Source organism: Ahaetulla prasina, chromosome 1, assembly GCF_028640845.1.
Source record: "Ahaetulla prasina isolate Xishuangbanna chromosome 1, ASM2864084v1, whole genome shotgun sequence".
NCBI lineage: Eukaryota > Metazoa > Chordata > Lepidosauria > Squamata > Colubridae > Ahaetulla > Ahaetulla prasina.
In genome coordinates, this window is record NC_080539.1 from 370158113 (window position 1) to 370219060 (window position 60948).

General features: G+C 45.3%; 1 protein-coding gene across 4 annotated transcripts; it reads left to right on the plus strand.

The window, feature by feature from the left end:
• Positions 1-3277: 3277 nt before the first annotated feature.
• NCLN (nicalin) lies at positions 3278-60604 on the plus strand. 4 transcript variants are annotated; one of them, XM_058163567.1, is made up of 15 exons: positions 3278-3617; positions 13226-13416; positions 16115-16259; positions 23342-23436; positions 24533-24613; positions 34578-34681; positions 34792-34880; positions 41053-41192; positions 43817-43995; positions 48978-49065; positions 53509-53547; positions 53706-53869; positions 54629-54682; positions 56743-56821; positions 60157-60604. In XM_058163567.1, the coding sequence occupies exons 1-15, from the start codon at positions 3431-3433 to the stop codon at positions 60214-60216; spliced, it is 1695 nt and encodes a 564-aa protein (XP_058019550.1). In that variant the 5' UTR covers positions 3278-3430; the 3' UTR covers positions 60217-60604. The 4 variants fall into 4 exon arrangements, with proteins under 4 accessions (XP_058019550.1, XP_058019552.1, XP_058019548.1 ...); XM_058163569.1 differs by having other exon boundaries at positions 53709-53869; XM_058163565.1 differs by having other exon boundaries at positions 3279-3617; positions 43817-44007.
• Positions 60605-60948: the final 344 nt, after the last annotated feature.

Genomic DNA, 60948 nt, shown 5'->3' on the forward strand with positions numbered 1-60948 from the left:
GTGGGGACAAAGACACTGGAAACATGGAGGCTGCTTGGAAAGATGGTTTAATGGTGGCCAGGATCACATGGCTTGAGATCCTGAACAGAAAAAGGGCCCGAGATCCTGTGTGCTCCTTGGCTTTATGCTTTTTCTGAGCTTTGACCTTTCTGGGGCACAGGAAGTGTATCCTGGTTGGTTGTCAGACTCCCAGGGGGTGGGAGTCTTAGCTAATGGTGTAGGTTGTCTCTCAAGCTTGCTTGAGCCTTGCCATGTGGTGAGTTTCAGTTGTATTGTGTTGCAAATCATGGGGGGATTGAGTGAGCTTGGTTGAAGCCTTAATTGCCCATTGACAAAGGTGGGGAGAATGAGTGAGCTTAGCTGAGGCTTTTAATGGCCCATTGACAAAGGTGGGGGGGAGTCAGGAAGTTGCAGGGAGCTCCTTTGTCTTTAAAATATGTTTCTCCATTTCTCATCCAGGAAGGTATAATATTCTGCTTTTTAAAATATTTCCTAGAATATTTCATTCTTCTAGGAGGGGGGTGGGTGCTAAATTCCTACAGTATGGAATAAACTGTATAATTGGACAGAAATTAGAAAGGGTAAATGACGAAAAAGGGGAAAAGGTCACACATCCAAAAAATGGGTAGTGCATGAAAGAAAATGAATTGTTATTGTTAAGTTCGGGAAGTAACGAGGCTGGAGACCAGGGTAGTGACAACAGCTCTTTAATATATGGTGAACCCAGCAACCAGGCTGGGGAAAAACCTCTCCTTATATACAGTTCAACCGGCGGCTTTAACCAATCAGCAACGTGCTTGTTTCCCGCCAAAACCATTTAAAGATACATTACAGTTATAATGAAAGGTATGATGGAATATATACAGAAATAAGGGATAATGGGACAAAAAGATAAGTATAATTAAAGAAAACGAGGGGAAAAATGAAAATAATAGAGGAATACGGATACAATGCTGATGTAAAGAAGGAGTATATGTTTTATGTTTGTTTGTTTTGTCTTCTTGTTTTTTTTAAAAAATAAGTATTTAAAAAAACAATTAAATTTAAAAAACAATTATATGTTGATGTCTTCTTGTTTTTTAAAAAAAAATAAAAAGTATTTAAAAAAACAATTAAATTTAAAAAACAATTATATGTTTATGTCTTCTTGTTTTTTTTAAAAAAATAAAAAGTATTTAAAAAAACAATTAAAAAAAGAAAGAAAGAAAATCATTGGAATTTTTATTCATAAAAATTGAATAAAATAAATAAATTGAATAAAATAAATAAATAAATAAATTGGGATAAAAGCATAGTACTTTACAATTGAGAAATCATGGGGGGGGACTGAAAAGGAACCCGGAATTTTAGGATCTGCATACCTCTTATTTTACATACATCTACGGTCTTCTAACTATCACTATAGATCAGGGGTCTCCAACCTTGGTCCCTTTAAAACTTGTGGACTTCAACTCCCAGAATCCTCAGCCAGCAAAGCTGGCTGAGGAACTCTGGGAGTTGAAGTCCACAAGTCTTAAAGGGACCAAGGTTGGAAACCCCTGCTATAGATGCAAAGATGACGAATTCTCATCACTTAATTTTTCTAGCTTGCATGGCAGACGCCATTACGGGCCAGGTGCCCTCAGAAGTTTGCAACATAAACGACTGCAGTGGACGCATAGTTCAAAGATATTAAGGAGTTACCTAACATCACCAAAGGTGGTAATAATTTCTATCTCTACGGTCTCTTTTTCCCATCAACCCACGCGAGAGAAGCTTCCCAGCAATCTTTGCGCGACTCAATGGCGAGATCGGAACGCCGCTTTAGGGGCAAGGAGAGAATTCTATTTACCGGCGTGCCTTGCGCACTCGGGCCAAGGGGAAAAAAAAAAAAGGCTTCGTCTATTTTTTTTTTGCCCCGGCCAACTCTGCGCATGCCCTATGCCGCGAGACTTAACGCGCGTGCCTCAAAGACGATCCCCAACGGCGAAACGGCTGGTATTTAGGGCGGAGAAAGACTCCATTTCCCGGCATGCCCTATAAAGCAAGCGCTCGTTCGCTTTTTCTCTGAGGGAGACAAATTCCATTTGACACACACGCCCTCTCCGAGCGTTAACGCACGATTTTAGATTTCCCTTCGAAAGGTGAGGAAGGTCTGAGAAACGCCTCAGAAGAAGAAGAAGCAGCAGGAATTTAAAAATAAAAAGTATTTAAAAAAACAATTAAAAAAAGAAAGAAAGAAAATCATTGGAATTTTTATTCATAAAAATTGAATAAAATAAATAAATTGAATAAAATAAATAAATAAATAAATAAATTGGGATAAAAGCATAGTACTTTACAATTGAGAAATCATGGGGGGGGACTGAAAAGGAACCCGGAATTTTAGGATCTGCATACCTCTTATTTTACATACATCTACGGTCTTCTAACTATCACTATAGATCGGGGTCTCCAACCTTGGTCCCTTTAAAACTTGTGGACTTCAACTCCCAGAATCCCTCAGCCAGCAAAGCTGGCTGAGGAACTCTGGGAGTTGAAGTCCACAAGTCTTAAAGGACCAAGGTTGGAAACCTCTATAGATGCAAAGATGACGAATTCTCATCACTTAATTTTTCTAGCTTGCATGGCAGACGCCATTACGGGCCAGGTGCCCTCAGAAGTTTGCAACATAAACGACTGCAGTGGACGCATAGTTCAAAGATATTAAGAGTTACCTAACATCACCAAAGGTGGTAATAATTTCTATCTCTACGGTCTCTTTTCCCATCAACCCACGCGAGAGAAGCTTCCCAGCAATCTTTGCGCGACTCAATGGCGAGATCGGAACGCCGCTTTAGGGGCAAGGAGAATTCTATTTACCGGCGTGCCTTGCGCACTCGGGCCAAGGGAAAAAAAGGCTTCGTCTATTTTTTTTGCCCCGGCCAACTCTGCGCATGCCCTATGCCGCGAGACTTAACGCGCGGGCCTCAAAGACGATCCCCAACGGCGAAACGGCTGGTATTTAGGGCGGAGAAAGACTCCATTTCCCGGCATGCCCTATAAAGCAAGCGCTCGTTCGCTTTTTCTCTGAGGGAGACAAATTCCATTTGACACACACGCCCTCTCCGAGCGTTAACGCACGATTTTAGATTTCCCTTCGAAAGGTGAGGAAGGTCTGAGAAACGCCTCAGAAGAAGAAGAAGCAGCAGGAATTTAAAAATAAAAAAGACGCCTCCGTTTCCCAGCGTGCCTCGCGGCTGAGGGAGAAAGGCGGTTGAGGGCGCGGCACGTGACCTCCGCTTCCCAGAAAGCCCCGCGCGGAGGAGGATTAGGAGTGAGAGGGGGCGGTGCCAGCCAGGCAGGCCGGCGGACTCCACTTCCCGGCGTGCTCCGCGCCCCTTCTCCGCCTGAGGCGTTTTTCCTCGTCCCTTCGCGCCCGGGAACCGCCGCCGCCGCCGCCGCCGTCGTTATGCTGGAAGAGGCCGGCGAGGAGGTGCTGGGCTCGGTGCTGCTGAAGGCCTCGTGCCTGCCGCTCAGCTTCCTGCTGGTGCTGCCCGCCGTCCTGCTCCTCCTGCTGGGCCCGCCGCCGGCTTCGGCCGCCCACGAGTTCACCGTCTACCGCATGCAGCAGTACGAGCTCGGGGGGCAGCCCTACGGTCAGTGAGGGAGGGGCGGCGGCGGCGGCTCTCCTGGCCCTCTTCAGGGCCTTCTTCCCCTCCCCTCCCCCCCGCACCGCAGGGCCGGACTCCAACTCCCATCCCCACTCACCAGGACTGGGGACGATGGGACCTGGAGTCCGGGCCGCGTGTGGGCGGGGGCTCTGGGCCCTGGGAAACCCCGGGGGTGGGGTGGAGGCCCGGCCTTCGAGAAACCTTGCGATAAAGACCCCTCGTTCCCCTTCCCCAGCTTCGTCTTTGCTAACCTGACAAGAGGGGGGGGGAGGAGCTGATTCATGGGCTCCCCTTTTTTTCCCCAGCCTGAAGGCACCCCCTCTTTTTGAGATAGGAACCCTCCCCCCCCTCCCCATAAGCCTTCCAGAAGGTTCCCTCTTTGGGGGCAAATGACCCTGAAATTCAAGCAGCCCCCAAGAGCTTTAACAGGGGCTGCTGGTGGGTGAGGGGGGGTCCTTGGTGCTCTCTGAGCTGGGTTGTTTTTTTTTTTTGCAGATGTTTCATGGACCCAACTAGGTAACATCATCAGTGCTAGAAGGGAGAGGGGTTTGTGGAGAGGAGGAGGAGGACTGGGGGGATCCTTGGTGTCCCCTTAGCTTGGTTATTTTCTTGCAGACGTTTCATGACCCAGCTAGGCGACATCATCAGTTCTAGAAGGAATGAGGTTCACAGAATGGAGGGGGATGGCTGTTGAGTGCTTGACGCTCTCTGAGCTGGGTGGTTTTCTTGCAGACGTTTCATGACCCATCTAGGTGACTTCATCAGTGCTGGAAGGAAGTGGGGTTTACAGAGAGGAGGGTGAGGGCTGTAGATGCTCTCTGAGCTGGGTTGTTTTTTTGCAGACGTTTCATGACCCAACTAGGTGACATCATCAGTGTTAGAAGGGAGAGGGGTTTGTGGAGAGGAGGAGGAGGAGAACTGTGGAGATCCTTGGTGTTCCGTGAGCTTGGTTCTTTTCTTGCAGACGTTTCATGACCCAACTAGGTGACATCATCAGTTCTAGAGGGAGGTGAGAGTCACAGAGTGGAGGGGGATGGCTGTTGAGTGCTTGACACTCTCTGAGCTGGGTGGTTTTCTTGCAGACGTTTCATGACCCACCTAGGTAACATCATCAGTTCTAGAAGGAGGTGAGGTTTACAGAGTGGAGGGGGATGGCTGTAGAGTGCTTGACGCTCTCTGAGCTTGGTTGTTTTCTTGTAGACGTTTCATGACCCACCTAGGTAACATCATCAGTTCTAGAAGGAGGTGAGGTTTACAGAGAGGAGGGGGATGGCTGTAGAGTGCTTGACACTCTCTGAGCTGGGTGGTTTTCTTGCAGATGTTTCATGACCCACCTAGGTAACATCATCAGTTCTAGAAGGAGGTGAGGTTTACAGAGAGGAGGGGGATGGCTGTAGAGTGCTTGACGCTCTCTGAGCTTGGTTGTTTTCTTGTAGACGTTTCATGACCCACCTAGGTAACGTCATCAGTTCTAGAATGAGGTGAGGTTTACAGAGTGGAGGGGGATGGCTGTAGAGTGCTTGACGCTCTCTGAGCTTGGTTGTTTTCTTGTAGACGTTTCATGACCCACCTAGGTAACATCATCAGTTCTAGAAGGAGGTGAGGTTTACAGAGAGGGGATGGCTGTAGAGTGCTTGACGCTCTCTGAGCTTGGTTGTTTTCTTGTAGACGTTTCATGACCCATCTAGGTGACATCATCAGTTTTAGAAGGAGGTGAGGTTTACAGAGAGGAGGGGGATGGCTGTAGAGTGCTTGACGCTCTCTGAGCTTGGTTGTTTTCTTGCTGATGTTTCACGACCCACCTAGGTGACATCATCAGTGCTAGAAGAGTGTGGTGGACGAGGACGATGACAACTGTGGCGTCCTTGGTGCTTTTTGAGCTTAGTTGCTTTCTTGCAAATGTTTCGTGACCCACCTTGGTAACATCATCAGGGCTAGAAAAGGGGCGCACTTGGTGCAGAGGATGAGGAAGTGAACTGGTGGGGGGTCTTTGGTGCTCTCTGAGCTTGGTTGTTTTCTTGCAGACGTTTCATGACCCACGGAGGTAACATCAGTACTAGTCAGGGAGTAGGGTTTGCTGTCATTTTATATAATAATGGCTGATGATGTTAACCTAATTTGGGTCATGAAACGCCTGCAAGAAAACAAAAAAGCTCAGAGAACACCAAAGACCCCACAGTCCCCTTCCTCCTCCTCCTCTCCACCAAATCCACCCCTTTACACCCCAGTATTGATGATGTTATCTAGTTTGAGTCACGAAATGTTGGCAAGAAAAGAACCAAACTCAGAGAGCACCAAGGACCCCCATTCCTCAACTTTTAAAACTAATGAAAGGCAAACATTTCACTACCCAAACTAGTTGCCATCACACAATAATTTTATTTAATTTGGGTAACGAACCGTCGGCAAGAAAACAACCAATCTCAAAGAACACGAAGGACCCCTTATTTCAGTCCTGAGTTACGAATATTCTCCCTTTATGGGTGAGGGTCTGCCAAGGAGCCCTCGAGGAAGGGAAGGGAAGGGCAAGCATGACACAGCTGTTTACCTCATCTAGATCTATCTGGCTGGGTCCACCCTTTGGCTGGAATTTCTGCACAGTCTGGACAAAGGCCCTACTTAATGCAGCCTAGCTGACAGTGCCGGGATTCAGTCTTAGCAATGCAGGAGAGACCTTTTGGTCAACGGACCTCTTCTGCACCTTAAGCAGGATTGTCAAGAGAAGTTGGGGGAAATTTGGTATGTGAGGGGCCTGTGTGTTGAAGCCACCTCTCCACACCGGTTCAAGGAATCCAGGTGCTCCTTGAAGTTACAACCTGGATTTTCTCTTTTATTGAAATTTCTTTCATTATTGGAACTTCTGTGTCTCTGCTCTTCTATTGGAATCTTATCCCCCCCCCTCCCTCAAATAGTTTTGGGAAGCATTTCTCTTATTTACAGAGAGCTTGTTATTTCTGGTTGAATCAGAGGGGCAAAAGGACTAAGTAATCCTGGCCTGTTGTTGTAAAAATTGATTGGTTGGTTGATTGATTGGTTAGTGCAGCAAATCATTTTTGACTCCTGGCCGCCACATAGATTTGTTGGTAAAATAAATTACAGGTAGTCCTCAACTTACGGCCACAATCGAACACAAATTTTCTGTTGCTAAGCAAGACAGTTAAATGAGTTTTGCTCCATTTTATGACCTTTCTTGCCACGGTTTTTAACTGAATCACTACAGTTGTTAGCGGTTATTAAATGAATGTGATTATTAAATGAATCTGGCTTCCCCATTGCTTGTCAGAAGGTCGCAAAAGGGGATCACGTGACCCCGGGGAGATTGCAAACTCTCATGTCTTTTGCCAACTGTCCAAATCTTGATTAGGGGACCCTGGGGATGCTGCAACAGTTGTGTGAAAAACAGTCATATGTCCCTTTTTCCAGTGTCATCGTAACGGTCACTAAACAAAAGGCTGTAAATAGAAGACTATCTCTAAGCAAAAAAAAAAAAAGCTACCTAAGATTAAAGCAGAAGAACAGAGTAATTTCTTACTACACGGAGAGACAGCTAGCCTGACAAGTTTTCTAATTTTAAGAACTAGCCCTACTTCAATAGTGGGATGTTGCAATAGTGCATTATGCGGTAACGTAATTCAACGCTCTTGCAGTATTGCATAGGGACGATAAAGACGGCTGCACGCAAGCTGCAATTATGGTGTGTTGTGTCCTCAAATATCCCCTTCTGCAGTCTTTCTGTCAAGATTTCTGTTCATATAGGTAGTCCTTGATTTACGATGTAATTGAGTCTGAAAATACAGTTGTAAGTCATGCCGGTCGTTAAGCAAATCATGTGACTGTGACTGATTTTACAATCTTTTTGCAGTGGTTATTGAGCGAACCCCATAGCTGTAAGCAAATCCATTGCTCGTCATACATGCTTTTGGTTGGAAACTGGTGGTAAACTCCAGTTTCCAGCCAAAATGAACAGGGGGTTGGACTAGAAGATCTCCAAGGTCCCTTCCAACTCTGTTATTCTATATTCTAAATGGCTGTAAATGCAGGTTGGTTGCTGAATACCAAAATGTCATGTGACCCTAAGGGAGCTGGCACCTATTGGAATTACAGGTCTGGGCTATGAGTGCCTTTGGGGAGGAGTTCTGTCATAATTTTGAATGGTCACTGAGTCTCTGGCCGTAAGTCGAAGACCAAGGAGCTTCAAAACTCAAGTAGAAAACAATTTCTTAAAATAATTGCCCAGGGCTGTTCTTTATCTCTGCCTGTGGTTTACTACCTGTTATTAAAGGCTAGGCCATCATAACGGTGTCTTAATCTCTGATCCAGCCCAGCACAGAGGTGGTTTATGTAACTTTCTTTGTAGTAATTTAAAAGCAGTGTTTCCTCACTTCTTTTATAAATTGTCCTGCAAGACACACATCACAATATTTCATTGACCGTCTTGGTAATGCAGGTAGCCCCCGACTTTCAACAGTTTGTTTAGTGACCATTCAAAATTACAACAGCACTGAAAAAGGTGATTCGGGACCATTTTTCACACTTCCGAGCATTGCAGCTTCCCCCGTGGTCGCATGATCAAATTTCAGATGCGTGTCAACTGACTCGTATTTACGACGGCTGCAGTGTCCCGGGGTCACGTGATCACCTTTTGCAACCCTGACAAGCAAAGTCAATGAGGAAACCAGATTCACTTAACAACCGTGTTACTAACTTAACAACTGCAGTGATTCAGTTAACAGCTATGGCAAGAAAGGTTTGTAAAATGGGGAAAACTGACATAAGTGTCTCGTTTAACAACAGAAATTTTGGACTCGACTGTGGCTGTAAGTCAAGGACTACCTTACATATTCAGGAATTCAATCTGTCCAATTTCTATTGGACACTTCAGATTACTCTGTAAACTGCTTAGAGAGGGCTGTAAAGCACTGTGAGGCGGTATATAAGTCTTAAGTGCTGTTGCTATTGGTGTGGGCATAGGTCACACACCTTCCAATCTCTTGGCAACGCACCCTGTGCCCATTTAGTCCCATATCAGAAGAAAGACCAGACATACTGGTCCTTTCTGAATTGCTTTTCGGATGTTATGTCAGTTTCTTATTAACACAAGATATACTGCTGTTTGAAAAAGTAAATCTGGCAAATATTAAACTTGAACACTGCCCATCTCTACACGGCTTACAGGCATTCAATTATATAAAACACTAAAACAATAAATAAGGATCGTAAATTTAAAATTGAATTAAACAAAAGCTAACCAGAATGCAGAGGGAAGGGAGCAAAGGGCACACAGGAAGGAGGCAGGGTGTTACATACTATTTTAATCACCTCCATAGTGCCACATCCCCATTTTGGGAAGGGTGGGCAACGACTTAGAAAAAAAACCAGCCAGGCACACTTTCAGATCTGAAAATATTCCTGGCTGTTAATAAACTGGACAAATTGAAAGTAAGGAGAGCTGTAATATCTAGCCTAGTGGAAGAAAAAGTGCCATTCTCACTCCCTCTCTCAGTTACTGTAATAAACGTGGGAAATCTCTAAAGATCTCCTCCTCCCCAATTAAAATCCGTTAATGAGCTCCTCCCTCCAGTAGTTTTGACTCCAAAGGGAAAAGGAGATAATATATATGTTGAAACACAGAAGAACACTATAAACACACACACACACACACCACGCCTAATTTATATACCTTGTCAGCGCTGTCTAGTTTTCATTTGTCCCTCTTTTCAAAAGCAGTTTTTTTCACACTGAAATTTACTAGGTATGTCTTCCACCACCTCACTTGATTTTTTCTAGTTCACCTCCCAGCTCTGCTGTTCTGTGTATTTCAGCCAGTTTGCTCTTCAACGCAGTTGCAACTAGGACAATTCTGAAATAGTCCCAAAGGTGCTTTTTCAAGAGGCAACTCGACTTTCTGTTTTTTCTTTGAAGACATTTCGCTTCTCATTCAAGAAGCTGAAATTGCTACTTCATATCCTCTGTTAAGATGGGCTCTTTTTAAATGCCTCCTTCAAAACACTCATGTAAGTTTTGGCAGATAGGACTGGTCTAGCCATACCCTTGTTATGGAATAACAGAGTTAGAAGGGACCTTGGAGGTCTTCTAGTCCAAACCCTTGCTCAAGCAAGAAACCCTGGACCATTTCAGACAAATGGTTGTCCAGTCTCTTCTTCAAAACCTCCAGTGTTGGAGCACCCACAACTTCTGGAGGCAAGTTGTTCCACTGATTAATTGTTTTCACTGTCAGGAAAGTTCTCCTTAGTTCTAGGTTACTCCTCTCCTTGATTAGTTTCCATCCATTGTTTCTTGTCCTGCCTTCAGGTGCTTTGGAGAATAGCTTCACTCCCTCTTCTTTGGGGCAGCCCCTCAAATATTGGAACACTGTCAGCCCTATGATGAGAAGAACGATACAATTTTCCTGCAGGTTGGTGGCATAGGATAGAACAAATGATGGTGCCACTTTCTGGTTTTAAAACCGGGGAAAACTAAAACCACAGCTGTCGTGTCCCACTCCCCACTCCGCCGAACTAGTCAAGGAAGTCCGTAACAAATTTGGCAACGAAGCCTCTGCAGCTCGCCAAATTCCTCCAAGGTTTCTCAGGGCAGGCAAGAGTCGAAGTTGTGACTTCAGCGATAGGGTCCGGTATCAGCAAACTCGATAAGACTTTGCTTGACTCAAGGTTGGAATGCCAAAAGCAGGTCCTTTATATAGGCTGGGGGTTGTGGCTCCATGACTCAGCATTTATCCAGGCCTGCCCCTCCCTCCCTTCTGCTGGCGTCGCTTCTCAGATCTCCGGAAGCGAGGGTCCTCCCACATTGAATTGTCTTCAGCTGGATCTGCTAGCAGCTTCTGGGAAAGGGAGGGGTCAGAAGGAGTAGGGCCGAGTAATTCCAGCACCTTTGATGGCTGAGCCAAAGGAACACACGCTGTATGAGTGAGGTTTATCGGGCTTGTCCTCCCATCTTGGCATCCTCTCAGGGCATGGGGCCCGGATAGGCCTTTCATCTTCATTATCAGACTCGGATAAAAGGCCCGGTTGGAGACAGGAGAGGCCCGGCTGAGGAGAGGAGGGAGGACAAGTCACAACAACAGCAGTGAGGACAGTTTCCATGTTAGCCCTTCAAGGCATTCCAGACAAGAAATGTGACCGTGAATGTGAGCTCTGTCTCTACAGGTCTTGCAACCACAATTCAGCCCAAAATTTCCATTGCTAAGCAAGGCAGTTGAAAAGTGTTGTTGCCTAACCCTAACCTCCTTTTTTGGACACAGTTAAGTAAATTACTGCAATTGTGCTTTGTTTTGTTTTTTTGTATCCAAAATTTATATTAATTTTACTACAACAGCCCAACACAAACATATATAACACAAACACATAATATGCATTTTCTATTTACATGTCAATTTCGTTCCACATACTTTCTGCTTTATGTATTCCCCATTTCCCCCTCTTTTCTTATCTTTATTGTCCCTTTATATCTAGTTTTATTCATTTACAATGTTTTATACATTTATCACTATCTCTTCTTCATCATTTATTCATATTTACTTTTCCTATTCTCTAACCAATTGTACCACTTAGTCCATTCTTGATACTATTCTGTCTCTTCCTTTTCTTTTATTTCTTTCGTTAATTTATCCATCTCCGCACAGTCGCGAATTTTCTTGATTATTTCTTCCACTCTGGGTACCTTTTCATTTTTCCAGAACTGTGCGTAGACAGTCCTTGCAGCAGTAAATTATTGCAATTGTTAAGGGAAACTAATTTCCCCCATTGACTTTGCTTGTTGGAAGCAGGCTGGGAAGGTTACAGATGGTGATTACATAACCCCGAGACAGTGCAACTGTCATGAATACATGCCAGTTGTTGAGTGCCCAAATTTTAATCACATGCTGCAACGGTGGTAAGTGCGAGCAGTGATCCTAAGTCACTTTTCTGTGCCTTTGTAATTTTGAATGATCACTGAATGAATGGTTGTAAGTTGAGTACTACCTATATTGTAGGGGTTACATTAACAGAACAGGTAGTCCTTGCAAGGAGAGTTGCAATGGTCACAAGTCACATTTTTCGGTGCCATTGTAACTTTGAATGGTCACTAAATGAACTGTTATAAGTTGAGGACTACCTGTCCTCTCTGAAAAACTAGGGAGGGTCCCTTCTGAGATGCTTTCTCCACCCTTCCTCCTTTACTCTCAGATTTCGGTTATCAGACCATTGTCTGGTTGTGACTCCTCAGTGTCCCACGTACTATTATACCCTAGTACAGGGGTCTGCAGACTGGGCTCTTTTAAGACTTGTGGACTTCAACTCCCAGAGCCAAGTTTGCAGACCCCTGCCCTAGTATCCCAACATACTTTCCCACTGCTTCTAAGTCTGGAGGAAAGCACTTTAATGTGGTTGTGAGACCTTTCTATTTACACAAACCCCTCGCTAACTGGAATAATTGAAAATCTAGTTCCACACATCTTTGCAAATCCTACAAACTGGGGAACAAGATGTATCAATTACAGTAAGGTCCCGTAAGAGCAAACCTGAGCATTTCATGCCCTTTGTGCAACATCTGGCCGTTTGGCTGCCCTTGTCCGGCCCTCGTGGATTGCTTTGACTGGTTTTTTGGGTGGGGTGTGGGGTTGGGGGGTCGATTTACATATATGTATGCTTGCATACCCACACACCTTCGCAGCTTATCGGTTCAGCCCTCTGCAACAATCCCAGTTTCTCATGTGACCTCTTGGGAAATTGCGCACCCCTGCCCAAGAGCTATGGTCTTCTTGTTTCTGTGAACCTTGGTAGCGCAGTGGTTAGACTGCAGTACTGCAGGCTACTTCTGCTGCCTGCCGGCTACCTGCCATTATGGCAGTTCAAATCTCACCAGGCTCAAAGATTGACTCAGCCTTCCATCCTTCCGAGGTGAGTAAAAGGAGGACCCACATTGTTGGGGGCCATAGACTGACTCTGTAAACCGCTTAGAGAGGGATGTAAAGCACTAAAATGATATATAAGTCTAAGTGCTTGTCGTGTCCCACTCCTCCGCTGACGACCGGGTCAGGGAAATCCGAATCAGGCGTGCCTCTGCAGCTCTGCCAAAGTCCTAGCAAAGTCCTCAAGGCAGGCAGGAGACCAGAAAGTGACTTCAGCAAGATATGTTCGACTTTGCCTGACTCAGAGAATGCCAGAAAGCAGATCCTTTGTATAGGCCATGGGGTGTGGCTCCATGACTCAGCACTTATCCAGGCCTGCCCCTCCCTTCCTTCTGACGCCGCTGCCTATCAATTCTTCTGAAGCAACCGTCACTCCAGTCGGCAGCTGTTGGTAATTGACCTTCCTCAGGCTCACATGCTGTGGGGGAGGGGGAGGGGTCTAGTTGCTCCGTTTGCCTGGGCATGGAGCCAGGGCTGGGGCCGGGAGGTGCTCCCTCCTCCTCAGCCTATCTGGGTATGGAGCCAGGGCTGGGGCCGGGAGGCATACTAGGACATTCCTCAGTGTTCGGAAGCAGATAAGAAGGCCCCGGCTGCGGTGAGAGCGGGCAAGACACAACAGTGCTATTGCTATTGTGTGGATCCAACATCCCAGCTCGCTAAGCCTCTCCTCTCCTTTTGACAGGCACCCGGAACGCAGTGTTAAACACCGAGGCGCGCACCGTAGAGGCAGATGTGCTAAGCCGCCGCTGTGTGATGATCCGGCTGATGGACTTCTCCTACGAACAGTATCAGAAAGCTCTTCGCCAGTCAGCCGGCGCCGTAGTGATCATCCTGCCGCACAACATGGCCTCGGTGCCTCAGGATATAATCCGGGTGAGTGTTCCTGTTCTGAGTGCGAATCATCGGGCTAAATCTAAGTTGGGCGTCGGTACCTTCCTCCTGTGGTGTAGCCATCTGCTGTGTGTAAAGCCATTCAACGCGTCTTTTTCTTCGAACAAGATCCGGTAAACGCTGCCGGATATTTGAGCCATGTCACCAGGCTGGTTTTCTTCATATTACAGGTAGTCCTCGACTTACAACCGTTCACTTAGCGACCGTTCAAAGTTACAACGGCACTGGAAAAAAAAGTGACTTAGGACCAGTTTTCACACTTAAGACCGTTGCAGCATCCCCACGGACACACGGTCAATTTGGACGTTTTGCAGCTGACTCATATTTATGACGGTTGCAGTGTCCCGGGGTCATGTGATCTCCTTTTGTGACCTTCTGACAAGCAAAGTCAATGGGGAAGCCAAATTCCCTTAACAACCGTGTTCTTAACAGCTGCCACGATTCACTTAAGAAATGTGGCAAGAAAGGTCGTAAAGTGGGTCGTAAAATAAATAAGTGGGGCAAAATGCACTTAACAAATGTCTCACTTAGCAACAGAAATTTTGGACTCACTTGTGGTCGTAAACCGAGGACTACCTGTAAATCCTTCCTAAAAGATTTCTGGAGAAAGGAGTGCTGATTCGAGTCAGAATCCTGATTAAATTTTATCAGATTTTATACATGAATATGAGGGGGTCCTTGGTACTCTCTGAGCTCGGTTTTCTTGCAGACGTTTCATTATCCTAACTCAGTAGCGTCCTCATCTTCCTTCCTCTTCCTCCTCCTCTTCTTCCTCTTCCTAGCAACAGAAATGTTGGGCTCAATTGTGGTCGTAAGCCGAGAACTACCTGTAGACCACCATTACTGGTAGCTCTTAATAACTACAATTGGGACCAGAATTTCCTTTGCTAAGGAAATTAATTGTTAAGTGTGTCACGCCTGATTTTACAGCTTAACACAGTTGTTAAGTGAATCACTTCGGTTGTTAAAGTCAGTCACTTCAGTTGTTAAGTGAATCACTGCGGTCATTAAGCAAATCTGGCTTGCCTCACTAACATTGTCAGAAGCAGCCTGGGAAGAGGACCCAGATTGTTGGGGGCAATAAAAAAGTTGACTTTGTATATAATATACAAATGGATGAAGACTATTGCTTGACACATTGTAAGCTGCCCTGAGTCTTCGGAGAAGGGCGGGATATAAATGCAAATTAAAAAGAAAAAAAAGATTGCAGATGGCAATCAAGTGAATGTTGCAGATATTGTAAATACATGCAGGTTGCCAAGCACCCAAATTTTGATCAAATGACCATTGGGATCCTGCAGAGGTCATAAGCGCGAGGACGGGTCGCAAGTCCTTTTTTTCAGAGCCATTGCAACTTTGAACAGTTGCTAAATGAATGGTTGTAAGTTGAAGACTAACTAGTGGCAGGCAAGACTCCTAATGTTAAACTATGGTCATTAGTAAATTTGTGACCTATTCTTCCCCCAGAATTGAGGATAAAAAGGATCATAGCGTATTAAAAAAAATAACTCACAAAGCCCTTCAAATTTGATGGGCTGTTTATACAGGTTCTTATGGCCTCAATGGAGGTTAAAATTTCTTTTGTTAAGTGAGACATTTGTTCAGTGAGTTTTTGCCCCCTTTTATGACTTTTCTTACCTCGGTTATTAAATCAGTCATCGCCGTTGTTAAGTTAGTAACACGGTTGTTAAGTGAATCTGGCTTCCCCATTGACTTTGCAAAAGTCAGAAGGTTGCAAAAGCGGATCACCTGACCCCAGGACACTACAGCCATTATAAATATGAGTCAGTTGCCAAGCATCTGAATTTTGATCGTGTGACCACCGGGATGCTGCAGCGATCGTCAGTGTGAAAAATGCTCCTAAGTCACTTTTTTCAATGCTCTTGTAACTTCAAACGGTCACTAAACAAACTATTGTAAGTCGAGGACTACCTGTACAGGATTGTATGCCTTTATCATACAGAAACAGATAATACAATCCTGTTTTCTTGAGCGTTAATACATCAATCTACGTTATAATTCCTTCATAAATGTGATGGATTCTTTGCAAGGGGCCAGTCTATAAGAGCTGTCAATCAATGGAATAGGTTACTATACGGAGTGCTTTTCTTTCACTGGAAGTTTTCCATCTAAGAGGCTGGATCCCACAATGTGTTGGGAATGACATCAGTGCAGTGTTTGTCAAGCATGACCACTTTAAGATGGATGAACTTCAACTTCAATGAGGCGCAGTGGTGCAGTGGTTAATCTGCAGTATTGCAGGCTAATTTTGCTGTCTGCCGGCTGCCTACAATTTGGCAGTTCAAATCTCACCAGGCTCAAAGGTTGACTCAGCCTTTCATCCTTCCGAGGTGGGTAAAATGAGGACCCAAAATTGTTGGAGGCAAGATGCTCACTTCATAAACTGGCCTTTTAGTAGAGAGGCCTTTAAAAGCAGTGTAAAGTAGTAGATAAGTCTAAGTGCTATTGCTATTCCCAAAATTGAACGGCTGGTTGCAGAATTCTGGGAGTTGAAGTCTACTCATTTTTAAAGTGGCCAAGTTGAAGAACAACTGGTGTTGTGGGCCCTGCAATATTCAGAAGGTTGGCCTTAATGACTCCTTCCAGCTCCATCCTATGACGATAAGCCCTACCCTTCTGGCCAGTGCTGAGGTTGACTCCCTGTTCTTCTCACCCGAAGCAATTCATGGAGATTGAGCCAGAGATGTTGGCCATGGAGACCATCGTTCCAGTCTACTTTGCCAAGGAAGACGATGAGCTCCTCTCCATCTATGAGCAGACCCAGGCCGCTTCGGCATCGCAAGGCTCGGCTTCGGCTGCCGAAGGTCAGTATTTTGTGAAGTTCGGTTGGCCTTCCCAGGATCCCCTTCCCCCACCCCCACCCCCCTGGCGTGGACATCTCCGAAAGTTGTAGACTGGTGACCTTTTAGCTCGGGGCTATCCTGAGACGAAAATTAAAAATAAACATTTTTTAATAATTAAAAAATAATACATGAGTTAAAAAGAAAAACCAAAATCAGATAAACCCAAAAGGCAGACTGACTGGACCACTAGGTCTTTTTCTGCCGTATTTTTTTTCCCCTATGTTTCTGTCCTTTTTAAAAAGATTGAATGGGCTTCTTTTTGATTTGCATGGAATACAGGTAGTCCTTGACTTATGACCGGTTGTGTTGTGTCTGCGCCCCCCCGAGCTGGGCCTCCTGCCAGAAAGTGACTTGGAAAGTGAGGGGGAGGGGCCGTCAGGACTTAGCTCGGGAGCACCGGCTTCCCTGGCTCAGCTCCAGGAGCCAGAAGCAGGCCAGGTGGAGGAGATAACGAGGCCTCCTCCCCTGATTCTTCTCCCCCCCCAGGCCACGCCTCTAGACCCAGTTGATGGCAATCAGGCCTGGCTGGACCCTAGGTTTTGTAGGCAGGAGAGGCGGGAACAACAGAAGCAGGGGTGGGCAGGCCTAGGAAGTGCTGAGTCATGGAGCCACACCCCACAGGATATAAAGGCAGCAAGAGCTGCTGTGCCTCTTCGTAGCAGGCAAATTAACTGCTAACCGAGACCTGAAGTACTGTTCGTTCCTGGGTGACTCATCGGCGTCAAGGGAGATAACAGAGACACTTGGCCGATGCTCGCTAGTTTGCTGCCAGAGCTGATAGTGCCGGCTAATTAAGCCATCGCTCGGACGGAGACGAAGGGGGACAGAGCAGGTTGCTTAATGACTTTTCAAAATTACAACAGACCTCACCAGAGCTACTTAAAACCCAGATTCTAAGTTCCAACAACCAGCCACCACCCTTTGCAATCACACGATTGCATTTGACATAATCGGCAACCAGCCTACATTCGCTGCCGTTTGCAGTGTCCCGGTTTATCCAGGTTTTTTTTTTTGCCACAAATTGGCATTCGTTTCCAATTTCTGGTGGGAAAAAACGCCCACAATGGACAATGGACTTAATGGCTATGATGATTCGCTTAGTGACCACCACAAAAAACTTGTAAACCGGGCAAGGTCATGAGGTGAGCCACTTAAAGGACCGGCATGACTTTTGAACATAATTCTGGGCTCCACAACAGTCATAAGTCAAGGACTATCTGCAGGAGCTCAGAGGTGAAGCATTTGCAATGCATATAGAAGCTCTTGCATGCACATGGCAGTTCTGAAGTTCTGAGTCAGGTGACTCTTTGTGCGTGTGGCCACAATTCTACACTAAGTAGAAGCAAATTCATTAGCTGTCCGTCTGCTTAATTGTTTTAATATTTTCTTGCTTGTTTCCATACAGCGTTAGGAATTGTAACTCATCCTTTTGATACTGGATTCTGTTGCACTGATTATTTGTCACTGATTGTTCCCTGGACACTTTTATTGTACGTCCACGCGATATTGTTTATTATTAAATTTATATGCCCCCAGCTCACTATGGAGGAAATCTGAGCAATGTAACTGTACTTTATGTATATTAGCCACATAATACATTATGTAGTTAATGAACAGGATATGTACTTTGACAGAAAAATAGCACATTAAATCAGCAAAAAAAAATTATTTCATTTTGTCACAACAGTATACACAAACATTGTCATAAATAAAACAACATATCATGAAGAAATTATATATATATGTAAGTAAAAAAGTATGCATCAGCTATATTAATTTGATATAATGAAGGGAACAATAGGACAGGAATGGTAGGCACTTTTGTGCTCTTATGCATGCCCCTTATAGTCCTTTTAGGAATGGGGTGAGGTCAATTGTAGACAGTTTTTGTTTGAAGGTTTTGGGATTTTGAGTAGAGACTACACCAGATGCAAGTACATTTGTCAGATTGCTTTTGTGTTTTATATAATTATTTTTAAAAAAGAAACCAGGTACTCTAGATGGCGTAGAGCAGTGTTTTTCAAATTTGGCAATTTTAAAACGTGTAGACTTCAAGTCTCAGAATTCCCCAGCCAGCGTTTGTGGACTTCAACTCCCAGGATTCCATTAGAGGATGCTGGCTGGGGAATTCTGGGAGTGGAAGTCCACAAATGCTAATTGGGAAATACTAGAAGTTGAAGTCCATATATTTTAGGGTTGCCAGAATCCAAAAAAACATGGGAGTAGACTTCAAATGTCTTATCTACTTATTGTATGGGAGACAGTTTGAAATTTTGCTGATAGTGTAGCTTCTTTCTGACCTCTTTCCTGTGCAGTCTCAAAGCTAACCCAGTGGGCTCATGTACAGGATAGATTGATGTGCTTAATCTTTTAATTGGCTGTGAACATTGAAGGGGACAAGACTGGAGATGTTACTAGCTTCATTAATTGCTATATTGCCTTTGTACTGAATTTTCCAAGGAAACTCTATAAGCTGCTGAGAGGCTAATTAGGGTTTCAGATGACGGACAAATACAGGCAGTCCTCGACTTACGACAGTTTGTTTAGTGACCGTTTGAAGTTACAACGGCACTGAAAAAAGTGACTTACGACCATTTTTCACACTTATGACCCCACGGTCGCGTGATTTACATTCCGGTGCTTGACAACGGGCTCACATTTATCAGGATTTCAGTATTCCAGACTCAGGGGTTCCCCTTTTGCGACCTTCCGACAAGCAAAGTCAGTGTGGAAAGCCTGTTACTCATTTAACAACTGCAGTGATTCGCTTAACAAATGTGGCGACAAAAGTCACAAAATGGAGCAAAAACTCACTTCAGGACATGAATTTTGCTCTCAGTTGTGGTGGCAAGTTGAGGACTACCTGTATTGTAAATAAATGTTGCTGGAGGTTGGCAGAGCAGCTACAAAATACATGTGATTCAGGATGCCAGATTTCCTGGCATGGGCCAGGCCCACTCTTGGCATCCAATAGATCGCTAAATACACCCTTTGCCTTCGCTTGATTGTTTGAATCAAGCGGTGATTATTTTAATGTCAAACGGTTCTAGGGGTAATCAAAACACCGATTTGCTCTCTGTATCGCCAATCACTGATTAGTTTCAGGCTGAGTTAACAGACAAGTCATTAACCCTAAAGGCCCAGAAGAGGTTTTTGTATTCTGATGCTTGCCTTTCTTTGGCATAATCTTTTTTTTTTTATTGAAAAAGTTTTACAAGAGTTTTTTCCCCATACATCCCATCCTCCCCACAACCCTAACCCTTCCCCTCCCTCCTCCCTCCTTCCCACAACCCCTCTCCCCCCCCCAGACTTCCCAGAGCAAATACAGAGTATCTCATCTAACAATCATAAACTAAAATATGTTAATTAACATAAACTCCCATCCCTCTTCTTGAACCTCAACTCCCCTTTTCCATAAAAAAGGAAGAAAAAGGAAAATATTAATACTAATACAATTACCTTCCATTCATTTAAAAGCTATTTAGTATTTTATTATTTCAATCTCCATTTTATATATATATCTTTCAAAAATAATCTTTCAAATATGGTGATAATTCTACCTTCTCATCTAAGTCCATTAAATTTAAAGTCCAATCTTCTGTAATAAACAATATCCCATCTTCCAATGTTGTAATATCAAAAATTATTCCTCAGTGTACCTTATAATCCATCATATTTATATCTCCATCATACTTAATAATAAACATCATCTTTCCTTATAGAACTTAACATTTACTTCATATTCTTCCCATATTCCCCATACCATAATCTTTGGCATAATCTTGAGTGCAGGTAGTCCTTGAGTTATGACCCACAATTGAGCCCAACATTTCTGTTGCTAAGTGAAACATTCGGTAAGTGAGTTTGTCCCATTTTATGACTTTTCTTGCCATATTTGTTTTTGTTTTTGTTTTAATTTTTTTATTACTTTTTTCCAACAAACAAAAAAGAAAATACATTATTACACCCTTGTGCTATACATAAAAAAAAAGGAAGATTTGGGTCTTCGGATATGTCCTCATGATTGCCAAAATCCCCGTTCTCGAGGTACAGTTATCGAAGCGTCCAATTTTCCAAGCTCATAGTCCACGAATGGTTTCCAAGTCTTCCAGAAAATATCTTCTTTATACACACCACTTCTAACTTTAATATCACATGTCATTTTATCATTTAAGGCTAATTTCCACATTTCAGAATTCCACTCTTCTATTCTAAAAATCACATCTAATTTCCAATATTATACCTATTATTCTAGCTATTCTACCTATTATAATCATAATTCTAATCAATTCTTTTTCATATTTTGTTAATTCTATTTCCTTAATTACCAACAATAATATAGTTTCCACTTTCAATATTATTGCTTTCTCCATCATTTCAAATATCATTTTCTCCAATTGTTGCCAAAACTTTTTAACCTTATCACATTTATACCACATATGTTCATAAGTCCCCAATTCCATCTCACATCTCCAACATTTTTTACTAATTTTTTTATCCATTTGTGACAATCTTACTGGAGTCAAATACCATTTCCAAACAACTTTATAATTATGCTCTTTAATCCTTATAGATAAAGTTCTCATAATTCTACTATTCCAATTCACATTCCAATCTGACTCTGGTATTTCAATATTAAGATCTTTTTCCCAATTTGTCCTCATCACTCTTTGTAATTTTTCATCAGAATTTATAATCTTATAAACCCTACTAACGAGTCCCTTTAGCCCAATTTCATCTTTCATAATCCGAGATACTAAATATTCAAATTCAGTTTCACATCTATTTATCGAATAGTTTTCCCTTAATTTTTTTGTCCATTTTTCTATCTGTATTTTTTCAAACCAACTTAACCCTAATTTTTCAATAATTTCTTTATTCCTCCTTTCGTTTTCCATAACTTTTATCCAATCTCTAATAATTTCTATATTTTCCTCTTTAATCACTTCATTACGTTTTATATTATTTTTAATTGGCCAATTTCCAATTGTCTCCCCCAAAAAGATTATGTCCGGAATTAAAGTTTTAACAAATTTGTTCCACATTTTACTTAATCCCTTTAACCAATAACTTCTAATTACACATTTTGAATTTGCTTTATCTAAAAACCACCTTGATCCAAATTCCAATTTAAAGTCCAATCTTCTGTAATAAACAATATCCCATCTTCCAATGTTGTAATATCAAAAATTATTCCTCAGTGTACCTTATAATCCATCATATTTATATCTCCATCATACTTAATAATAAACATCATCTTTCCTGATATGAATTTAACATTTACCTCATATTCTTCCCCATATTCCCCATACCATAATCTTTGGCATAATCTTGAGTGCAGGTAGTCCTTGAGTTATGACCCACAATTGAGCCCAACATTTCTGTTGCTAAGTGAAACATTCGGTAAGTGAGTTTGTCCCATTTTATGACTTTTTCTTGCCACATTTGTTAAGTGAATCGCTGCAGTTGTTAAATTAGTAACACAGTTGTTCAGTGAATCTGAGTTCCCCATTGACTTTGCCTGTCAGAAGGTCCCCAAAAAGTGATCACATGACCCCGGGACATTGTAACCGTCGTAAATGTGAATCAGTTGTCAAGCATCCGAATGCAAATCACATGATCATGGGGATGCTGCAACAGTCATAAGTGTGAAAAATGATCGTAAGTCACTTTTTTCAGCACCGTTCTAACTTCAAACAGGTCACAAAGTGAACTGTTATAAATCGAGGACGACTGTACCCATTGCTGGATTGTCAGTGCAGGTGGTCCTCGACTTACAAGCACAACTGAGCTCCAGCTTTCTGTTGCTAAGCGAGATGGTTGTTCAGTGAGTGGTGTCCCATTCTATGACCTTCCTTGCCACAGTTGTTAAGTGGATGACTGCAGTTGTTAAGTTAGTAACACGGCTGTTAAGAGAATCTGGTTTCCGTATTGACATTGGTTGTCAAAAGATCACCAAAGGACCCTGCAGCCGTCATAAATACATGCCAGTTGCCAAGGCTCCAAGTTTCGATTTCATGACTATGGGGATGCTGGAAAGGTCATAACTGTGAGAAATGGTCCTAAGTCACTTTTTTCGGTACCGTTGTAACTTTGAACGGTCACTAAATGAATGACATGGTTGTCACCTTTCGGACAAACATGACCTGGATGACTTGAGAACATCTACAGACTTTTAGCTATACAATTTGGGATGAACACCCTTTGAATGGTGTGATAGTAGGAATTGATTTCCAGAGGGGGAAAAAAATGGCAGACTACAGAAACCAGGAGCAGCACTCAGGTGACCCTGAAGACACAGATAAACCTCCAAGTAGCCTCAACAACTCTCTAAAACAGGGGTAGTCAATCTTTTTATACCCACTGCCCACTTTTGTATCTCTGTTAGTAGTAAACTTTTCTAACCGCCCACCGGTTCCACGGTAATGCGCGTGTATCATCGTCTGTGCACGCCTCTCGCACATCGTGGTTGGGTTTGGGGGGGGTGCCGGCTACAGCTCTGCTTGTCTGTTACAGCTGGGTGGTGGTGGTGGAGATGCGCGAGCTATTCTGGGACGAGGCTCTTTTGTTTGCAGTCGCACTATAGCGCCATTTAGTTTCACTTAGGTATCTTATGCGCAGGTGATACAAATAGTATATTTTCAGAAATTTAAATTGTCACAGGGAATTTTATGAAAACCTAACAAAAATGTTTTTAAATAATGATATGGAAATTTTTTAAAAAGTCAATTAAATTTTTTAAAAAAGAAAAGTGCTTCAGTATCGGACAAAACCCCTACCGCCCACCATGAAAGCTGGAACGCCCACTAGTGGGCGGTAGGGACCAGGTTGACTACCCCTGGTCTATAGGATGCAAATGTCCAGCTGACTGTAAGGAATATAAATCCTTTCACTATCTTTTCAGAGCTGAAGAAGCTTCTTGGATGAGAAGCGAAATGTCTTCGAAAAAAAAAGTCCAGTTGCCTCCTGCAAAAGCACCTTTGGGCCAAAAACTACCAGCACCTGTATTAACTCCTGTCTCAAACCCTGTTTTTCCTTCCTAGTCCTTTTGCGCACCGCAACGGCCAACGGCTTCCAGATGGTGACCAGTGGAGCTCAGAGTAAAGCCGTCAACGATTGGCTCATCACAAGTATAGAAGTGAGTTTGGAGTATTTTTTTACACAGTATTTTTTTTTCCTAGGTTGTGGTCCTGCCTGTGATTTGCAAACCCAGGATCTTCCGCTCTTGGACCCTGCTCAGCTTCTTCGATATCATTCAAAAACATGTCAGTGCTGAGCTCATGTTTTCCCAGGGCCCTTGAGTTTTAAGGAGGAACTGGAAGGAAGGGGTTTGGTTTCCAGGGAGGGGAACCAAAGCGGCAGGGGACAAGGGTTAGAGCCTTCCGTGGGAGGGGCTGGCTTTCTTTGAGCACCCTTGCCTGGTTGAGCTGTCGAAGTGGAGGTCACAGCTAAGGATTTTATTAGGGAAGATAATACGAGACGTGTGGGGAGGGTTCTTTTTAAAAAAAAAAAAAGTTTTACCAGGTGTTTTTTTTAAATCCCACCTTTATTACTTTTGTAAATAAGTCAACATGGTGAACATACTCAATATTCCTTCCTCGTTGTGTTTTATTTTATTTTACTTTATTTAATGTTTTGTTTTATTATTTTATTTGTAATACTTATATTTATTTAACATACTGGGTTTATCTAAGATCATCCAACCAGCTTTCACGCCTAAGGCGGGACTAGAATTCATTCTCTCCTGCTGATTGGCCCACAATCACCCAGCCGGCTTTCACACCTAAGGCGGGACTAGAACTTCCAGACTCCTGGTGATTGGCCCAAGGTCACCCAGGTGGCTTTCATGCCTAAGGCGGGACTAGAATTCATTCTCTCCTGGTGATTGGTCCACAATCACCCAGGCGGCTTTCACACCTAAGGCGGGACTAGAACTTCCAGACTCCTGGTGATTGGCTGAAAGTGACCAAGCAGACTTCCATGCCTAAGGTAGGATTAGAACTCACTGTCTCCTGGTGCTTGGCACAGAGTCACCCAGCTTGCTTTCATGCCTAAGGTAGACCATACTAAGGGCAGGAATCGGGAAAGGGAGCCAGTGTTGGATGTTAAACACACACATCCCCTTTTCAGCAGGTTTAAAGCCCTTTATATGTTACAGATGTCAATCTTTTAAAGAGGAAATGTATCTTGTGATGATTTTGCAGCAGCTCTTATTTTACCTCTTTCCTTGCAAGGGGCGGCTGACAGGCCTGGGAGGAGAAGACCTGCCTACCATTGTACTAGTTGCTCATTATGACTCCTTTGGAGTTGCACCGGTAAGGACTTGCTGTCTGTTTTGGCATTTTCATTCTGACGCAGCTTGGCTCACTGATTTGAGCTACCTATATGTTTGTAATAAGTGCTGATTACATTTGCTGCAGGCATGTGTGCTGTATGTGAATGGTAAACCTTCCATTTAAAAAGCTTCGTTGTGCAGATTTTGGATGCAACAGCTCAGATTTTGATCGTAGCCTCTTGAGCTTTAGCATTCATGTAAAATACTGTCCGTCATTTTAAATATAATTAAAATAGGTTAAAAAAATTAGGATAGAGTAGGATTCTTTATTGGCCAGGTCTGATTGGACACACAAGGAATTTGTCTCAGGTGCATAAGCTCTCAGTGTACATACAAACCACAAAGTGATAGGTCAGAGATAAGTGTGATAAATAAATAAAAGTGATAAATCACAGTTAAAATCATTAATCGTAAGATGCAAACGAGTGATAAATCGTAAGATACCAATAGGAGAAGGTAGTAGGGAAATGAAAAGATGAAAAGAAGAAGAAGAAGAATAGCAATACAGCCCTACTACATGGGTAAATATCCTTGGGCATAAGGCAGTGCTGTGGGAATTAGGTGTTCAACCGAGTGATGGCACAAGCGAGAAAACACTCTTTTGTGTCTAGTTGTTTTGACACGCAGTGCCCTATAGCGGCGTCCTGAGGGCAGGAGCTGAAACAGGTTATGTTGAGGATGTGACGGGTCTGTAGATACTGTAGATATCAGCCCTCTCTCTGGTTCGTGCCATACAGGTAGTCCTCGACTTACAACCGGAAGTTGTAAATGCTCCAACACTGGACGTTTTTAAGAAGACTTTGGATAGCCATTTGTCTGAAGTGGTGTAGGGTTTCCTGCCTAAGCAGGAGGCTGGACTAGAAGACCTCCAAGGTGCTTTCTGACTCTGTTATTCTAAGAATAGAATGGAATGGAATATAGAATATAATTAGATAGAAAAGAGAAAAAACAGAATAGAAACAGAAGGGACCTTGGAGATCTTCTAGTCCAACCCTCTGCTCAGGCAGGAAACTCTATCCCATTTCAGACAAATGGTTGTCCAATCTTGTCTTAAAAACTTCCAGAAATGTTGGACTCCATTGTAGTCATAAGTCAAGGACTACCTATATAGAATAGAATAGAATTTTTTTTTTATTGGCCAAGTGTGATTGGACACACAAGGAATTTGTCTTGGTGCATATGCTCTCAGTGTACATAAAAGAAAAGATACGTTCATCAAGGTACAACATTTACAACACAATTGATGATCAATATATCAATATAAATCATAAGGATTGCCAGCAACAAGTGATAGTCATACAGTCATAAGTGGAAAGAGATTGGTGATGGGAACTATCTGCTGGATAGTCAGTAGAAGGCAGGCTGGTTGCAGTGGGTTTTTTCTCCCTACGTTTTTTCTAATTGAAAAATGTCAAGAATTTTTTCTATTTCTTGAACTATCCGTTCAAGTCTGTAGCTGCCCTGTTCAGTTGCTGTGGCAAACCAGGCAGTCGTTGAGGTCCAAAGGGACAAGGCTCCCATCATTCCTCTGTAGAACTGGATCGGCAGATCCTTGGGCGCTCCGAGCTTTTCTTTTCTTTTCTTTTTTATTAAAAAAGTTTTATTTTAACATTCATATCCAATAACATATTTAGTGTACAGTCATATACAATTAATTGAACCTACCCAGTCACCACCCCCTTCCTTTAACTCTTCTCCCTTCTCTACCTTCTTCTACTTTCCACAACCATCCTCCCCTTCTCTTATCTACATCCTCTCCTCCTCCTCCTCCTCCTTCTTCTCCTTCTTCTCCTTCCCCTCCTCCTTCTCCTTCTCCTCCTCCTCCTTTTTCTCCTCCCCCTCCTTCTTCTCCTTCCTTCCTTCCTTCCCATCATTCTGAAATGGTGGCCAGGCAGCTCCGACCTTACATTAATTATACATCTTCAATCATCCTTGTACATTAACCCTCAATCCATTTTCTACCCTCATCCCCCCCTCCCCCTCCCCTTCCCCTCTCCCCAGACTTCCCAGAACCGAATACAGGGTATAAAATTAACAATCAAAAATTAAAATATAACACAAATCATAATCCATAGTCACTCTTTAAAACCTTAACTCCCCTTCCAGAAACAAAGAAAATACATTTCTTCCAATACATCATATATCAGACCATTCCACTCCTAGAGTTCTCAGAGACTTCCGATTGAGTTGGTATTTGTTCTTCAATAAAGTACATAGTTTTTAATATCCAACCTTCATCAATCAATGCCAAAACAACGATCCATCTTCCAATATTCACCAGGAATTCTTCTGTAATGTCTTTCTTCCCTAAGCAGTCTCTCAAGAAGAGTTCATATTTCCAGCTTAATTTCTTAAATTTTACTGTCCAATCTCCAAAGGTAAAGGAGCTTTTCTGAGTTGAGCTTCCTTGCTGAGGAAACAGCTCACGTGGATGATGATTTTATCCATTCAGCCCTTGTCCGACTCTTGGCGATTCTGTGGGCCAGACCCCTCTCCACATCTTCCGATCTTGCACCTGCTTATTTGAGTTTTTCCGTGCTCCAGCTAGTGTCAGCTTCGATGGCACCCAGCTGCCGTGATCTTTGGTGGGCTGGTTTCCTTTTACTGCTGACTCTTCCAAGCATAACTACTGTATTTTTTGGAGTATAAGATGCACCAAGATTTTGAAGAAGTAAACAAGGGGAAAAAAGTTTTTGCCCTCCCCGGCCCCCGGGAACACTCTGCAGGCTTCTCAAACCCTCTGTGTGCCCCGTTTTTGCAAAAAAAAAAAAAAATGGGCCTGTTTTTGGCAAAAACGGGACGCACAGGGCGGGGTTTCGGGAGGCAAAAATGGCCGTATTCGGTGTATAAGAGTCACCAACATTTCCTCCAGTGGTGAAATCCAATTTTTTTTTTACTACCGGTTCTGTGGGCGTGGCTTGGTGGGTGTGGTATGGCTTGGTGGGCGTGGCAGGGGAAGGATACTGCAAAATCCCCATTCCCTCCCCACACCTGGGGGAAGGATATTGTAAAATCTCCATTCCCACCCCACTCTGGGGCCAGCCAGAGGTGGTATTTGCCGGTTCTCCGAACTACTCAAAACTTCCGCTACTGGTTCTCCAGAACCTGCTGGAGTTCACCCCTGATTTCCACCCTCTTTTGGGAGGGGGGAAGTGCGTCTTATACTCCGAAAAGTGCGGTACTTTCTCCAGTGATTATTACCCCCCGCATGACATGGCCAGAATATGTGAGATGTGGTTTTGTGATTTTTGCCTTCCAGAGTCATGTCTGGTATTATGTGATCCAGTACTTGCTTGCTGGTCACGTTTGCTGTTCAACTCACATTATATGCATGTCTACCAATGAAGGAGAATATTTGTAGCTCAGGGATGAAATGAGGGGTCCTTGCTTGTTTTCCTGCAGGCGTTTCATTACCCAAACTAGGTAACATCATCAGTGCTAGAAGGGGGTGTGATTTGTGGAGAGGAGGAGGAGGAGGAGGGGGAGGAAAATAACGACTATAGGGTCCTTGATGCTCTCTGAGTTTGCTTGTTTTCTTGAAGACATTTCATTACCCTGACTAGGTAACATCATCAGTGTCAGCCTCCGCTTTAATTTAGTGTATTTCTCCTACTAGATTACCTGACTATTTTATTACCTTGTTAAAAGTTTGCTCTACTGATTGTCTTACATGCTTTATGGAGAAGGGGGGGAGGTTTTCACTGTTCCCAGTCGGCTGACATTGTATGTGGGGGAGAGGGGAAATGCCATTTTCAAAACCAGAGGTTTGAATTGTGTTGGCGCGTGAATGTAACGGCAGCTGCTGATTCCACATTCCATTCAGAAGATTGACAGAGGGAGAATATCGGAAGTGAAACTACACGTGGCTGAGGAGAAAGAAGACATTGGACTATTACTGTATGACCTCTAGTAGGGGGAGGGTTCAGGAGAGAATATGACTCTGGGGTTTTGATTTACTTCCAGTTCCAGCTTTGCTTCCACCGCATCCAGACTTGTATGATATAAATTACCAAATTCTTCAACATGATGAAGTTGGGTTTTTATTTTCTCAAACACTGATCTGGGGCAGGCTGACAATCAGTGCTAGAAGAGGATGAGATTTGTGGGAAGGGGCAGGAGGAGGAAGGGAGGGAGGGAGAGAAAGAAAAGAAAGAAAGAAAGAGAGAGAGAAAAAGACAGACAGATAGACTGTGGGATCCTTGATGCTCTCTAAGCTTGCTTGTTTTCTTGTTGACGTTTCATTACCCTAACTAGGTAACATCATCAGTGCTAGAAGGAGGGGAGATTTGTGGGGAGGAGGAGGAAGAAGAGGAGGAGGAGGATGCTACCTCTGGCGGCTCAGCAGATTAAGTCTGTCTGTTGTTAACACAGCTGCTTGCAATTACTGCAGGTTCTAGTCCCACCAGGCCCAAGGTTGACTCAGCCTTCCATCCTTTATAAGGTAGGTAAAATGAGGACCCAGATTGTTGGGGGCAATAAAAGTTGACTTTGTATATAATACACAAATGGATGAAGACTATTGCTTAACACAGTGTAAGCTGCCCTGAGTCTTCGGAGAAGGGCGGGATATAAATGCAAATAAAAAAAAAATTAGGGTAGTGAAATATCTGCAAGAAAACAACCGAGCTCAGAGGACACCAAGGACTCCTTCCTTTGCCTGTATAAAATCTGATAAATTTAATGAGGATTCTGATTGAATCAGCACCCCTTTCTCCAGAAATCATCTAGGAAGGATTTACAGGGAGTCCTCGACTGTCGACCAAAATTGAGTCCAACATTTCTGTTGCTAAGTGAGACATTTATTAACTTGAGTTTTGTACCATTTTACGACCTTTCTTGCCACAGTTGTTAAGTGAACCGCTGCAGGTGTTTAAGTTAGCAACCCGGTTGTTAAGTGAATCTGGCTTCCCCCTTTGACTTTGCTTGTCGGAAAGCTGCAAAAGGGGATCACGTGACTCCAGGACACTGCAACTGTCATAAATACGAGTCAGTTGCCAAGCTGAATTTTAATCACCTGACCGTGGGGATGCTGAAATGGTCGTAAGTGTGAAAAGGGTTCCTAAGCCACTCTTTTCAGCGCAGTTACACTAAAGGCACTGTTGTAAGTTGAGGACTACCTGTACTTTAATTTGGTCTCCCTGGTTCAGGGGTTTGCAAACTTGGCTCTTTTAAGACTTGTGGACTTCAACTCCCGGAGCTGGCTGAGGAACTCTGGGAGTTGAAGTCCACAAGTCTTAAAAGAGCCAAGTTTGCAGTAGTTTAATCCAGAACATGAGATGGATCTCAAGCTTAGGGGAAGTTACTGCACCACTTTCTTCTTTACAAGGCGGTCGCTGACTTGATTTTGCAACGGTTCAGTGAACGCCACAGCCATTGAGCAAATACAGCAGTGGTTAAATGAATGCCATGGTCATTAAATGAACCAGCAGTTCAGTAGGGATGCGGTTTTGCTGAAAACTAGACATAACTGTTGGCTTTTGGCCAAAATCGTCACAAAGTCACTCAGAGTCACCTTATTGGGGATAGATAAATTTAATGTTGAGCACCCAAAATTTGGTCATGTGACTCTGGGGAGGGCAAGACTGTCAGAACTTTGACAGTCTTGCCCTGTTCAGTAGCCTCCAGGTAAGTCTGTTGAACGGTCGCTAAGCAACCGGTCATAAGTCGAGGACTACCTGCACTCCGGGGGGTTTTTCCTCCCCCCATTTCTATTTTTCAGACTCTCAGAAGTGCCTCCCCTCTTTCCTCTCCCCAGTGATTAAAAATGGAGGCCTTCTGAAGAGAGGGCGGCAAAATTTACGACCCTGTGGACTTCCAACTCTCACAATCCCTGAACTGACTCAGAGATTCTGGGTGTCGAAGTCCACAGTTGTAAAGCTGCCCACGCCTGGCCTTTTTATTTATTTATTTATTTATTTATTCATATTTTTATACCGCCCTTCTCCGAAGACTCAGGGCGGTGTACAGCCAATAAAACGGCAAAAATTCCAACAAATTTAAAATACAATATCAAATTTAAAAAACTGATTCAATCGCTCTAACTTAAAATATTAGCTAAAATTTATCAAAACTAAAACCTTGGTAAAAACCCTATTAAAACCCACTAAAACCCCCATACTAAAATCAATCAGGCCAGCCCCGCTTGGTGAAAAAAGAAAGTCTTGAGCTCGCGCTTATAGGTCCGGAGATTAGGGAGGAGACGGAGTCCCACCGGCAGCTCATTCCATAAAGCCGGGGCCCCCACAGAGAACGCCCTTCCCCTGGGGGCCACCAGCCGACATTGACTAGCCGACGGCACCCTAAGAAGACCCTCCCTGTGGGCGCGCACTGGACGTATGGGAGGTAACTGTCGGCAGCAGGCGGTCCCGTAAATATCTCAGTCCAATGCCATGGAGCGCTTTAAAGGTGATAACCAATACCTTAAAGCGCACCCGGAAGACCACTGGCAACCAATGCAGCCTGCGCAGGAGAGGTGTTACATGGGAGCTACGAGGAGCTCTCTCAATCCTCCGCGCGGCCGCATTCTGCACCAGTTGGAGCCTCCGGATGCTCCTCAAGGGGAGCCCCATGTAGAGAGCATTGCAGTAATCCAGATGGGAAGTGACGAGGGCATGAGTGACTGTGCATAACGCGTCCCGGTCCAGGAAAGGGCGCAATTGGCGAATCAGGCGAACCTGATGAAAAGCTCCCCTGGCGACGGCTGTCAAATAGTCTTCTAAAGACAGCCATGCATCCAGGAAAACGCCTAAATTGCGCACCGATTCCCTGGGGGCTAACGATTTGCCCCCCACAGTCAGCGATGGAGTAAGCTGACTGTGCTGGGACGCCGGCATCCACAGCCAATTCCGTCTTGGATAGGTTGAGTCGGAGCCTGTTCGTCCCCATCCAGACCCGAACGGCCTCAAGACACCGAGTCATCACATCGACGGCTTCGTTGGGATGGTTCGGGGTGGAGATGTACAATTGAGTGTCGTCAGCATACAGCTGACAGCTCACCCCGAAACCACGGATGATCTCTCCCAGCGGCTTCATATAGATGTTGAACAAGAGGGGCGAGAGAATCGACCCCTGCGGCACCCCACAAGTGAGTTGCCTAAGGGTCGATCTCTTTTGGAACGGAACCATCCCTAAATCCAAGGCTGAATCCTTGGATTCCTCCGTCCCCTTGAACTCTGGGGGACCTAAACAAGGGAACGGGAGGGAGGAGTATTAGAGCGTTTGGCAGAGCATTCAGGATGATTTGCAGCACAGGGGTCCGTGCAGAGTGGAAAATATGTTCTGTTTCTAATCTTAAACAAACTGTTTATCCCCTGAATGTTCTGCCAAACTCCTGCAATCTGGCCGTAAAAGAACCAGAAGTGTTTTATTCGGTCTGGGTTTGGGAACGAGGTTGGTGCGGCTTGTGTGTGTCTTGCACTGCTCCTCTGCATGACCCCTGTGCTTCTGTGCCCACCCCCATGTACCATTGCTAAGGAAATTCCTACCCATCTTTTTTTTTTTAATTTGAATTTATATCCCGCCCTTCTCCGAAGACTCAGGGCGGCTTACACTGTGTTAAGCAATAGTCTTCATCCATTTGTATATTATGTACAAAGTCAACTTTTATTGCCCCCAACAATCTGGGTCCTCATTTTACCTACCTTATAAAGGATGGAAGGCTGAGTCAACCTTGGGCCTGGTGGGACTAGAACTTGCAGTAATTGCAAGCAGCTGTGTTAATAACAGACAGACTTAGTCTGCTGAGCCATCTTGTTTCTTTCCTGCTTTTATTTCTCCATCCCAGTCAAGATTCAGCCTGGGGAGCCCTGATTTGGGTTTTTTTTTTCCTTCCATGGACACAAATGACATGATAGCAGTGTTCCAATATCTCAGGGGTTGCCCCAAAGAAGAGGGAGTCAAGCTATTCTCCAAAGCACCTGAGGGTAGAACAAGAAGCAATGGGTGGAAACTAATCAAGGAGAGAAGCAACCTAGAACTAAGGAGAAATTTCCTGGCAGTTAGAACAATTAATCAGTGGAACAACTTGCCTCCAGAAGTTGTAAATGCTCCAACACTGGATATTTTTAAGAAAATGTTGGAGAACCATTTGTCTGAAGTGGTTTAGGGTTTCCTGCCTAAGCAGGGGTTGGACTAGAAGACCTCCAAGGTCCCTTCCAACTCTGTTATTCTATTCTAAATATCCAGAAGGATTCCCTGGGCTTTATTCACACCTGGACACCATCCCTCTCCCCGAAAACCAGCCCTGCATAGTTTGTGTACAGGACATTTTGGACATCCCAGCGTGATGCTTCGTTCTGTTTAGGATTTCCAATTTGTATGCCAATACACATAGTCCTCAACGTACGATCACAACTGAGGCCAAAGTTTATGTGGCTAAGCGAGACAGTCGTTAAGTGAATTATGCCCCATTTTACGACTTTCCTTGCCATGTATGTTAAATGGATCGCTGTAGTTGTTAAGTTAGTAACATGGTTATTAAGTGAATCTGGCTTCCCCATTGACTTTGCTTGTCCAAAGGTCGCAAAAGGGGATCATGTGACCCCGGGACACTGCAACGGTCATAAATGTGAGACAGTTGTCAAGCGTCTGAATGTAAATCCCGGGGAACTAGCACTGATGATGTTACCTAGTTAGGGTAATGAAACGTCTGCAAGAAAACAAGCAAGCTCAGAGAGCATCAAGGACCCCACAGTCGATCTGTCTGTCTTTTTCTCTTTCTTCCTTTCTTTCCTTTCTTTCTCTCCCTCCCTCCCTTCCTCCTCCTCCCCCTTCCCACAAATCTCCCCTCCTTCTAGCACTGATGATGTTACCTAGTTAGGATAATGAAACGTCTGCAAGAAAACAAGCAAGCTCAGAGAGCATCAAGGACCCCACGTTGTTGTTGTTGTTGTTCTTCTCCTTCTCTTTCTCCTTCTTCTCCTCCTCCTCCTCCTCCTCCTTCTTCTTCTTCTCCTCCTTCTCCTCCTCCTCCTTCTTCTTCTCCTCCTTCTCCTCCTCCTCCTCCTTCTCCTTCTTCTTCTTCTCCTTCTCCTCCTTCTTCTCCTTCTCCTTCTTCTCCTTCTCCTCCTTCTCCTCCTCCTCCTCCTCCTCCTTCTCCTCCTCCTCCTCCTCCTCCTTCTTCTCCTTCTTCTCCTTCTCCTCCTCCTCCTTCTTCTTCTTCTCCTCCTTCTCCTCCTCCTCCTTCTTCTCCTCCTTCTCCTCCTCCTCCTTCTTCTTCTCCTCCTTCTCCTTCTTCTCCTTCTCCTCCTCCTTCTCCTCCTCCTCCTCCTTCTTCTCCTCCTTCTCCTTCTTCTCCTTCTCCTTCTTCTCCTTCTCCTCCTCCTCCTCCTTCTTCTTCTCCTCCCCCTCCTTCTTCTCCTCCTCCTCCTCCTTCTTCTCCTCCTCCTTCTTCTCCTTCTCTCCTTCTCCTCCTCCTCCTTCTTCTCCTCCTCCTTCTTCTCCTTCTTCCTCCTCCTCCTTCTCCTTCTTCTCCTTCTCCTCCTCCTTCTTCTCCTCCTTCTTCTCCTTCTTCTCCTTCTCCTTCTTCTCCTCCTCCTCCTCCTCCTTCTTCTTCTCCTCCTTCTCCTTCTTCTCCTTCTCCTCCTCCTCCTCCTCCTCCTCCTTCTTCTCCTCCTTCTCCTCCTCCTCCTCCTCCTCCTCCTTCTCCTCCTTCTCCTCCTCCTCCTTCTTCTCCTTCTCCTCCTCCCTCTCCTCCTCCTCCTCACCCTCCCTTCTTCCTTGCCCCCCATCGTCCCCCTCCCCACAAATCTCACCCTCTTCGAGCACCGATGATTTTACCTAGCTGGGTCATGAAACCTAGCTGCAAGAAAACAACCAAGCTCAGAGAGCACCCAGGACCCCACATTTCAACCCTGAGCTCCAGATATTCTCCTTTATCGGTACTGCTCTTCAGTTCCCAAATCTCCCTGCTCACCCTTGGCTAAAGGCCTTCTTTTACCTTCCAGTGGCTGTCCCACGGGGCGGACTCCAACGGCAGTGGGGTCGCGGTACTCTTAGAACTCGCCAGGTTGTTCTCCCGGCTCTACACCTACAAGAGGACCCACGCCGCGTAAGAAGGGGATCGGCTTTGGGGTAGGGAAACCCTGCATGAGGCAAGGTGGTGGATGCGCATTTTCCAATAGAAGTGTACCCCATTGCCTCGCTCTCTTCTCTGCGCAGGTACAACTTGCTATTCTTTGCATCCGGAGGTGGCAAGTTTAACTATCAGGGGACGAAGAGGTGGCTGGAAGACAACCTGGATCACACAGGTGCGAATGGAGATTATTGCATTCTTTGACGTACTTGGGATTTATGGAGAAAGAGCTGGCCCAGGAAAAGGGCTGTTGGATAGAAGCCCGGAATCCTGCTTTAACTTGGCCTCTTACAGCTATTTATGAGCCTGATGACATTCCTTGCTTTTCGTTTTTCAATTATTTCTTCCTTTAATTCAGCGGTTCTCAACCTGTGGGTCGCGACCCTGTTGGGGGTCGAATGACGATTTGCCAGGGGTCGCCTAAGACCATCGGAAATATGTGAAATATACTTGCGAGTCGAAGAATCACACTCCAATGGTTGACTCCATATGCCAGTTGCAGGCTCTTCAAATCGCTGGCCGAATTCGGCTTCAGGCGCGATGAATTAAAAAAGAGAGAAATTTTTGCTCTGATGTCTCCCTCTCAAGCCAGCTGCAATCACTCCCAATCGCTAGCCTAATCTGGCTTCAGGCGCCATAAACTTAATAGGGGAGGAGTCTCCGCTTTAATGCCTCCTTCCTCAAGGCAATCGCAAGCAGTTCAGATCGCTAGCCAATATGGCTTCAGGCACGATAAATTCAAAACGAAAATAATTTTACGGTTGGGGTCGCCACATCGTGGGGAATTGTATTAAAGGGGTCGCAGCACTATAAAGGTTGAGAACCACTGCTTTAATTCGATTTTTATGTCTGCCCATCTCGTCAGGGTGGCTGACGATAGGTTAAAGCACCCTGTCAGATGAGAACCCGAAACAAAACAATATAGAAAGCGAATTCAGATAATCCTCAACTTCATGGCCACCACGGAGCCCAGCATTTCCTTAAGCTAAGGAAATGTTGTTAAGGGAGTTTGGCCCCTATTTTACGATCTTTTCTGCTGCAGTCGTTAAGTGAATCAGTCATTCAGCGAATCTGGGTTTCCCCCATTGGCTTTGTCAGAAGCCCGCTGGGAAGGTTGCAGATGGTGATCGCATGACCTCAGGATAGTGCCACTGCCATTAGCATATGTCAGTTGCCAAGCAAATTTTGATCCCATGACCGGATTTTGAACCTGGTGTGAAAAAGTGCGAAAAACGGTCATAAGTCACATTTTTCAGTGCTGTTGTAACTTTCAATAGTCGCTAAACAAATTGTAAGCTGAAGACAACCTGTAGTGACCTTTTGGGAGGCCCTGTTCACTGTCAATTAGACCCTGTTGACCTCCTGTCTGGACTACTGCAATATATTTTACCTGGGCCTGCCCTTGAAGTCCATTCGGAAGCTTTAAGTACAGGTCCCACTCTTGGACTTACCAACAGTTTGTTTAGTGACCGTTCAAAGTTAAAACGGAAAAAGTGGCTTATGACCGTTTCTAACACCTACAACCACTGCAGCATCCCTATGGTCACGAGATCAAAATTAGGCTCTTGGCAACTGACTCATATTTATGACGGTTACAGTATCCCAAAGTTACACGATCCCCCTTTGCAACCTTCCAACCAGCAAAGTCAAGGGGGAAACCAGATTCCCTTAACCGTGTTACTAAGTTGACAACTGCAGCGATTCACTTAACAGCTGTGGCAAGAAAGGTCATAGGTAAAGGTAAAGGTTCCCCTCACACATATGTGCTAGTTGTTCCCGACTCTAAGGGGTGGTGCTCATCTCTGTTTCAAAGCCGAAGAGCCAGCGCTGTCCGAAGACGTCTCCGTGGTCATGTGGCCGGCATAACTCAACGCCAAAGGCACACAGAACGCTGTTCCCTTCCCATCAAAGGTGGTCCCTATTTTTCTACTTGCATTTTTTACATGCTTTCGAACTGCTAGATTGGCAGAAGCTGGGACAAGTAACAGGAGCTCACCCTGTTACACAGCACTAGGGATTCAAACCGCTGAACTGCCAACCTTTCGATCAACAAGCTCAGTGTCTTAGCCACTAAGCCACCGCGTCCCTAAGAAAGGTCATAACGTGGGTCAAAATTCATTTAACAAATGTCTTGCTTTAGCCACATAAATTTTGGGCTCAGTTGTGGTCATAAGTCGAGGATTACCTGTACAGAATGCGGAAGCACGGGTCGTAAAATGGTGCCAGTGATCTGGCCCAGGTAACACCATGATCTGTGTCTTTGGAGTTTCTCCATCATCCAAGATTATGGTTGTTGCAAAGGTGCTTTTTTCCAAGAGGCAATTGGGCTTTCTTTGTTTTTCCTTGAAGACGTTTCACTTCTCATCCAGGAAGCATCTTCAGCTCTTCTTTTCCTTGAATGAGAAGCGAAACGTCATCAAAGAAAAGTGAGTCTTTGGTAAGGCTACACTTGGAATCCTTCATCCAGTTTTGGTCGCCACAATGTAAAAAAGATGTGGAGACTCCGGAAAGAGTGCAGAGAAGAGCAACAAAGATGATTAGGGGACTGGAGGCTAAAACATATGAAGATCGGTTGCAGGAACTGGGTATGTCTAGATTGATAAAAAGAAGGACTAGGGGAGACATGATAGCCGTGTTCCAATATCTCAGGGTGGCTGACGATAGGTTAAAGCACCCTGTCAGATGAGAACCCAAAACAAAACAATATAGAAAGCGAATTCAGATAATCCTCAACTTCATGGCCACCACGGAGCCCAGCATTTCCCTGGCTAAGAAAATGTTGTTAAGGGAGTTTGGCCCCCATTTTACGATCTTTTCTGCTGCAGTCGTTAAGTGAATCAGTCATTTAGCGAATCTGGGTTTCCCCATTGGCTTTGTCAGAAGCCCGCTGGGAAGGGGTTGCAGATGGTGATCGCATGACCTCAGGATAGTGCCACTGCCATTAGCATATGTCAGTTGCCAAGCAAATTTTGATCCCATGACCGGATTTTGAACCTGGTCTGAAAAAGTGCGAAAAGCAGTCATAAGTCACATTTTTCAGTGCTGTTGTAACTTTGAATAGTTGCTAAACAAATTGTAAGCTGAAGACAACCTGTAGTGACCTTTTGGGAGGCCCTGTTCACTGTCAATTAGACCCTGTTGACCTCCTGTCTGGACTACTGCAATATATTTTACCTGGGCCTGTCCTTGAAGTCCATTCGGAAGCTTTAAGTACAGGTCCCACTCTTGGACTTACCAACAGTTTGTTTAGTGACCGTTCAAAGTTAAAACGGAAAAAGTGGCTTATGACCGTTTCTAACACCTACAACCACTGCAGCATCCCTATGGTCACGAGATCAAAATTAGGCTCTTGGCAACTGACTCATATTTATGACGGTTACAGTATCCCAAAGTTACACGATCCCCCTTTGCAACCTTCCAACCAGCAAAGTCAAGGGGGAAACCAGATTCCCTTAACCGTGTTACTAAGTTGACAACTGCAGCGATTCACTTAACAGCTGTGGCAAGAAAGGTCATAGGTAAAGGTAAAGGTTCCCCTCACACATATGTGCTAGTTGTTCCCGACTCTAAGGGGTGGTGCTCATCTCTGTTTCAAAGCCGAAGAGCCAGTGCTGTCCGAAGACGTCTCCGTGGTCATGTGGCCGGCATGACTCAACGCCAAAGGCGCACAGAACGCTGTTCCCTTCCCACCAAAGGTGGTCCCTATTTTTCTACTTGCATTTTTTACATGCTTTCGAACAGCTAGATTGGCAGAAGCTGGGACAAGTAACAGGAGCTCACCCTGTTACACAGCACTAGGGATTCAAACCGCTGAACTGCCAACCTTTCGATCAACAAGCTCAGTGTCTTAGCCACTAAGCCACTAAGAAAGGTCATAATGTGGGTCAAAATTCATTTAACAAATGTCTTGTTTTAGCCACATAAATTTTGGGCTCAGTTGTGGTCATAAGTCGAGGATTACCTGTACAGAATGCGGAAGCACGGGTCGTAAAATGGTGCCAGTGATCTGGCCCAGGTAACACCATGATCTGTATCTTTGGAGTTTCTCCATCATCCAAGATTATGGTTGTTGCAAAGGTGCTTTTTTCCAAGAGGCAATTGGGCTTTCTTTGTTTTTCCTTGAAGACGTTTCACTTCTCATCCAGGAAGCATCTTCAGCTCTTCTTTTCCTTGAATGAGAAGCGAAACGTCATCAAAGAAAAGTGAGTCTTTGGTAAGGCTACACTTGGAATCCTTCATCCAGTTTTGGTCGCCACGATGTAAAAAAGATGTGGAGACTCCGGAAAGAGTGCAGAGAAGAGCAACAAAGATGATTAGGGGACTGGAGGCTAAAACATATGAAGATCGGTTGCAGGAACTGGGTATGTCTAGATTGATAAAAAGAAGGACTAGGGGAGACATGATAGCCGTGTTCCAATATCTCAGGGGTGCCCCAAAGAAGAGGGAGTCAAGATATTCTCCAAAGCTCCTGAGGGTAGAACAAGAAGCAACGGGTGGAAACCAATCAAGGAAAGAAGCAACTTAGAACTAAGGAGAAATTTCCTGACAGAACAATTAATCAGTGGAACAACTTGCCTCCAAAAGTTGTGAATGCTCCAAAACTGAAAGCTTCTAAGAAGAGATTGGCTGAAGCGGTGCAGGGTCTCCTGCCCAAGCAGGGGGTTGGACTAGAAGACCTCCAAGGTTCCTTCCAACTCTGTTACTCTATTCCAGGGATAGTCAACCTTTTTATACCTACCGCCCACTTTTGTATCTCTGTTAGTAGTAAAATTTTCTAACCACCCACCAGTTCAGGGGGAGATGCGTGAGCTCTTCTGGGACAAGGCTCTTTTGTTTGCGGTCGCACGATAGTGCCATTTAGTTTCACTTACATAACGTGAGTTATGCGCGGGCGATACAAATAGTATATTTTCAGAAATTTAAATTGTCATGGGGAATTTTATGAAAACCTCATGAAAATGTTTTTAAGTAATGCTATGGAAAATTTTTAAAAAGTCAATTAAATTAAAAAAAAAAGGAAAGTGCTTCAGTATCAGACAAAACCCTACCGCCCACCATGAAAGCTGAAACGCCCACTAGTGGGTGGTAGGGACCAGGTTGACTACCACTGCTCTATTCTATGCTAAAAACCAGATTGCGTCTCGGGGAAAAAAACCGAGCACCTTTGGGACAAACACCATCCGTGAGCTGCATGAGCCAGTGGGTTTCTGGGTGCAATTCAAGGTGCCGATTGTCACTTTTTGAAGTGTTTTAAACCTTTCGTGGCCCTGTTGTTCCTACCTGTTCATCCGGTTAGACAGGCCGGGGCATTACTTCTGTTCTTATCGATTTTTAAGGAATGCAGGTTGATAGGGCTGGGATATGGATCCTTCCTACTGTAAAAACTCACTTTCTGGAACATTCTTCCTGCTGGTCTCGATCCTGCAGGCGTTTCGTAAGACCTGAACGACCTGCTACTGTGCCCAGACTTGTGGCCCCAAAGTGTGAGCGAGGCCTATTTCTTGGTGGTGTTACAGATAACAGGTAGTCTTTGTCTTACAACCACGCAATTGCGCCCAAAATTTCTGTGGCTAAGTCAGGGGTCTCCAACCTTGGCAAGTTTAAGACTTGTGGACTTCAACTCCCAGATTCTGGGACTTGAAGTCCACAAGTCTTAAACTTGCCAAGGTTGGAAGACCCCTGGGTTAAGTGAAACATTTGTCAACATGAACTTTGCCCCAAACTTCTTGCCTTGGTTGTTAAGTGATTCACTGCAGTTGGGAAGTGAGTGACACAGTTGGGAAATGAATCTGGCTTCCCCACTGACTTCGCTTGTCAGAAGGTCGCCAGAGGGGCTCAGATGACACTGCCACCGTCATAAATACGAGTCAGTTACCGAGCGTGTGAATTTTGATTGTGTGATCAAAAGGTCCTAGGAGTGAAAAAGTCCCTTCTTGCAGTGCCGTTTAACCTTTGAACGGTCGCTAAGCAAACCGTTGGTGCGTCAAGGAATGCCTGTAATTGTGTATACCGTGTTTCCCCGAAAATAAGACCTTGTCTTATATTTTTTTGAACCCCGAAATAAGCGCTTGGTCTTATTTTCAGGGAGGACTTATTATTTTGTGGTACATGGAGCAAGACGGGGCTCCTCTTGCCGTCTTATCTGATTTCCAGCTCGGTCTCCCTAACCCTAACCAGAGGAAATGGCAGGGACCGGCTGCGCATGCGTTTAAATATATTCCGGGGGGGGGGGCTTATTTTCAGGGGGTGGGTGGCTTTTTAGCGCATGCGCTCAAGAGCCCAATTGGGCTTATTATCAGGGGATGTCTTCTTTTCGGGGAAACACGGTAGCTTTCTCTTCATTCCAGATTTCAGTCTGCTGCAGGATAACGTGGCATTTGTCCTCTGCCTGGACACTCTGGGAAGAGGCAACAGCCTTCACCTACACGTCTCCAAGCCTCCCAGAGAAGGGACTCTTCAGCACACCTTTCTGAAGGAGCTGGAACAGGTAAGGGGGAGGTAGGATCCCTTTGGGATGATGGCTGGGGTAGCAGCTGCCTCCTTCCCCAGCCTGGGTGGGTGGATTTCCCTTGCCCCTCTTCTCCGGGAAGCTAACAAACGACAGAGTGAAGTTAGACCTCTTCATAGCCACCATGCTATGGTAGTCCTCGCCTTACATCCCTAATGGAGCCCCTGATGGTCATAAAGCAAGTCATCATGTAGCCAACTCAATTTTATGGCTTTTTTTTTTCTTTTTCTTTTTTTGCAGCGGTGATTAAACAAAACACCAAGTGAATCCAGAATCGTTCAGTAAATGCGGTGGTTAAGGCATTTTTGCTGAAACTCGGAAACAAATGCCGGTTTCTTGGCAAAAAAAAATGACATAAATTGCAGTCACGTGACTGCGGGAAATAGCTGTAAATGCAGCCCAGTTGCAGAGCAACCGAAATGCCATCACGTGACTGCTTGGGTGCCCTTTGGAACTTCCGAACCAGGTTATAAATACCTTTTGGAGGCTTCATAACTTTGAATGATTGCTAAGCAGCCCAGTCATAAGTCAAGGTCTACCTATACAGGTAATCCTCGACTTATGATTACAATCGAGCCCAAAATTTATGTTGCCAAGTGAGACATTTGTTAAGTGAGCTTTGCCCCGTTTTACAACCTTCCTTGCCACAATTGTTAAGTGAATTGCTGCAGTTGGTCAGTTAGCGACACGGTTGTTAAGTGAATCTGGCTTCCCCCCTTGGCTTTGCTTGTCAGAAGGTCGCAAAAGGGGATCACGTGACTTTGGGACACAGCAAGGGTCATAAGTATGAACCGGTTGCCAAGCAGCTGAATTTTGATTGTGGGGATGCTTCAAAGGTTGCAACTGACAAATGGGGATAAGTCACCTTTTTCAGTGCTGTTTTAACTTTGAACCGTCACTAAATGAACTGTTGTAAATTGAGATTGTTGGGGGCAGTGTGCTGACTGTAAACCATTTAGAGAGGACCGTAAAGCACTGTGAAGTGGTATCTAAGTGCTATAATTGCTATGGCGATCTGTAACGCCCAGAGCAATAGCTCCATCTGCTGACTGCTTAAAGAAGAATGGATGCAAAGCTCTTCGTAGAGGAGAAATTCACACCATTCAAAAGACAACATAAAGAAGCTAAGAAGGAAACAAAAAGACCAGAATTCTCTCCAAAAGCCAACACCCAAATAAATAGAGATTAACACCAGACAAATGAAGAGAATGAACAATACCCCAGTCAAGGAACTACTAGGGGAAAAAACCACACATGCACCCAACAAAGTAGGCAGGGCAAGTTACTGTATAAAAATGGGGCCAACCCTCATACTGTTGATGTTACCTAGTTGGGTAATGTCTGTGGAGATTCTAAATCATTCAGATTATGCTTGTCCCAAAGGGGCTTTTTCCAAATTTTCTTGGTTCGCTTCTCATCCAAGAAGGTTTTGTTTTGTTTTTTTGTTTAACATTTATATCCCGCCCTTCTCCGAAGACTAAGGGCGGCTTACAGTGTGTAAGGCAATAGTCTCATTCTATTTGTATATTTACAAGTCAACTTATTGCCCCCCCCCCAACAATCTGGGTCCTCATTTTACCTACCTTATAAAGGATGGAAGGCTGAGTCAACCTTGGGCCTGGTGGGGCTTGAACCTGCAGTAATTGCAGGCTGCTGTGTTTTAATAACAGGCTTCTTACAGCCTGAGCCACACCGTGGCCCTTTTCAGGAGTCAGTCCGTCCATTGCCCGTCGGTCAGTTAGAACTGAGAAGCAAAACGCTTTCAAGGAAAAAAAAAACTTTTAAAAGTCCAGTTGCCCTTCGGAAAAAGCACCTTTGGAATAGTTGAGTAATGAAATGTTTGCAAGCAAACAACCAAGCTCAGAGCAGCATCAAGGACTCTGCAGTACTGATCCTTTTTAAGCCAGCAGCCTGTGGCAATAGCCAAAAAAAAGTGAATACAGTCCTTGGTTGCATAAGCAGAGGCATAGAATCAAAATCACGTGAAGTCTTTGTACCGCTTTATAAATCCTCAGTAAAGCCACACCTGGAATACAGCATCCAGTTTTGGTCACATTACAAAAAAGATGTTGAGACTTTGGGGGAAAAAAGGTGCAGAGAAGAGCAACTAAAATGATTAAAGGCCTAGAAACAAAAACGTATGAAGAACGGTTGCAGGAATTGGATATGGCCAGTGTAGAGAAAAGAAGGACCAGGGGAGACATGATAGCAGTCTTCCAGGGGCTGCCATGAAGAAGAGGCAGTCAACCGATTTTCCAAAGCACCAGAAGGCAAGACAAGAAACAATGGATGGAAACTAATCAAGGAGAGAAGCAACCTGGAATTAAGGAGAGATTTCCTAACAGTGAGAACAATTAACCAGTGGAACAGCTTGCCATCAGAAGTTGTGGGTGCTCCGACATTAGAGCTTTTTAAAAAGAGATTGGACAGCCAATTGTCTAAAATGATATAGGGTCTCCTGTTTGAGCAGGGGGTTGGACTAGAAGACCTCCAAGGTCCCTTCCAGCTCTATTCTGATTGGTTATCGTTCCTCTGGAGGAACAGTGGGCGCGTGCCCTGCTTCCTCTCCTGACCCTATTGTCTGCCTTCTGTTTCATCTCCAGGTCATTGCCCACCATTTCCCAGAGGTGAGGTTCTCCATGGTGCACAAGAAGATCAACCTGGCCGAGGACATGCTGGCCTGGGAGCACGAACGCTTTGCCATCCGTCGCCTCCCGGCCTTCACGGTTTCTCACCTGGAGAGCCACCGCGACGGCCTGCGCAACAGCATCATGGACGTCAGGTCAGCTGCTGGGTGAGGAGGCGCTGCACGGACCAGTGGGGTCGGCAAGAGGGGGCTGGGTGGGGAAGACTTTGCGCTGCCCCCTCTTGTCTTGAGAAGGGCACTCTCCCCTTGAGGCACGCCAGGCCGAAAAGGATCTAGGTTCGGTTGTTGCTTCCCTCTTGTTTTCTTTCATCTCTCCAAGATGGGAGGTTGGGAAAAAGAAGGGCCGCCATGCTGCCTTGCTCCCAAGGGCCTGCCTGTCAAGAGAACTTGAAGGGCTGAACCAATAAGGCTGTGAGGCTGCTTAGGTATGCACGCACGGTCATAGGTAAATTGACAAAAACAATAGCCGCTTTCAAAATACAGATAATCCTCAGTTTGCAACAGGGGTCTCCGACCTTGGCAACTTTTAAGACTTGTGGACTTCAACTCCTAGAATTCCTCAGCCAGCTTTGCCCTGGCTTACAACCACAACTGAGCTGTCATTGAGCAAAACAGTTAACAGGTAGTCCTCAACTTGCAATGGTTCCTCTAGGGACCATTCCAAGTTACAATAGCACCAACAATAGTGACTAATAGAATTCTCTATTGGCCAAGTGATTGGACACACAAGGAATCTGTCTTGGTGCACATGCTCTCAGTGTACATAAAAGAAAAGATACTGTTGTGTCACCCCACCTCAGTCCGGGAGGCACGTGAAATGACTTAATTAGCCGGCAATTTAGTCCACGGCAGCTATCAGCTCTGGCAGCAAACCAGCGAGCGTCTGCCAAGGTTTTCTTTTATCTTTCTTGATGCCGGCGTGTCAACCAGGAAGTCAGGAACAAACAGCACTCCAAGCCAAATGCTCAGTCAAATAGTTCAGCTCAAGTTTTCTCCAGTCAGTTTGATTTGTCCGTCACGAAGTAGTAGAGCAGCCCCTCCTGCTTTTATACCCTGTGGGGTGTGGCTCCGTGACTCAGCACTTTCTAGGCCTGCTCCACCCCTTTGTTGTGTCTTGCCCGCCCTCAGAGCAGCCGGGGCCTTCTTACCTGCTCCCGAACACTGAGGAATGTATGCCTCCCGGCCCCAGTCCTGGCTCCATGCCCACAGAAACTGCAGAAGAAGGAGCATCTCCCTGCCCCAGCCCTGACTCCATGCCCAGGCAAACGGAGCAGCTAGACCCCTCCCCCTCCTCCACAGCAGGTGAGCCTGAGGAGGGTTTACTCCCAAGAACAGCTGATTGGAGTGACCCTCGCATCAGAAGATTGGAGAGGCGGAGGCAACAGAGGAAGGAGGGCAGGCCTTAATGAGTGCTGAGTCATGGAGCCACACCCCATGGCCTATATAAAGGATCTACTTTCTGGCAGTCTCTGAGTCAGGCAAAAGTCAAACTTATCTTGCTGAAGTCACTTACTGGTCTCCTGCCTGCTCTGAGGACTTTGCTAGGACTTTGGGCAGAGCTGCAGAGGCAAGCCTGATTCGGATTTCCCGGACCCGGCCGTCAGCGGAGGAGTGGGACACGACACCCTTCTTCTGTTGTTCCCGTCTCTCTTGTCTACGAAACCTGGGATCTAACCAGGACTGATTGTCCACAGCTGGATCTGGGAGCATTGCCTGGGCGGGGGGAGATACAGGAGACAGAGGCCTCGTTACTTCCTCCACCTGGCCTGCCTCTGGCTCCTGGAGCTGAGCCAGAGAGGCCGGCCCTGCGGAGGGGAATCCTGACGGCCCTTCCCCCTCACTCTCTGAGTCACTCTCTGGCAGGGGGCCAGGCCCGGGGAGGGGGAGCTGGAGCCACAACAGATACATTCGTCAAGAATCATAAGGTACAACACTTAATGATAGTCATAGGCAAACAGTCAATAGAAATCTTAAGGCTTTTCACACTTACGACCATTGCAGCATCCCCGTGGTCACGTGATTTTTAGGTGCTTGATAACTGACTCATATTTATGACCATTGCCGTGTTCAGGAGTCATTTTGCATCCTTCTGACCAGCAAAGTCAATGGGGGAAGCCAGATTTCACTTAACAGCCATGTTACTAATTTAACAACTGTTAATTCACTTAACATCTGTGGCAAGAAAAGTCGCAAAGTGAGACAAATCCACTTCACAAATTTGTCACTTGACAACATACATTTTGGGCTCCAATTGTGGTCGTTAGTTGAGGACTACCGGTATTAGTGAGTTTTGCTCCGTCTTATGACCCAGAGTTATTAAGTGAATCACTGCAGTTGTTAAGGTTGTAACAGAGTTGCCTAAGTGGATTGGCTTCCCCATAGACTTTGCTTGTCAGAAGGTTACAAAAAGGGATCACGTGACCCCGGGACACTGTGACCGTCATAAATATGAACCAGTTGCCAAGCGTCTGAACTTTGATCACATGATCATTGGGCCGGTGAATGGCGCAGGCTGGTAAGGCCTGTTATTAAGAACACAAAGCCTGCAATTACTGCAGGTTCGAGCCCGGCCCAAGGTTGACTCAGCCTTCCATCCTTTATAAGGTAGGTAAAATGAGGACCCAGATTGTTGGGGGGCCAATAAGTTGACTTTGTAAAAATATACAAATAGAATGAGACTATTGCCTTACACACTGTAAGCCGCCCTGAGTCTTCGGAGAAGGGCGGGGTATAAATGTAAACAAAAAAAAAAAAATGGCAATGGTTGTAAGTGTGCGAAGTGGTCATAAGCCACTTTTTTCAGTGCCACTGTGACTTCGAACAGTCACTAAATGAACTGTTGTAAGTCAAAAACGTGCCTGTAAAAGCAATCCATGTGGGCTGGCAGGGGCACCCAAAGGGCCCGATGTAGCCCAGGGAGCATAAAATGCCCAGGTTTAGACATTCTGGTGCCTTTATAGATAGTCCCCGAATTATGACCATAAATTGAAAACGGCAATTATGACCTCTCAGGGAGATGAGTGGTTAAAAAGTATGATGTGTTGAAGGAAAGGAAGGAAGGAGAATGAGGAAGGAAAAGGAGGGAGAGAAAACTCTAGAAAGAGTTTGAGACTCTAGAAAGAGTGCAGAGAAGAGCAACGAAGATGATTAGGGGACTGGAGGCTAAAACATATGAAGAACGGTTGCAGGAACTGGGTATGCCTAGCTTAATGAAGAGAAGGACTAGGGGAGACATGATAGCAGCCTTCCAATATCTCAGGGGTTGCCACAGAGAAGAGGGAGTCAAGCTGTTCTCCAAAGCACCTGAGGGTAGAACAAGAAGCGATGGGTGGAAACTGATCAAGGAGAGAAGCAACTTAGAACTAAGGAGAAATTTCCTGACAGTTAGAACAATTAATCAGTGGAACGACTTGCCTGCAGAAGTTGTGAATGCACCAACACTGGAAATTTTAAAGAAAATGTTGGATAGCCATTTGTCTGAAATGGTGTAGGGTTTCCTGCCTGGGCAGGGGGTTGGACTAGAAGACCTCCAAGGTCCCTTCCAACTCTGTTATTATGTTATGTTATGTTAAAAGGAAAGGGAGGAAGGAGGGAAGGAAGGATTTTTCCAAAATGTGACTGGACTTTTTTTTCCCCCTTTGCAAATGTTTCACTTCTCATCCCAGAAGCTTCTTCAGTTCTGTATCTCTGCACCAAAAACACCTTTGGGACAACCGTGACTTAGCTGATTGAGAGTCTCCCTAGACGGTCACCGTGTATGACCAGATCTGTTTTTACAACCTTTTTTGCAACAGTTGCTAAGCGAACGTGACAATCACTTAAACAAACCCACTATGGGCCAGGTTTGGCCAGAAACCAGAACTAAATGCCAATTTTCAGCAAAAAAAAGAAGAAGTCATAAATTATGGTCATGGGCCCTAAACGCAGGCCAGTGGCTGAACATCCAAAATGCAGTCACATGACCACGGGGAAATGGGTATTGTAACTTTTGAACCAAGTCATAAGTAACTTTTGGGAGATCTGTTATTGTCGTGTCCCACTCCCACTCCCACTCCCATGAACGAGTCAAGAAAGTCCGTAACAAACTTGGCAACGAAGCCTCTGCAGCTTGCCAAGTTCCTTCGAGGTTTATCAGGACAGGCAGGAGTCCAGGTTGTGACTTCAGCAATAGGGTCCGGTATCAGCAAACTCGATAAGACTTTGCTTGACTCAAGGTTGGAATGCCAAAAGCAGGTCCTTTATATAGGCTGTGGGGTGTGGCTCCATGTCTCAGCATTTATCCAGGCCTGGCCCACCCTTCTGCTGGCGTCGCCTCTCAGATCTCCGGAAGCGAGGATCCTCCCACATTGAATTGTCTTCAGCTGGATCTGCTGTCAGTGTCTGGGAAAGGGAGGGGTCAGAGGGAGTAGGCCCGGGGAATTCCACCACCTGGCTGGCTTCCTGCTCTGAAGGCTGAGCCAAAAGAACACACACGGTATGAATGAGGTTTATTGGGCTTTTCCTTTCACTCCTAGAATCCCCTCTGGGCATGGGGCCAGGGCCAGGGGCTGGAGTCATGACAGGCCTTTCATCTTCATTATCAGACTCGGAGTCTGATAAAAGGCCCGGTTGGAGACGGGAGGGGCCCGGCTGAGGAGAGGAGGGAAGACGAGTCACAACAGTTATAAATCGAGGGCCTGTCTATACCTACAGAGCATTAGGATTGTTCATGCATTGAAAGCGCAATCCCAGGTGGGGAAAAAAGAGGTGTCCGCTTTAAAGAACTGCTACACCAGCCTTCCTTCGTGTTCCTCCGTCCCTCTTCCGGACAGTTTTCAAGCAGTTTTCAAACATTATACAGATCATTTTATGGGCTAATCCCCCAAATTTTGATCTGATCACCTAAGCTGGGATCGATCCTGTGTAGGTTGTGAGTCTATGCCAGGGGTCTCTCCAACCTTGGTCACTTTAAGACTTGTGGACTTCAACTCCCAGAATTCCTCAGCCAAGTCTTAAAAGTGGCCAAGGTTGGAGACTTCTGGTCTATGCGAAGGGCCGTCGTTTCAGAAGCCTCCCCTCAGCATCTCTCCTTTCCTAGAAACCTAGTTCTGACATGGCTGCTGTTGTCCCTCTTGCAGGCCACGGGTAAACCTTCAAATCCTAACCCGCAACACCCGGATCATTGTAGAGGTTCTGACAAGGGTGGTCTACAACTTAACAGAGAAGGTGAGAGTCTTTTCTTAGGGCGGATAAAAATGACTGCTGAAAACATCTGCGGAGGGCGGGATTGTTCAGTCGAGTGTGCTGCACCACTTGCTTCCCTGCCCCCAAATTAGGTGAAGGTCTGCGGGAATAGCCTTGTAGGAAATGAGCAGGCTGAGCCCGAAGGAGGGGTCAAAGGCCTTGACAGTCTTGAGCCCCTGCACGCCCACAAGAGTTCTTAGTCCAGCCTACCTTGAATTCCGTGCCAATCATCTCCCGCCAATTTGTTTCAGCCGTTTGTCAATCATCCCCTTTGCGTTTGCAGCAAAAGAAACTCCTGGGGTATTATTTTTTACCAAGACTATAACTTTATTGATAGATCCATACAGGCACAGAAGAAGCGCAGCCAACTGAGGTTTTTGCATGAAAAACAGCTTAGTTAACCGTATTTTTTCGGAATATAAGACGCACCTTTCCCCCCCCCTCCAAAAGAGAGTGAAAATCTGGGTGTGTTTCAAACTCCAAATGCCCAAACTGAGGTTTCAGAGGCTGAAAAAAACATCAGAAACGAAGCCCCCAAACAGAGCTTCAGAGGCTTTTTTTCTGAAACTGTTTTGGAGGCTTTCAGGGGCAGAAAAAAAGTTTTTTTTCCAAAACGGAGTTTCAGAAGTTTCAGAGGCAGGGGGGAAAAGGCAAAAAAAAACAAGGCACAGAGGTCACAACCAAGGAACCTGTTGCTAAAATTCAATTACCTCTGGGAATAGCTGATTGAGGGTATTCCGGGAAGCCAATCCAACTGTTCTGTCCCCTCCCAACCACAACCAAAACGACACACGAGCTGACTATCTTTGCCAGCAATATACTCTGACGACAGATAACAGTTCTAGCAACGAACCTGCGATTGCCTGCCAAGTTCTCCTCAGACCAGCGTAAGTGCAGTTTAGGAATAAACAGAAGCCAAAGTCTGAATCACAAAATAGCACAGCCAAAGCTCCCAAAAGTCTTTTTTTGTCCGTCACGGAGTCCAAAGGCAGCTCCACCCACTTTTATACCCTATGGGGTGTGGCTCCATGACTCAGCACTCCCTGGGCCGGCCCCTCCCTGCCTTTTGCTGCGCACGCTTCAGTCGGCGTCCCTGCCTTGCATCTAACCACAATTGATTCTCCTCAGCTGGCTCTTGGAGCTCTGCCAGGGAGGAGGAGGAGGGGTGGGGGGAAAGAGGCCGTGTCAGCTCCTCCTTCTCCACCTGGCCTGCTTCTGGAATCTGGAGCGGAGCCAGAGAGGAAGATTCTGCAGAGGGAAACCCTGTCGGCTCTTCCCCCTCACTCTCCGAGTCACTCTCTGCCAGGAAGCCCGGCTTGGGCCTCGCAGACACAACACCACCTGCCAATCAGCTTTTTTCTTATTTTCCTCCCCAAAAACTAAGGTGCGTCTTATACTCTGAAAAATACGGTAATTTCCTCTTTTTCCCCACTGGGGCCACCCCTTGTCCACTGTCCACCATTCCAACACGTTCTTTTTATTTTGGGAAAACAGCCTGCGCCTTCGGAAGGTTCCCATCACATCAAACTTCTCCACAGAATCGGTCCCTGGTGCCCAAAAGGTTGGGGGCTGCTGCTTTATGGCATGGGTCCAGGATATCTGTGGAATCGTGTTTCCCCAATGGGGTTGGCCTGCCTCCCACAAGGGTGGCAGAAACGGCCTACTGCAGACCCCATCAGCCAAAGAATTTTGTCTGGTGGGAGCCTTTTCTGCTCCTTTTCTAACTAACACATTTTATTAAAATTGTTGTGACCCAGGCCCAAGTAGGTAGTAGGAAACTCAGTCAGTGTAAAAACAAACAAACTTAATTCGAACAGCTGAGAATTACTTCATTCTCAGCGTAATTCAACTAAATTAAAGCAAATTCCTCCCAACACAAATTCCTCAGTCCTATCACAAACCTTGGTCCAATTAGTCAAACTGCCAAAGGCCTCTCTTGGCAAAAGTTCAGAAGACACCGATACGAAATAAATGCAAGAAGACAAAGCTATCAATGTTGTTTTCCGACAAAGAGCCCAAACGCCATTGCTGGTCTTTTAAGCCTTATGGGAGGGGCCAATCACCTCTTGGCCCTAATCCCGAGTCGTCCTCTTTGCTTGAGCTGCTCTTGCCTTCTGGCAGCTCTTCTCATGTCTGCATTAGGAACAGGCTCCTCCTGTTCCTCTGCCTCACTACTGTCAGCCTCTGGAGTCCGCACCTCACTCCCTGATGGCTCTGGCCCCACCTCAGCCTCTGACGCAGAGCCCTTCCCAGCCTCCAGGACTGGCCCATGGTCTTCCTCAGCCTCATCGCTATCTGACTCCATTGCCAGCTCCGCAGGCCGCTGGCAGACCACAACAAAAATGCATCGGCATCTATGAGCAACAGCTCACTTCACCAGACCTGTGGAAGAGAGTGGCTTTAATTTAAATTCAGTTTAAATCTTCCACCAGTTTAAACACGTTTCTTTCTTGCTTAGAGAGGGCTGTAAAGCACTGTGAAGTGGTATATAAGTCCAAGTGCTATCGTTAAGTAGTGGTAATCGGCCTCAAGGTCTCTTCCCAGATTCCAGAACACCATACAGCAGGAGTGGGCAATTCCAACAACTTTACAGCCTGTGGACATCAATTCCCAGCATGGCTGGCTCAGGAATTCTGGGAGTTGAAGTCCACGGGTCATCAAATTGCTCACCCCTGTTACAGAGCCAACTAGCAAGGCCTTCATTCCGATGATGTGTCCCACCCACCTCATTTGAGCTCTGATCATTAGAAACCCAATGCTGGTGGGCTCCACACTGGGGGTCCCCAGTCCCTGGACCATGGCCGTTCGGAAGCAGACCACGGAAGCGATGGGCGAGCGTGCACGCAGCTCCATTTACACGAGTGACCTGCAATGCATGCAGTACCATTTTTTTGAGCAGTGTGCGTGCATGCTAACTGCTTGCGCAAATTGCGCTGCATGCGCCTGCTCGCCCAGAACCATCCCTTCTTCACCCCCACCCCGCCGTTCCACAAAGCTGGAAAGTTTGTGGAACGCTGCCCCACGCAATCCAAGATTGGCGGCACACTCTTGCCAACAAATGCCGAGGACAGAGCAGAGAGAGCACGCACGAGAAATTTTTCCAGTTGTTTGACGGGTCTTGGATCACGGAGCCCGGGACTCGCATGGGAAGGGAGAACTGCAGCTGTCCACACTTCCAGCTTTGTGGTGATAACGGACATGGTGATCAGTTGAGTCCTAAAGTAACAGGATTTTGTTAGAATTTGTTGCAGTACACACAATCGGGAACAATTAAATGAACTTCAGCAGGATTCAAATTACATAAGAAACTTCTTCATATACAATACCAAACAGGAGAATTCAGCATACAATATCAGGAACACAGAAGTAATATTCATAGAAGCAAGTCATTACAGAGTAGAGAGATACAGAGACTAACAAAATTTTCAGGAGCCAATATTATTGGAAACTTGGAGAAAAAATTGGGTTAGAAATGTTAAATTTATACAGGCACAGAATTAAAGGGAAAATTTTTATAAAATGTTTTACAGATGGCATTTAGATCCTAAGAAATTATCGTGTATATATCCAGATATGCAAGCAAAATGTTGGAGATGTAATTGTGATGACGCTACATATTTTCATATTTGGTGGACTTGTAAAAATATTAAGGCTTTTTGGATAAGAATTTGGTGGATTCTACAAAACGTTCTGAAAAAGAAGATAAAGTTCCTGCCACAAGTTTTTTTGCTGGGAATTATCACGGACTGTACAGTAATTGAGACTAAGTTGATTTTAAATTTAATAACAGCGGCAAGATTACTAATAGGACAGTATTGGAAGAAAGAAGTACCTACAATAGGAGAATGGATATTGAAAGTTGCCAATTTGGCTGAGATGGCAAAAATCTCAGCCTTTTTGAAAGACAATACACAAGAAAGATATTTAAGTGAATGGAAAAAATGGATTGACTATATTCAAAACAGATATCAGACTAAGAGTTATCAGACTGCCTTTGAATGATTAGGATGTATTATTTTTGATTGTTTTGGGGGAAGTTAGGAACTGATGAGAATTGAAGGATTATAGTTTAGTTAGGAAGGAAAAAATTTTAGTATATGTTTGCTTTATTTTTACTATACCTTGTGTTTGTTCTGGGAAGTCGGGGGGGGAGGGGGGTTTGGGAAGGGGGGGAGGGGGGAAAATTTTTGTAAAACTTTTTCAATAATAAAAAAAAAAGAATTCTAATCTAATCTAATTTCAGCAAGTCTAAGCTACGCCCAGACTTCAAACTCTCTCTTATGGCCCCATACAAACAAATACTGTGTTTCAGTTTCCAAACAGCCCTTATTGGCTGACCCAGTGGCCATGTCCTATTCCAGTTCATGAATATACTCTGACAGATTTTCACCCAGCTCCATTTTTTTCCCTTCCTTCCCTCATTAGGGTGTGCCTGCTGACCTGCAAATCTTCACTGAACATATGGTAAGCTCCTGGCCAGAGGGCTGTGTGTGTATGTGTGTGTGTGAGAGAGAGAGAGAGAGAGAGAGAGAGGAGGGCGGGAGGAAGAGAGAGAAGGATGTTTCAGGGTTTTCACTTGCAGAACCAGCCGACTTTCTCTATCTCCCCCTTCCCTGATTCAGCAGATTCAGCAGGAGCAGATGGAGTCGGTGATGGACTGGCTCAGCAGTCAACCGAGGGCTGCCCAGTTGGTGGACAAAGACAGCACGTTCATCAACACCCTGGAGTACTACCTGAGCCGCTACCTGAAAGACGTCAAGCAGCATTACGTGAAGGCAGACAAGCGGTGAGGATGGCGATGGTGTTCCCGGGTGTTCACCCGGCCACTCGTGCCCCCTCTTGATTTAGCTCCGATGACGAGACCTACTTTGGCAATGAGACGCCTGTAAGAACATCACCAGGCTCAGACTGCACCAGGACCCTGTGTCAGGCCTGGAAGCCATCTTTTGCATTGGGCCTTTAGGCCTGCCACATTTACTGCTGTGGGAAACTGGGAGGGGGGATTGTATGGAGCAGGGCAGATATGTAGTCATAATAACATTCCTTTCTTGGAGAGTCAAGGCCATCCTGCCCTGCACCTGGAGGGGTAGAACTGGGAGGCATCTCCAGTTGGGAGGGTGCTTTGATTGGACCATGTGATGGACATGTGGGTGCAGGGGAAGGGGCTTGGACTTTCTTTTGGGTCAGAAAAACCTGGAAGCTTTCAGATTCGGGTTTTCCCAGATGGGCCAATATGACATCTCTAATAAAATGGAATTTTGAGGAACTTCAAGCCTCGGAGTCTTCTTTCTTTGGGGCTGTTACTTAGAACCCTGGCACCCTGCATGCTACAATGGTCATCTGGAAAACTTGTCCTAAGTCACTTCTTTTCAGTGCCCTTGTAACTTTGAAAGGTCACTAAACAAATGGTTGTAACTTAAGGAATACCTGTATGGGCTAGATGTGTGTTTTCACTTGGTATAAGGTCGTCCCTGGCTTTTCAATCCTGCCTTTAAAAATTGTAGCTCTTTTAAACCTTGATATTTCTTTTTTTATATATATACAGGGATCCTGAATTTGTTTTCTATGACCAGCTGAAGCAAGTAATGAACGCGTATAGGTAAGAGTGGAACAACAGCAAAACGTATTTTGGAGTTTGACTGGCCCTGAGCCGTTCCTTTAAGACTCAAGGCATAAAAAAAACATTCGTTAAGTTAGCAGATTTGAGGCAATCTAATTCAAAACTTGTCCCTGCATAAGGCACCATATGGGCTAACTGGAGGGTACAAACAGGTTAAGCAGGAGAGTTTTAGTAGCGCATAGAATATGTATTAAACTTGTATTATGCTGCTGTTGTGACCCAGGCCCAAGTAGGTAGTAGGACACTCAGTCAGTGAAAAAACAAACGAACTTTATTTGAACAGCTGAGAATTACTTCATTCCCAGCGTCGTTCAACTCAAATTAAAGCAAATTCCTCCCAACACAAATTCCTCAATCCTATTGCAAACCTTGGTTCAATTAGGCAAACTGCCAAAGGCCCTTCCTGGCAAATGTCCAGAATAGAATAGAATAGAATAGAATTTTTATTGGCCAAGTGTGATTGGACACACAAGGAATTTGTCTTGGTGCATATGCTCTCAGTGTACATAAAAGAAAAGATACCTTCATCAGGGTACATCATTTACAACACAAATGATGGTCATAGGGTACAAATTTAACACTTAATGATACAACACTTAATGATAATCATAGGGTACAAATAAGCAATCAGGAACAATCAATATCATAAGGATAAATCATAAGGATTACCAGCAACGAAGTTACAGTCATACAGTCATAAGTGGAAGGAGATGGGTGATGGGAACGATGAGAAGATTAATAGTAATGCAGATTTAGGAAATAGTTTGACAGTGTTGAGGGAATTATTTGTTTAGCAGAGTGATGGCCTTCGGGAAAAAACTGTTCTTGTGTCTAGTTGTTCTGGTGTGCAGTGCTCTATAGCGTCGTTTTGAGGGTAGGAGTTGAAACAGTTTATGTTCAGGATGTGAGGGACACTGATTCAAAAAATAAATGCAAGAAGACAAAGCAAAAGACGCAGCTACAACGTTGTTTTCCGGCAGAGCCCAAACGCCATTGCTGGTCTGTTTTAAACCTTATGGGAGGGGCCAATCATCTCTTGGCCCTACTCCCGAGTCATCCTCTCTGCTTGAGCTGCTCTTGCCTTTTGGCAGCTTTTGGCATGGCTCCTCCTGTTCCTCTGCGTCACTACTATCAGCCTCTGGAGGCTCTGGAGTCCGCACCTCACTCCCCAATGGCCCTAGCCCCACCTCAGCCTCATTGCTGTCCGACTCCTTTGCCAGCTCCACAGGCTGCTGGTGGACCACAACAGCTGCCTGACTCTCTGTGATTCTGGGTGGCTCGCAACCATCAGAGTTGGCCCTGTCTTTTGGGGCTGGGGGCATGCCAGAAGAGTGTCATGTCCCACTCCCACTCCGACAATCGAGTCTAGGAAGTCCGTATCAGGTGTGGCAACGAAGCCCCTGCAGCTTTGCCAAATTCCTCCGAGGTTTCTCAGGGCAGGCAGGAGTCCAAGTTGTGACTTCAGCAAACTAGATGAGACTTTGCTTGACTCAAAGTTGGAATGCCACAAGCAGGTCCTTTATATAGGCTGTGGGATGTGGCTCCATGACTCAGCATTTATCCAGGCCTGCCCCTCCCTTCCTTCTGCTGGCGTCGCTTCTCAGATCTCCGGAAGCGAGGATCCTCCCACTTTGAATTGTCTTCTGCTGTTTGAGAAAGGGAGGGGTCAGAAGGAGTAGGCCCGAGTAATTCCAATCTGTGGCTGACTTCCTCTGATGGCTGAGCCAAAGGAACACACGCCTATGAGTGAGGTTTGTTTGTTCATTCCTGACATTCTGTCCGGGCATGCGGCCAGGGCTGGGGGCTGGAGGCATGACAGGCCGTTCATCTTCATTATCAGACTCGGAGTCTGATAGCAGGCCTGGGAGGAGACAAGAGGGGCCCGGCTGAGGAGAGGAGGGAGGACGAGTCACAACAAAGAGGTGCGATACAAGAAAGGTCTTCTATAGAAGAGCAGACGTGTGAAGAAGCACCTCAGAGGGAAGGGAAACTCCCGTTTTCTCGTGACTGGGTGTGAGAACCTGGCTTGTGTCTTTCAGGGTCAAGCCGGCCATCTTCGACCTGCTCCTGGCGCTCTGCATAGCAGCCTACCTTGGTGTAGCGTACATCGCTGTCCAGGTGAGTGCCAGTACACGGTGCTTTGCTGCAGTGTTTTTGTTGCCTGAAATGGAGCTGAAAATGTAGGAATGGGCCCTGCTTGGATTAGACTAAAAAGATAAAAGGTTTGCCTTGTCCAGTTACGTCCGACTGCGGGCTGGTGTTCACCTCCGTTTCTTAGCCAATGGAGCCAGCATTGTCCGAAGACGCATCCGTGGGTCATGTGGCCGTCATGACTATACGCAGAGGCACACGGAACACTGTTACCTTAGGCCAGTGATAGCGGCATGCGGAGCCATCTAGGTCAGCTCCACTGCGCATGTGCACGCGCCATCCAAGCTGATTTTCAGGTCTCTGCCGCGCATGCGGAAGATGCATGCACATGCATGGGGGGGGAGAGGGGTTGTGCGTGCATGTGGGGGGTGCAGCACCCACACCGCACCCCATTTTTAGTCCCAGGAGGCTTCAGGGAGACCTGCTAGGCCCAAAACGGGGTGGGGGGGTTGCACGCACATGCGTGGAGGGAGCAAGGAGAGGTCACGCGCATGCACAGGGGGCGGGGGAGCACGGAGGGTCGTGTGGGGGCGGGATCGCATCGTGTGTGGGAACGCGCACGCTTTTGGCACCCGAGGAAAAAAGAGGTTAGCCATCACTGCCTTAGGCTAAAGACAGCCTTCAGGGGCTTTGCAAGCGAGATGGGCTGCTTCTGAATTTGACATATAAATACAATTAAATAAATCTTGGTCTAGTGAAAATGGAGTTTGTTTGGCCCAGCGACCAACCAGATTAAAGGTGTCAAGTCTGAAGAAACCCTGTACCCAACGTAGGAAGGGCTCCGATGTCTCCATTTTTCGCGTGTCTTTTTAGCATCCCAGCCTCCCCTTACAAGCTGGTCTGGAGGCTTACTTTATTAAATTTAATAAACATTTAGTACTCTCTTCTTGGTAATACTCCTTGATTGAACACAACAATGTGTGAAGGAGACACACGTCAACCTATACAGTGGTACCTTTGTCATTCAGCGTCGTTTCTGGGAGGTGTGACGGATACTAAAAAAAAGACGAGTCCCAAGGAATCAGTGTGATTAACCATACAAGCCATTGTTTCGGCCGAGAAGAACTTTCTGTCTGCTCTCTAAAAGGTGCTTTTTTCAAGAGGCAACCGGACTTTCTGGTTTTCTTTTGAAGACGTTTCTCTTCTCCTCCAAGAAGCTTCTTCAGCTCTGACTGGATGGTGGGGAACGGAAGGATTTATACTCCTTGCAGGCAGCTGGTCATTTGCATCCTTTTAGAGCAGGGATATCAAACTCAATTTCATTGAGGGCCGCATCAGGGTTGTGTTTGACCTCGGGCATGGCCAGCTTGACGTCACTCATGTTGGCGCCTGTGGTGGCCTGAGCACTCTGCCAGCAAAAACAGGCTCCAGAGCTCTGTTTTTACTGGCAGAAGGTTGCAGGTGGCCATCACGGTCGAAAAGAGAGCCTGGGAGCTCCATTTTCGCTAGCAGAGACACCGCTGGCCGGTCCTTTGCTGTTTCCAGGGCAGCCCCGTGGGCCAGATCCTGCCCTCAGCCCTTCAGTTTGGCACCCCTGTTTTAGAGAGTCGTTGAGGCCACCTGGAGGTCTATTTGTGTACTCGGGGACAAAATTGCAGACTACAACAACCATTTGCACCACTCAGGTGACCCTGAGGACACAGATGTACCTCCAAGTGACCTCAACAACTCTCAATGGATGCAAATAATTATCTGTCTGCAAGCAGTATCGATCCTTTCATTCCCCACCATCCAGTCAGAGCTGAAGAAGCTTCTTGGATGAGAAGTGAAACGTCTTCAAAGAAAACTAGAAAGTCCAGTTGCCTTTCTTTCTGTCTGTTCCTTTTCCTGTGTCCGCGACCTTCCCAGCATAGCTGACTTCCTGTCCGCAACCTTCCCAGCATAGCTGACTTCCTGTCCGTTCCCCACAGCCGTTCCTCTCTTCCTATAGTGACATGTCGAGTACTAAACAAAATACTCGACATGCTGCTAAACAAATGGGACAACATTTAAAATGACAAAAGACACAAGGGTACAAAATATGTCAACTTTTGAAGCAGTCGAGTACTATGGTACCACTGTAATTAAAAAAAAATCTAGATACTGATCCCAGATTGACATGACATAAAACTTTCTTTATAATGTCTCATTATGCTTTGGTGCATTAGCAGTTCCTGATTTTGCTTCACACAAGGTGCTGGGGGAATGCTGGGAGTTGAAGTCCACACGTCTTAAAGTTGCCAAGTTTGCTGGGGGGGGGGGCACGTTCCTGACATACAATTGTGGCCAAAATTGTGGAAATCTTTTGGGGAAAAGTGTATTTTTGAGGTCTAATGACTAGTAACACCACTTTTTTGGGAGTCTCAAGATAATCATATCCCACTGTTGGAATGGCCTGGGAGTAGCCCAGACCTTAACCCAGCGGTTCTCAACCTGTGGGTCGCGACCCTGTTGGGGGTCGAATGACGATTTGCCAGGGGTCGCCTAAGACCATCGGAAATATGGGAAGTATACTTGCGAGTCGAAGAATCACGCTCCAATGGTTGACTCCACAAGCCAGCTGCAATCACTCCCAATCGCTAGCCTAATCTGGCTTCAGGCACGATAAACTTAATAGGGGAGGAGTCTCCACTTTAACGCCTCCGTCCTCAAGGCAATCGCAAGCATTTCAGATCACTACCCAATACGGCTTCAGGCGCGATAAATTCAAAAAAAGTTTGCCGCTTTTTTCCCCCTTCTGCGGCTGCTCAGGCTAATTTTACGGTTGGGGTCACCACATCGTGGGGAATTGTATTAAAGGGGTCGCAGCACTATAAAGGTTGAGAACCACTGCCTTAACCCAACTAAAAATCTATGGAGCCGGCTAAAGAAACTTGTTAGTCAAAAGCGACCCAGCAATAAAACCCAGTTAATAGAAGCCATCTTTCAATCTTGGTTTCACATTAGAACAGCTGCAGAACTCAAAGACTTGGTTCACTCCATGGGAAGATGTTGTAAGGCCGCCATTCATGCTAAAGGTTACCCAACTAAGCATTAACTGACGTGATAATTTTTGTATATCTCGTTTTTTCTATGTATTTCACTTTTCTTCTTTATATGATAACGGCTATTCTAATACAAATCCTTCATAAAAGTTACTGCATTACATTCTTGATTAAATTATCTTTCCATGGATAGATAACTTTGTGGTGCTACTGCAAAAAAAGTGGTTGTTACTAGCTAGTTTTAGAGAATACACTTTTCCCAAAAGGTTTCCACAAGTTTGGCCAGGTGCTCGCTCATTCTGTCTTCTGTCTTGTCTCTTTTTTCTTTTCTTTTTTTAGCATTTCGGCCTCCTTTACAAGCTGGTTCAAAGAGTCTCTCGGAAATCCAAACAGCAATGAAACTAACAGCACGGAAATCTCCTCCTGGTGTCGTTTCTTCCTTCCTCGGATCCTGCTTCTCTTCTTCTTCTTCCTGCTCTCCTCTCCTGCAGGGGCAGGACGCAAAAGCTCGAGATGGTTAACAAACAAAAAACCCCACCAACCACCACTACCAACACAACCACACTCTCCCACATCCTTGCATTTCTGCAAAAGCTCCTCTTTTTTTTCCCCTGGCACGGAACTGCAGAGAGACTCAACTGCTTTCAAGACCCGATCAAACCTCTGGACACGATTTCTTTCTACCCATTACAGATGGAAACCTTCTCCCGGATAAAATGACATTTTTCCCCCCATCAACCTGTTGCTGCTGGTTGAGAAACAACATGTGCCATAATTCTAAGCTAGGGCGGGGAGGGAGGGGCAGGAGCCTGGGATGGGGAGGGCCCCACGCCTGCCTGTCAAGAGAACTTGAAATGGGGGGGGGAACGTGGTTGATTTTTTTTAAAAAATGTGCACATGTAAATTAAAACTATTACAAAAAAACACACCTCTTATTATCTCTGAGCTTGCCTGATTTTTGACATTTATTTATTCATTCATTCATTCATTTAGTTCCCGTTTTTATAAATAATTAGAATAGAATAGAATAGAATAGAATTTTTTATTGGCCAAGTGTGATTGGACACACAAGGAATTTGTCTTGGTGCATACACTCTCAGTGTACATAAAAGAAAAGATACTTTCATCAAT

What these genes read in the sequence shown, in the direction of transcription:
- NCLN (XM_058163565.1), top strand. Translation starts at nt 3,431, where the DNA reads ATGCTGGAAGAGGCCGGCGAGGAGGTGCTGGGCTCGGTGCTGCTGAAG. An exon ending in TTCTGAAGGAGCTGGAACAG is followed by an intron (nt 41,193 to 43,816) that starts GTAAGGGGGAGG and finishes TTTCATCTCCAG; the next exon opens with GTCATTGCCCACCATTTCCC. An exon ending in TAGCGTACATCGCTGTCCAG is followed by an intron (nt 56,822 to 60,156) that starts GTGAGTGCCAGT and finishes TTCTTTTTTTAG; the next exon opens with CATTTCGGCCTCCTTTACAA.